Source organism: Ambystoma mexicanum, chromosome 8 (genome assembly GCF_040938575.1).
Source record: "Ambystoma mexicanum isolate Mex_15411 chromosome 8, UKY_AmexF1_1, whole genome shotgun sequence".
In the NCBI taxonomy this organism is placed as follows: Eukaryota; Metazoa; Chordata; class Amphibia; order Caudata; family Ambystomatidae; genus Ambystoma; species Ambystoma mexicanum.
In genome coordinates, this window is record NC_090929.1 from 127,083,052 (window position 1) to 127,155,140 (window position 72,089).

Sequence of the window (72,089 nt, forward strand, 5' to 3'; positions counted from 1 at the left end):
ATATTCATGGTGTGGGGTTAAAACACAAGGAAGTCACATATTTTATTATGTGTGAAATAACAGAGCTGTTAGTCACATTTGTACTTTATTTCTTCTTTTTTGTTTTCATTTTATCATTTGTATCAATGTGAACAGCCTGGATTTGAGAAAGGCGCAGTCGCCGAAACACGTGTCATCCAAAAAGGGCCTAACCTTTATCAAAGCAAAAAATAAAAATAAACAAAGAATTATTTTTATCAGAAACAACAGATTTTTTGGAATCTTTCATTTATTCATTTTGGCGCAAAGAAGTGCAGGCATTTTTGCGCTTTTTCTCAAAACTTGCAGACGGAGTAGAGGAACTCAGTGTCTCCGTGGCCTACACTCATGTGACAAGTCTCAAAATAATAGACAAAGGAATATAATACACAAGGCAAGACTCAAAACTACAAGGAACACACAATAATAGGTCGCGAAGGTACAAGCATAGGATATCTGTTCCAAAAATGTTCCTCAATGTCAAAAAAAATATTGCGTATCACAGGTTGGCAGATGCTAGTAAGCAGTTTTCTCAATGTTTTCGCATCCCAGTTCAAGGGTTCCCCGTCCCCCCCGATTCCCAATCACCAGGTGTCTGTTGGTAGCCAACCTAGTATTTTGATGGAAAAGGTGGTCAATGAGTTGAAGCTGAGGAGGGTTGTAGGCCAATTTCGGTCTCCCCACATTCCAAGACCTTGTGTGTTCACCATACCTAATGGTAACTAAGAAGGAAGCAGGAAGGAAGGAAACTCCTGGAGACAAGGAGAGTGAGGTAACTCGGAAGGGGCTGTGGATATTCTGCAAAGGGGCAAATGCAGGAACCGGGGATGGCCTACGCTGAACATGGTGGACAGACATGGAGAGAGCCAAGCTGACGCGCCACAAGACGGAAGATAGAGTGCGGATCCCAACACAAAGTTGTAGTGTAGTGTTTGTTATTGTTGTTATTGTTCTTTGTTAATGTTTGAAAATCAATAGAGAGTTTAAGAAAAAAAAGAAAGAAGCAGGAAAGTTCAGATTGATTCATTTATTTATTTTTCCGCAATGGGGCTTTGGTGAATGATATGGCATATGAGGAGTTGTTCCATGTGAGGTACGCCTCCTTCGATGGAACGGCTCGCCCAGTTATGAAAACGGAGGAAAGGGGCATTTTCGGCAAAATCTGACATTTTTTCAGCATTTAGACTGCTACCGGTCCACCCAGTGATTATCATTTGTTGGGTTTGCGGGCTGGGAGCGCTTATTATTTTGACAGGTGAATGATGATGGGGTGCTCTATCTGGTGTAGATATTTTGAGATGCTCAGCACGTTTCTCAAGTGGGTGAAAAAGAGGGAGTGTGAAGGGGCTAGGATCCTCCATTACTGTGATGATTTCCTGTTCCTGGGTGAGCAAGGCAGGGACCAGTGCGGGCTAGCTCTCCAGGCTTTTCAGAGGGTGTCCGATATGTTGGGGGTCCCTTTGGTTGCAGGAAAAATGTAGGACCCTGTTACGTCACTCAGTTTCTTGGGTATCGAGATTGATACAGTGGAGAGTATTTGCCGCCTCCTTGCTAGCAATGTGTGCAAATTCAGGGAGGCAGTGGTCTCTTAAAGGCAAAGAAGGTGAATCTCGAGCAGCTTCAGAACTTGATGGAGCAGCTTCATTTCGCACTTCGGATAATACCAATGGGAGATCTTTCTCCCGGGAAATAGCAGGTTCAATGTCGGGATTGACCACCATCGCACTAGATTGTCTAAACTGGCGAAGGGACACCTTCCGTCTGAGTTTAACAGGATTCAGGTCTGGCCCATGCAGGTAGCTACCAATGAGCAGATCAATTTGCATCACAATGTGGTTGTGCCCGCTTCTGGCTCATACGTAACATGCCTTTTTCTATTTCTTCTTTTCCTATGGGAGGATGGCGTGTCGAGTGGTCTGGGTGATGGGTAATTCATTCATCAGGAGAATGGAATGGAGGGTGCGTGACCGCCCAGGGTTGTTGAAGGTTACAATCACACACATATATTGGATCAGGGTGAGGTCTTACAGGTATGGCAGGTCCGCCCGGTGGTGAAGAGCAATGAATGAAGCAGGGCCTTCCGGTCCCAGACCTGGTGATCTTACACATTGGGGGAAACAACCTGGTCCCGCTGGGACAGAGGTTTTAAAGGAATGCCTGTTCTCTCTCTTCTCGTGGCGGGGCAGGTTCTGCCCAAGGGCACTGTTTGCATGGTCTCAGATCATTCTGAGGACTCGTTGGGGTTTTCCCAGACCCGCATGCCCGTTGAATATTTCTGCTCTAAAACTGAACAATGACTTGGCTCGGCTGGCAGCATGCCATGGGCATCTCCGAATTGTGGAAAATGGCCTGGTGAGGAATTTTCAGCATGGGGAACCGAACTGTTGCTACAGAACTTTTAATCTTTTCTTCGTGCATCAGGGAATGTGTTTTTTTCTCAGAAACTAGGGTGTCTGCGCCCCTGTGGCCGGTGCGGGCGGGGGGCATAGGGACACCGAGTTGCCCCTTCCGGGGGACCACAGGGCCTGAAAGGTACTGTAGCGAGGACAAAGGATGACTCCCACGGAGATGAGTGGCCAGACCGGTGTTGGGTCCCGGTCAATATGGGCCTGGAGAGGGCGAGATCAGGAGGTGATCAATGCCAGTGCCAAAGAGGGTGCCTCCTGATATCACTCCCCTAAGAGGGTATGGTGGGGAGGACCGAGGCCTCACCATCATGTGCTGCCTTGAAAGTGTACATCTATCAGCCTTAGCTCTCTCGCTGACACGGCTTCGGAGCACATGCATGGTAGTGTCAGTTGTTTTCCCATTGTGTGACAGTGTGCTCTGGAATTGTCCCAAGGATGGCAGCTGTGTTTTGGCTCCCCATTGGAAAATGGGCACCTTTGATTGTTAAACTCTCTTCTGTCCCCCGTCTGGAGGAACTCCTATTCCCCCATAATATTCACAGTGGTACCAGTGTCTATCAGAAAGCAGTGTGTTCCCTCACCCAGTCTGAAAATCACTTTTGGGGCCTCTGTCCTGTCCTGCTCACTGTGCATTAGGTTAACAAACTCGTCTGTGCATTCGGGCACCCCTCCTGGGAATACTCGTTGTATTATTTGTTGTATGGATCCCCGTGATAGTTGTACTGTTCAGAGAATTAGCCAGGTTGGAATGGCTGTTGCTCACACAGATTCTGTCCGTAGTATGGGGCTTGCTCGATGGTCCTGATTTGTCTGCTCAGCATCTGGGGGTAGATGGGTGACGACCTCCACAGAGCTTGCGGGAACTGTCTGGGTGCTGGCCGCCACCTTGTGGGCATTGGTTATCTACAGTCAGGAACGGTCACCCTTCTCTGCAGCATCGTTGGTGGACAGCCAGGCACATACCCACATGTGTTGTGTACATCGAAAACATGTCCTCTGTGGGCAGGGGCTCATCCTCAAATGCTTTTAGCCATCTCTCAGTGGAGCATGCTAAGCGGGTACACTGGGTGTCGAGAAAGCGGCTACGGTCTCGTCCTTCTCTTTTGTTTTGGTGTTTCCATTGTCGTAGCTTGTATTTCAAACTCTTTGCTGGACTCTTGCCATCTCAATGACTCATCAATCGTCAGGGGCTTCTTCAAGAGTTGTTTTCGGAGTGTAGAGTACACACAACCCTCGATGACGTGCAAACAAATGGTTTTGTCTTTGGGGAACTGGGAGAATTGGCTGCGGACCAGTTTCTGTCCGAGACGGGTGATGAACTATTCCACCATTTCATGAGGGGATTGATAGCACGGATTGAATGCACCTCTCATAATCTCTGTTGGGTTATATTATTAGGTTCTTGTTCAGGGCCGAAACAAGATCGTCATAGGTGGTTCTCTCCCTCCGTTGGAATCGTCTTGTGATGTCTTTGATCTCCTTTCCTGCCAAGTTCATGAATATGTCCTTAAGAACATGAAACGTTTCCTCCCCTGCCGCCCTAATGATGTCGTCAAATTCCTCAACCCATTCAGTCCACCTTGGGCCCTTGTCCTGTTGCGGTAGTAATGTGGATGGACTTGGCTTCCGTAGAAACAACACTTTTAGCACTGGCCAGAGAGCCACCCCCTGTGCGGCACCTTGATCCTCCATGGTGTCCCCGGAGTGCTTTACTGGGACTACAGATGCGCTGGCCGGTCTTTCTGCGTGATTACTGGCAAGTAGACCCAACCACGAGGCATGGATGGGCCTTGGCAGGGGCAGATTGGCCCGAGTCATGGACTGCGGCTCTCGCCGTGGATAGGTTCTGTTGGGAGACCCTTGCAGGCAGCATGTATGTGCAACAGGACCGTTCTGTCTGGCGATGGCCCTTAGGAAGTGATGTCTGCATAGCTGAGTGGCCAGGACCTTCTCAATTTGGTGCGGCACCCTTTCTTCCTCCTTTATATTTGACCGTCACTGCATTCCAAAAAAATGTTTTTGCAATGAAATGTGCACCTGCTTGTCTAATGTCTTTCTTCCTTGGTAATGATGTTGTTTGTTTGGGAACGTTGCCTTGTCAGTTTTCTGCTTGGCTAGTGTTCATACTGACCCAGGAACAATGTCTTACCTTTTTCTTTTTTTTTCCTTCTGTGCTTGAAGGTGCACTTGGCTTCGCAGGATTGGTTGGCCGAGGGGCACTGGATCAGCCTGCACACTGCAGGACTTCAGCAGGCGTAAGGGAACGGCTGTAACAAGCCACCCCTTGCAGCAGGAGTCCTCTGGAAAATACGTCGGACAGACGCTGGATGTAGGGATCCCCAGTTGGGCTGGATATGGAGGTTGCCATGGCAGCGGGAGGTTCGGCCCGGTCCACCAGCAGGCTGCTTCATATAGAGGCTTGGTAGAGGACGCCACGCTCATGGCCAACAGGACGCTGCAACTACAGCAACGATGCCTTGGGGAAGGGTCCTTTCCCCTTCGTGGCTAGTTGTTGGCACTCAGGTGGAAGACCCCAAGGGGGTTGGCTTGCAACTGTAACTTTAATTTAAAACTGCTGTATCCGTTCACGGCTACTCATCTTCTCTTGGGCACGGTGCTCCCTTCAAGCGGCACCGTGCTACAGCAAATTTTTGCCTCATAAGAGAGCACCTTCTAGATTGAGTACTTTGGGCCTCATTCCAAGTCGGGCGGTCCAGTAAAAATTGCCGGTATTTGCAGGTACCAGCACTTTACCAGACTGCCCGACTACTGGTTTGCAGTTGAGCACCTTGGTTTACCTCCAGCTAAAATGCAGGTGCCCTACATACAAAAAAAGCCCTCGTTACCGGCACTGGCATTGCCGGTGCCGGTAATCATGGCACATCATGAATGGGGATATACTCCGTCCCTCCGCCAGTCATAATCCGGCAGAAATGCAGCCGGACCGAGTGCCGGAAACGGTAACAGCCATTGCCGGTATCTTGGCAGGTTTACCGCCAGTATACCGGCAGGGTTGTAATGAGGCCCTTTATACTTTCAGAGTGTCAGGGACAAAAGAGGGCATAATCAGACACAGACTATTGCCTCAGTTCCTTTTTGAGGCCTATAAAAGATGCATGCTTCATTTTCTGATGCTTTGCAATATGAGCCTTTTAAACCTGTTCGGATCCTGCTTTGCTGGGGATGTGCTTGAGACCCTCTGCTGCAGTTGATGAAGTGAACCCACTGAAGGAAGGTTGGTGTATTGCAGAGACTGTGCTGCATGGAAATACTGACTGGTTGCTGGTATGGCTGGTATGGCCTCTCTTCAATGGAGCCTCACTTGCTGGAGCTGCGCACACCATTCCCATACACACACGGAGACAGGGAGTACTTCAACCATCCTTCATTCCCTTTCCAGGTTTTTGATCCCGGGCTCTACTAGCCTCTCCTCTTCCTCCCTCCTGTCCTCAGCTTCTTCTCCTTCCCTTAAGGTGGTTCTCTCCTTAAGGTGGGCTAGCCACGTTTCACGTCACAACAGTTGCTACCCATGAAACGGATCCAATTCCACTGAACACATTGTTAGGTTGCAAACATCCACCGAGGCCATTCTCTCCAGGGCATTTACTGTGGCAATAAGACCCGAGGCAGCGGGCCAATACTGCCCCAGGTAATGCCCGGGGCCGTAGTTATAGGCCCGGGCGTAGCGAGGGCCTTAACGAAGCCCCCGGGCATTACCGCCGCCGAGGGTCTTATTGCCATTAGCACCCAGGCCCGTTGGATCGGGGTGCTAATGGCATATTTGTTTCTGTTTCCCTGCGTTTCGAAACAGAAAAAAAAAAAATGCCCGCCGGGAAAGGGAAATCGGAGTCCGTTTTCCCTTTCCATGGCAGCCATCGGGAGCGGACGCGCTGGGAACACAAGTGTTCACAGCGCGTCCGCTCCCGAAAAAAATAAATAAATAAAAGAAGCAGAAGGTAAGTGGGGCTGGGAGGGTGGAATGGAGGGAGGGGAAGAAAAACAAAAAAAAAACGTACTTGCTACTTGCGTCCCCGCTGGGGGACGATGGAAGCCTCCAGCCGTGTGGAGGTGCGGAGCGGGGATGGCCCGCTCCGAGTCGCCACACTGCTGGAGCCTGCTACCATTGCCCAGCGGGGACGCAGGAGCAAAAAGGTAAGTGGGGTAGGGAGGAGGGAGGGAGGGAGGGAAGGAAAAAGAAAAAGCTTACCCGAGTCCCCGGCGGGGGGCGAAGGCAGCTTCTCAGTCGTGGGGAGGCTCGGAGCGGGGATGGCCCCGCTTTGAGCCTCCTCATTGGCTGAGGGGCTGCCACGCCCCCGCCAAGGACAAGGTGGCTGGAATCCATTCTCGGCTGGGTAATGCCCTGGCGAGAGCCAATCAGAATGCTTGTTTCATTCTGATTGTCTCTCGCCGAGTACTAATGATGTTTATTAATACTGTTGTTTTGTTATTGTTCCAAAGTTAAGAGGCCAAGTAAGTAAATGTGCGTTTGTTTCTTCAGGGGAAGTGCCCGCAGAAATGTGTCTGGGACACTTAATCCCAGGACAGCAGCCCCCCCAGACCCTAGCAGAGATAGAGCCTGGTGGGAGCTGGTCTCTGGGTGGTGGAGCTGCTGTACGAGCCTGGCCCCATGATCTTCCACGGCTGCTGGAACTGACAGCAGCTCCTCCGCAGCATCATGAATGGACTCATGTTATAGTACTGGAGGGAGCTGCCCACAGTTTAAAGAGGACGTTGTGCAGTAGTGATGTAGAGAGAGTCATTTAGAATGTAGACTTGGTTTTTGCAGAAACCTTAATGTTGCCGTTCCCAAGATTTGCAGACTAAACCTTTTCATAGGTAGTAAACTGAATTGTTTTGAAAAGGAAACATGTTCAACCAATGTGCTCCTTCTAATGTGTGTGTGTGTGTGTGTGTGTGTGTGTGTGTGTGAGTGAGTGAGAGAGAAAGAGAAAAGAGGGTATGGTGCACTGTGACCGTGTTTGTGTATGTCTGTGTGCGTAAAAGAGAGAGCGAGGGGTGAGTGGGGGTTAAGTGCACTGCATTTGTGTGTTGTGTTTGTGTGGGTTTGTGTTGTGTGCATGGTTGGACACAGAGGGGACACAGTTTATGAGTTTATGAACACTGGTGTTTCTGTATGTATTTGTGTGTGTGAGTGTTTCTTTGTATATGTTTGGGGTGTGTGTCTTAAACAATGCATATTGTCTATCTTCATGTCTCTGTGTCTGTGTGTGTGTGTGCCAATGGTATTGCTAAGTGAGTGTGTGTTTCTATGTGTATTTGTGTGTTTTAGTCTGTCTATGATGAATGTGTGAGTGTGGGTGTGTGTGTTACTGTTTGTGTGTGTATGTTTGTGTGGCTGCACATATTATCCATATCTACAAGGTTGTTTTGATGAATGTGTGAGTGAGTGAGTGAGTGAGTGAGTGAGTGAGTGAGTGAGTGAGTGAGTGAGTGTGCATCATTCATATATGAAGGTATGCCCAGAGGAATCTTGTACTCTGATATGTGGCAATGTTCGGCGTTATCTGGATTGTAGTTGATTGTGTGTGTTTTTGTGCATACCTTATGTGTGTCCATGGCTATGTCTTGAGGTATCCAGTAGGTCAAAATGAACAATAGCTGCAGAAAAGCCAACAGACATCCGGATTGTGAACGATTGTGAAAGAGTGTGTGTGTGTGTGTGTGTGTGTCTGTGTGTGTCTGTGTGTGCATTTGCACTTTCATTACCCACATACGTCTTCATTTCTGGAACGGGAGCGCTTTCATATCTGTGTGTCCCAAAAATTGACGCCTATATCCAGTGTGTGTATGTGTGTGAATTTGCATGTGTATCTGGACCTCCTGAACAGGTCTGAATTACTGATAATTATATTTTATATTAAGAAGTCAGGGAGGCTCATTACGGGTTTGCCAGTAACCTGACCGTAATTCGGGCGGGCTTCTAGCAAACCACCCTTACCGTTACTGGCACCTGGTATCCCGGTATTACGGGTGCCGGTAACAGCAGTAAGTTCCCATTCCATGGAGCCCTTTAGGACTCCATGGAATGCGTTTGCCGCAAATACTGGCACCGGTAGCACCGTTAGCACCGGTGCCGGTGATTGTGGTAATTATTTGTCGGTAGGGGCCTGAACTACCAGCAGGTCAGGCCTGCCGGTGACTCAGAGCTCCTATCAACAAACTCGGAGTGTGCCGGTCCGGTAAAAATACCAGAGCCGGTATTACCTGTATTGGACCGGCACACTCGTAATGAGCCCCACGATCTCAAGCCTGGCTGATCCAATTTTCTAACTTTTGCAATGTGTCCCAGTTTCAAGTATGGGCTTGGTGTCTGCTGAAAGTCCCAGAAATCTAAGTGGATTTTTGTTCAAAAACGATGTGTGTTGGTGTCTCTGGAAAGGCCAATAAAAGGAGCTCCTCTGCATATTGTATTTTTACATGCAAACGTCTTTGGAAGTTCACTAAATTTGACATGTGTGATTGTATCTGCACAGTATCTGCCACCTTTGGTGAATTTCCAAGGACAACGTCACATTTTAAAGTGTCCTGTAACCTTCCCTATAGCGGTACTATTGGCACACTGCAACATTGCAGATCCAGCGATACCTGCTCTATAGCTCTGGCTAAGACTCCCTATACCAACAGTCTTCTTCCAGATGCTTATAACTTCCGAGCTGCTCAAAGAATCTGTACAAAACTTTCCAGTTCCGAATCTTTTGTCATTTCTGGACAGTGTGCGCAAGTTATACGAGGGGCAGCTCCCAAAATGAGCACTTCCAGGCACTTTCTCCCAGGGAAAACTTTACACTCATCCGCTCTGCAGCAAAGTCCACTGGAAAGATTTGCACCAAACTTTCAGAAGGTGCTGACATCTTGCCCAAAAGCATTTTTTCTCATGTTTGGTTAAAATCCATGCCGGCTTTTTTTTTTTTAAGACCCTAAAATGTGGCTCAAATACACTTAGTGCTTTTCAGAGCGCACAGACCTATTTGTGGGTGGTCGTGACCATTTTTAGCGCCCGTTTAGGGATGAGGTGTCTTTGGGCCTGAGATGGGGACGTGGACTTTAGTTAGAACGCAGCCAATCAGACTGGTAGCGCCCTTGGACATATTCTAAACTCCCAGCATGTGGTTATAGATTTCTGCAGGGTCCTGTCATCCCTTTGTGGCAAAAAGTCTTGAGCAGGAGTTTATTACAGATCTCTCGGGCGAACCCCGACAAAGTGCAGGATCAGCAGGGGTCGGGCAGGGTCACATATGCCCCAAAAAAGCACAATAATAGTGGGTTGTTCACAGGACCTGTGGACCCAATCCATGGCCTCAGCGCAGGGCCTCTGGTTTAAAGCTTGGTTTATTTATTTATTTATAGCATTTATGTAACACCCAAACCCTGAGGTATCACTGCGTTTGTACAGGAGAAATATAAGGGAGAAACAGCATGGTACATAAGTATACATTAGAGAGAAGTCAGGTTCCAAGGGATAAAGTGAGGTGGTACGGTATGCATCCAGAAGTGGGGCCTGAACACAGTGCAGCCAGGCTTGAGCAGTTAGTCATATTTGTTGAATAGCCAGGTTTTTAGCAGTCTATCAAATGTTGCATAGGAAGGTTAATTCCTGATGGCCAGTGGAAAGGAGTTCCAAAGGGTGGGAGCAGTGACACTGAAACTCGCGCCACCTGCTCAGACAAGTTTGAAGTGTGGAGTGCACAACAAAATAATGTTGGAAAATTGAAGGAGTTGCTTCTGTTGTTTCCTTGTGATGGTGTCATGCAGGTAGAGTGGGGCTTCATTGTAGATGCACCGGTGGGCAATCGATAGAGTCTTAAAGTCAATTCGGGCTTTGATGGGGAGCCAGTGGGGGTGACGGGATGCTGCTGTGATGTGGTCTGAGCAGCGGAGCACCAAGGCTGCCCGCAAAGCTTTATTTTTGAGTCGTTGGAGCTTGGAGAGGTTGGACGATGATGTGCCTTTAAGGAGCACATTGCAGTAATCAAGTTTACTTAGTATGAGGGCTCTCAATAGGGTGAGGCAGTAATTGGCGGAGAGAAACGTCTTGCTCAGAGATATGAGCTTGGACGTGTAAGCTGTTGAGGAGACAAGGGCATTGATGTGCTTCGTCATGTTCAGCTCAGCGTCAAGGTGGACCCTGGCTGCTTTAACTTGTTTGAGGACCGGGAAAAGGACCCATCAATGTGGAAGGTGGAATGGGGGTGTCCAGGGACTTGAGGTGCTGTGATGAGCCCACAATGAGTAGCTTTGTTTTCTCGTCATTGAGACAGAGATTGTGTGTGGCCATCCAATTTTGTATAGCACTGTAAACGTTGTTTACGGTGGTAGTGTCCTCAATGTAGTTAACTGAGAAGGAAATGAGGATTTCAGTATCATCAGCAAAGTTAGTGCAATTGATACCAAGGGAATCGAGGATGTCAAAGAGTGGTTTGGTGTAGGTGTTGTACAGAGTGGGGGAGAGGCAGGAGCCTTTGGGAACGCCAAGGGCGACTGGGATGGGGTCAGCAGCAGCATTATGGATCGAGACACTTGAGATACGATGACTGAGAAAGGATCTGATGCAAGAGACAACTTCCACGGAGAAGTGGAAATGGGAACGAGGTGCAGGCAGAGTGTGTCATGGTTAACCAGACTGAATGTAGCCGAGAGGTTGAGGAGCAGGAGGAGGAGAGCTAGGTTACCAGTATCTTGAATTCTGTCAAGCTGTATTTTAATATTGAGTAGAGCAGTTTCTGTGATGAGCTTAGGTCGGAAACCGGACTGCCTGGCTCTGAATAGGCAGTGATGATCTCGGAATTGTTGTACTTGTGCATAATCAGTGCAATCTAGTATCTTGAGCAGGAAGGGAACAGTGGTGATAGGGTGGTAGTTGGTCGGCAAGGATGGATCCAGAGAGGATTTTTTAAGGAGTGGTGTGAACCAGGCTGCTTCAATACTGCTAGGGTGCATGCTTTAAAGGAGGCACTTCAAAAGTCTGTGATGATAGGGATGACGGTGGAGACACATAGTTAGATGATATGTGTGGGCATTTAAAGGATTTTAGGGTTTGAATAGTCTCTAATACTGTGGCTTGGGTCACTTGGTAGAAGGGTGGCGGAGTGGCACTCATAGTCAGGATCGGCGTAGCTGATGCTGAACCTCCTTGGGTGGACAGGGTGGTGGGCTTGGCTGCAAGTTGAGTTTTCTTTAGGTTAATTTTGTTGAGAAGCAAGTCACTATTACTGGCTAGAGCATCTTCAATGGTGGTGCACAAATGTTTGTGCGCTTTAGTGTGGGTGTTCGGTAGGACAGGAGTCTCCAGTTCCCTTAGAATGGTGAAGAGTTCTTTAATATTAGAACTTGCATCTGATATTCTGTTGTCATAAGAGATGGCTTTATTGGAGATAACTGCTTTCTTATATGCCTTGGTGTTCTTGCAAGGTTTAAGGTGTTACTTGGAGAGGGATGTCTCTTAGCGAGATGTTCAAGTGATTTGTGAGTTACGAGTTTAAGCAGAGAATGAAGGTGGATGGTAAGGTGGAGGCCCTGGAAAGTTTCTTGGTATTTCTGACCATGATATGTTTGAGAGTGGGGTAATAAGCAGGGGGATGTCAGATTCAGGAGCATTAGGCACATTGGGTTGGCGGTAGAGTAGGATTATATTGTAGGTGGTCTGAGGGTTGATGACTAGTTTTAGTAGCAACGTTTTGCAACCTGTAATGGGTGTTGTTGGTAGGCAGCTGGTTTGAAAAGGGCCAACTAGTGATGGGGTTTACACCTTCTCCGACTGCATTGGTGCGATCTGCCCTCAAGATGGTGCATTAAGGGGGGGTGGCAAGCATAAGTGAGGGACCTGATGCGCTATGAAGCCAGGATTTGGTAGATACAAGAATATCCAAGTCGTGATTGAGGGTCATATCATGATTTCCAATGGTGTTTGCTCCTAGTGAGGTATCACTGATCAGGCCCTGGCCGACCTCCTTCCTCTCCGTCCAACCCTCCCAGGTACAACTTAGATCCTTCCTTTCCTCTATCTCACTTTCTACCTATGGTATTCCTCAGGGGCCTAACCTCTCTCCCTGGCTTTTCAACCAATGCCTGGCACCGCTCGCCCACTGCATTGCTGCTCTCTGCTCAAACTTTCAGTGCTATGCAGATGACACCCAACTTGTTTTCAGGCTACCCTCTGCCACCTCTTCTTCTTCTCTCATCTCTGACTGTCTTTCTGCAATCCATAATTGGTGCGCCACCAACGACCTCTGCCTTAATGCCAGTAAAACAGAGATCCTCCTCATCGGCACACCTGCACCTTCCTTTCCGGTCACTCTCTGGCCAGCCTCCCTTGGCCCTCTCCCTGGTCTCACTTGCGAGGCTAAGAACCTCGGGGTCATCTTCTACTCCACCCTTTCCTTTTCTCCACACATCTCCGACGTCTCAAAAAAGTCAAATTACCAACTGCACCTCGTCAGAGGTATTCTTCCCTTCCTCTCCTTCCTCTAGAAGCTCACTGTCTCCAGAGCTCTGGTTCCACTAGGCTGGACTATTGCAACAGCCTCTTTCTAATTCTGCCTACAACCACTCTACGCTCCCTGCAGCTTATCCAGAACAGGACTGCAAGACTTGTCCTGGGCCTCAAGCCCTGGGATTGTATCTCTCCAGCCCTGAAGTCTCTTCATTGACTCCCAGTGGCTGCAAGAATTACATTCAAGACCCTTTGCATTGTCCACAAGGCTTTCTGGGGCCTGGGTCCACAATAACTTCAACTCTCTCTTCCTAAATACCTTCCCACTCAAGCTCTTTGTTCCTTTGCCTCCAACTCCCTCAGGGTCAGTCGCTTCTCCAAGCAACGAGTTGTGGGTAGATCTCTTTCCTCGGCTGGGGTCTCCCCCTGGAACAGCCTCCTTGCCTCTCTGAAACTTGAGGAGAACCATCCTCAAGACCTTCCTCTTTGCTTCTGCCTTCTCTCTTCCTCTCCCCTGCTGATCTGACTGCTTTGGCACCGGGCACCTGGTTACCCTCTGATTTCGGGCCCAGATCCCTGCCACCCAGCCACTCACCCGCACTGCCTCCTGGCAAACCTTGCACTTGGGTCTGTATCTGCTACCCTATAGTCCCCTTCCTGCACTTACTAGACACCTGTCACCTTATTCTTGCACTTACCACCTGCTGGCCGCAATACCTGTCATTGTTCTATCATGTGTTCATCACTTTCCACTCCTCCCCTGCCCCTCACACTTTTCCCCTCCTGCTTCCCTGCACTTGCACATTCTCAATGTCACTGGGCCTAGTAAGATTGTTGTTTTGCCCTCCCTTGTTTCCCCTCCCTCACCTCACTGCGCTCTAAAACACTTGTGCATGGGCGCAATATAAATAAAATATCATATATCATATCATTGAGGAGTGCATACTTGAAGGAGGCATTCTGGGGGCTGAGATAGGTGGAGAAGGGCAGGAGGTGGTGATGACGATAGGAGTGGTGGTAGGAGGCAATGGAGGGGAGCTGGTGGGAGAGGCAAGTCCTAACCTATATTCGCCTGTGATGGGATAAGAGAAACCCAGCATGGGAACTCAGAAGAGACTGTTGTGCTCTAGCACCATTAATCGTCTCATGTGCTCGATGGAATTACCAATAATGATCACGGACCCAAATAACCAGACAGACTCAAAGAATATGGCAAAGTACTACTTTATTATTAGCATAAAAATAAAGAAGGGTAATCTGGTGATTAACAGGCAGTAATTCACGCACTCACAGCCAAATGTGATTATACAATGATTTTATACCTCGATATGAGTCATCTATGATGTCATTCTTCATGGCAAACTAAAACGTATTGAAGGGAGAGATTGGTTAATCTACCTATAGTATATATAAATGTTAATTACTTAATTGGGTGCCCCTTATCTGGTGGGCACGCCTCGAACCACCTCTTAATATGTATAGTACTGATTATAGCGGGAAAATGCCTGCAGGGTGATCTTTGCAACATTGTATAGCATGTTGCTACATAGACACTCTGATTGGTGGGCATGCTTTCCCAACCTTGGACTTTTGGCTCATTAGCAGCACGTAAGCAAAACGAAACTCAGGTGCAGCAAGTAACATCAGATTACTCCCCACTTTCCCAATTAGTCCATCGTCTCTCATCGGTCAGGCCCCAAGCCCATGCTTCTCCTTTGTGGTTGACCTCAAAGTCTGCTCTCTGTTCTGGGACATTCAAGGGAGCGTAGCCACACTATTATCTTCATGTGTACTTAATGAATAGCCCTTGTTTTCAACTTCTGAATCACCTGTGAGGAGACCACAAATTTGTCCGCCTCGACCTTCTATTTACTGCTATTTGATTCAATTGACTTTGGGTTAATTACCCTTCTTGGCCTCTAGAGACTTGCTCACTCCATCTTACATGGGCTTTCCGTATCTCTAATTGTCTAATACTTGGCTCTTGCAGATATTGCCTCCTCTACTTAATCTAAGAGAAATATGTCAAACGTACATGGCTTATACTTTTTACTCCCCTTGTGCCTTGCAATCATTCCTTGAAGTAGCATCCTTGATCCAAGGCCAATAGACTCCTCTTTATTCATCACACAAAGCTGTTTTTCCAGCGTCTCCTGATTCTGCAGCCCTGGTCTGTCTCTGAGGTAGCTTGAATGGTTTTAATACAAGTCTGACATCCATCTTTCCATCATGGCAGCTCTAGCCATGTTATGTTTTCCTCTGCAGCAAGCTTTTATATGTCTCATCTACCTTGCGGTTCTGCGTATACACAGTTATTAATCAGCAGGTACTTTATCTTCTTTGAACATACGATATCTTCATATTCTATTACATGTTTCACTTGATACTTCAGTTAAATCTTTATTCTTTGAGTATTTGCATATCCTATCAGCGAATCTCAGTATCTTTCCTCTATGACGTCACTCAGCTCTTGTCCGATTTGACTTTTAGCTCTATGATGTCCAATGGTGTGTGCAGACATCCTTCCACCCTTTCAGTGCAAGGGTACATTCGATATGGTTGTCTTAGTGCATATTGTCTCTCATACACTCGATGCAGTATTAGGATGATACCTGGTGTCACACATAGGGCTCTTCTCCTAGTGTTCCAGTATGACGGAGGTGAGGGTGTGGGAGTTAGGGATAACATGCCCACCTGGTCCTCTACACTGTTCTGCAGCATAGTTTGGATAGTCTTAGGGAACCTGAGAGAGGTAGGGAAGGGATGTGGGTGTTTCTGATGGGGTTTACTCTCTCTCTGTGGGGAGGAAACGAAGTCGGTGCGCGCAGGCATCATGCTGGTATAGCAGGTAGCAGCACCCATAGAGGTTGAGCACTCTTTGTTGCAGGTGGATGAGCGAGTGTGGTTAGTTTGTGTCAGGGGATTCAGGGAGTAACTCTTGTGAGTAGGCATGGGGGGATGGGCACTTTGTAAGATGCAGGCGGCATGTGCAATTGTGTTCGGGTGCAAGCTACGGTTAGCATTGCAGGAGGTAGTCGGTGCAAGAGGCAGTGCAGGAGGCAGAGGCGCAAGGTAGGGTGCAGTAGAGGGCAATGCTTCATGTAGTGGTGCATGGCAGGGTGCAGAGGGAGGCAGTGCTGGAGTCAAGAACGGGGAAGGCATGGGCAGTGGGTGAGGGCACAGTTGGGAATGCACATGGAGCTTTGTAGGCTCTAGTGTTGCGGACGTGAGGCAGCTCATGGCAGGTCGGGGAGAGTTTATGGGCACATTAGTTGGGCTGGTGAGCCCAGGTGGTGATGTGGTGCGGGGCAGAGCAGAAGAGGTTGGTGAGCAGATCACAAGTGGTAGGTGCGGTAAGGGCAGAGGGCTGAGAGTTTATGGGGAGTCATCAACGGTCATGAGAGCAGGGCAATGAGGTAGGAGGGGGAGGGCATGCTCTAGAACTAGCATGCCGGCAGGAAGACCCGGATAGTAAAACGCACTGGCCCCAAGGGAATGTGTATAATGGATGCAATCTGGGGCAGGTATGTCACAGTGCGATACAGCGCGCTGCAGCGAGGTAATGTAGGTGGTAGAGGTAGAACGGGCTGCAGGCATGTGAGGCAGTGCAAAGGGGGTGGGTGTAGAGAGGAACGGGGGAGAAAGAAGCTTGGGTTGGGTAAAGGGATGGTAGGGTTGCAGACCAAACATACAAAGCAACAGTACAGTGCTGACAATGAACATGCCAACAGTGAGGCACCACATGTTTCCGGGGAATCAAGCTTACCTTTCACATTTGTGCAAAGCCGATGATGGCTGCCACTGCATAGGTGTGCTGGGGCGACAGCTGCATAGCGTTCCTGGCAGAGACCGGCAGAGACACTCTACTCCTGTTGTGGCCTTTGATGCTGGCCTTGTGAGATGGCCAGCGTCACCTCCCATCTTAGAGGGGCAGGCTGGTGAAAACCACGCTTTGGCCAATCGGAAGCCTGGAATAAGGCCAAGGATGTCTGGAGTTCAACAGACCCTCCAGCAAATGGTCGGCCATCTTCAGAGGGTGCAATGGGACTCCGGTCCCAATGGGAAGGCAGGTGGTGGGCATGCAGGGCTCCCTAGATAGATGAGGGCCCCGAAAGGATATTCGACTGACAGAGACACTCCGCTCCTGTTGTGGCCTTAGGTGCTGGCCTTGTGAGATGGCCAGCGTCGCCTCCCGGCTCGGAGGGCTGGCTAGCGAAAGCCACACTGTGACCAATCGAAAGTCTGCAATAAGGCCAAGGATGTCTGGAGCTCAACGGGCCCTCCAGCAAACAGCCATCTTCATATGGTGCAATGGCACTCTGGTCCCAAAGGGAAGGCAGGTGGTGGGCATGCAGGGCTCCCTACGTGGATGGCGGCCCTGAATGGATAGTCGACCAGCAGAGACACTCTGCTCCTGTTGTAGCCTTGTGAGATGGCCAGCGTCACCTCCTGGCTTGGCGGGGCTGGCTGATGAAAACCACGCTGTGACCAATCGGAAGCCTGCAATAAGGCCAAGGATGTCCAGGAGCTCAACGGAGCATCCAGCAAACTGTTGTCCACCTTCAGATGGTGCAAATGGACTCCAGTCCCTATGGGCAGGCAGGTCCTGGTCATGGAGAGCTCCTTAGATGGATGGGGTCCCTGAAAGGATACTGGAACAGCAGAGAAACTCTGCTCCTGTTGTGGCCTTAGGTGCTTGTCTTGTGCAATGGCTGGCGTCGCCTCTCAGCCTGGAGGGACTCGCTGGTGAAAACCACGCTGTGGCCAATCGGATGCCTGCAATAAGGCCCAGGATATCTGGGAGCTCAACTGAGACTCCAGCAAACAGTCAGCCATCTTCAGATGGTGCAAACGGACTCCGGTCCAAATGGGAAGGCAGATGCTGGACATGCAGGGCTCTCTACATGGATGGGGCCCTTGAAAGGATATACAACCGACATAGACACTCTGCTCCTGTTGTGTCCTTAGGTGCTGGCCTTGTGAGATAGCCGACGTCGCCTCCTGGTTCGGAGGGGCTGGCTGGTGAAAACCACACTTTGGCCAATCGGAAGCCTGCAATAAGGCCAAGGATGTCTGGGAGCTCAAGGAGGCTCCAGCAAACTTTCGGCCATCTTGAGATGGTGCAAAAGTACTCTGGTCCCAATTGGAAGGCAGGTGCTGGGCATGCAAAGCATGACCTGGAGCTGGATTTTGTGGTCTGCTCATTAAAGCTGTGTCCATGGGTCAAGTGGTGGTGTTGGGGAGGCCTGCTCTGGTTGCTGGGCTTAGCAGCAGGCTATGCCGAGTTCCTAGGATGTGCTTGAGGCATTGCCAGTAGTCATGCCCTGGGCAACAAGGAAAATAGGGTATTCTGGAGACACCTGCGGCTATTTATGATGCTAACAACTTTGCCGCCATTTGATAAAACTGCACAGAGTCAAACAAAATTATGCATTCAATATGTGATCATTCTTTAACGTTTTGTAAAGTTCTCTCAGTAGTTACAATATGTGTCCCAAAACTTGTTTTTCCCTTGCAAACTCTCAAAGGAAATTGTTGCTCTCGCCTACACCAAAATTCATTGGCAGGATGTGTACCAAACCTCCAGAGGAAGGTGGTACCTAGTACCATACATGGTGTTTGATTTAGTGAAAAGTCGTGCAACCATTTCTTTTTTTTTTTTACAAAATACCAACAACTGGTCATAAACGACCAAAATGGAGTTAGAGATATTTTTGAGCTACAGACTGGTTCACATACCCTCTTGGCCATTGTGTGGCTTCCGATTGGCCTGCTGGTATGTGCTGCTCTGACTGGGCACATGGTATTCAGTAGAGACCAATCGGATTGGCTCATTGAAAGAGAGGCATTGTGGTTAGTTGGGGCCCATGGAAAATGCTGAAACAGATTCCATTATAGCTGAAGGATTTTCGTGGTAAATCTTTAAAACACACTAGGAAAATGAGAAAAACAGGGGCTTGTTAGACCACCCTCGGCACACTCTAAAGGCTGTTCCCTTGTAATCATTAATTGTATGCATGCAGGGTGCTAAGTTGCTGGGAGCTGGGAGCTATTAAGCTCCTGCTTCTAGCTGAGGAGAGCCAGGCCATTTTGAAACCATCAGTCACCAGGAGCTACTTTTGACTCTCATGCCAAAAGACACCATACACACATACATATGTGAGATTCACTCTGTATGCTTGGTAATTTGAAAGAAGGCAACTAAAGGACAGGTCTAAGGGGCATTTGAAGCCGAATGGAACGTGCATCATGGATATAAATGTGTTTGCATCTAATGTGCAGTTTCGATTTGTGGTGGACTGTGTACTAGCTCCTGGCTCTTCTGAGGCAGCTCCTGTCTACTAGGCGATGCCCAAAACCCAGGCGCTGCTTTTAGCTCCTGCTCATCAAATCTCAAATTCGACCCATGGGTATGTGACCCCTATTGGTATGGAGGGCTCTGTTGCTTCCCAAAACCTACCTTTGCATTCAATAACTACCCAATGTAAAATAAAAATAATCAAATAAACAGCATGCTTGGCCCTGATTCCTTCTTTAATAAACATGCGTGTCTGGGATATTTGCTTGTTATCTTGCACATACCATGTCAGTGAAACTGAGAGTTGCCACTATCCCATAGAAAGGGCCACTTTTCTGTTGGTAAAAATGTTCTTGAAAATGTGTATTATGTGCTTGTTCTCATTCTTTTTTGAGGTGAGGAATCATTTCTTTGGCTCTGGGTATGTTCTGTTCGGTCTTCTACTCGGGCAGCTTGTGAGTTTTAGTGAGACCTAATGATACCTTTGGTGATAGGAAGGGGGAATTGAGACTGCAAGGAAAAAGGCAACTGTTTTATAGAGTAACATAGTCATTCTCAGCCATCCCTGGCGTTAAGCTGGTGTGGTGCTGTGGATGGACATTGTGTAGGGCCTACGGGGATCAAACTTGAGGGGGACGTGCCAGCACCAGGCAGCATGATGACACCGCCATTGGGCACTACCAAACTGCGCCCAAAGTCCTGGATCTCGCAGTAGAGTCTCTGGCACACCCAGGAGCTGAGGGCAAAATAGGGGGAGCAAAATGGGGCTCCGCCTCTTTGGTGGGACAAAGGTGCTGTATCTCCTCCCGCCAGCACTGCTGCTTTCCAGAATCAAGGTGGTGATGGGTAGATCAGCTCAGGGATACGCGACTACACAAACTGCATGCCACAGTCATGGCAGCCTGTGGGAAAAGGAGACTTCCAGCACCAGATATAGGGCCTCATTACACGGTAGGCGGTAAGGGTTAACGGTCACCAGTAAGGGTACCAGTGACCGTTAACCCTTACCGCCTTATTACGAGGTCCCTTTGCGGGTTGGTACTTTAACGCCTGCTAAAAGCAGGTGTTGAAAAAAGAACCCGCAAAGGGACCTTGGTGCTAATTACGGTACCGCAATTTGCGGTACCGTAATTAGCGCCTTCCCCATTCCCATTATGCCCTATGGGGGCAAAAATGGGAATGGGGAAGGGCCTTGGTGAATGGGGAATTACCACCCCCTCTCACCTTGGAGTAGGGAGGTAATTCCGCCATCCACCAAGGCGGACACGGTAAAATACCACATGGATGCTGAAGGGTTGGTGCTGATCCAGACTAGGGGGGTCATTCCGAGTTTGTAGGTAAATAACTGTCCTTACTGGCATGGGGCAAATACCGTGTCCGTGTAGGCAACAGCCCGCTAATAGAGGACTATTACGACTGCGCCATGCCGTAAAGGGCCCGAAAAAGGCTCTTAGCAGCATCATGTAAAGCGCAGATTGCACTACCGGCATGAATCAATGCGGCATTAGCGGCTAATAACGGTCACCGTAAATAAGCGGAACCGAAAGTAGCGTCATCGTACAGGAACGGGAAGGAGCATGGCGGCCATCTTTAAAAACACAATCCATTGCCATCCTCAGCAGCCAGGACCTGTAGGATACTGCTGTGTGTGAAATCCTAAACACTACAACACCACAATGCCCAAGGCTGTGAAGAGGGGTGCCACCCGCCAGTGCAAGGAGCGCTTTAATGAAGATGAGTTGACCATGCTAGTGGAGACCCTGCAAGAAAATGCAGATGTGGTTTTTGCCCAGAGCCTCAAGAGGGAGGCCATAATCCGTACGAAGGAGATCTGGGCACTGGTGGCGCAAAAAATAAGCGCCGTCGGTAACACCCCCCGCACAATAAGGGACTGCAGGAAGAGGTGGGATGACTTGCACCTGCGAGTCTGCAATATCCTCTCGGCCAACAGGAGCCAGGCCATGTCAGCTGGCGGAGGAGCAAGCTCCCCCATAAAGCTGTCCCGGTGGGAGGACATATGTGCGAGCCTGATCGGCATGGAGGTCATAGAAGGGGTTGGAGACATGGAGTGTGGCGCCACTACATTGGCGGATGGAAGTGAGTGTCCTAAGAAAACACTGTAATGCAGAGTCTGATGAAAGTCCACCAATATGTCTGTCCAAAGAGGCAAGCCATGGCCCAATACACACACATTCCCAGCAAAGTTGTCAGACGCAGCACAGACACATGAAGATGCCTGCAGCAAGGCAATGCCATACCTAACACAAGCCCCACTAAGATGTAAATGGCATAAATCACACTGCATGCAGGCTCCAACAAATATGCATGTCACATACCATACGTCTGCCCAAACATGAGTGACCCCGACGTATGCCTGCATTACCCATCCATGTAGCAAGCAACGTGATCACCAAACGCAAATGCCTGTTACCCTCTATTGTGTAGATGAGCAATTATACAAATGTATGCATGATGGCTATCAAACCATCACTCATACCGTTCCTCTCTGCGACCCCCACAGGCTCAGACCATGACAGCGAGGTGCAGGACCCACCCCAACAGCCAACCACACCCAGGAAGAGGGCCCTGGATGAGGCCAACAGGCCTTTGACCTCGAAGGCCCAACACAAGGCCCTCCATGCACCACCAAGGAAACCACCTCAAGATGCCACAGCACTGGTGCCGCCAAGGGCCGTCGAGACGCAAGCGGCAACCCCTGTCACACTGCAACAGGACACAGCTGAAGCTCCACACTCAGCAGAGTCCAGTTCAGTCGGGGAGGTGGCAGCCACAACAACCCTGGCTGAGGAGGCGCAGGAAGAGGTGTGGGTGTCAGTGGAGGACGAATCCTCCGAACTGCCCCACACACCAAGTCCAGCACCATCCCCCCAGATCACTTCTTTAGAGTCTGATCACGCCACCACCCCAGAGCCGTCTGGGGGGGAGTATTACCAAGGGGCCATGAGTCCCATTGTAAAGGAAGTCCCAGACATGGCCTGCACCCCTTCCCCTCATTTCGAGATACCGGGAACGCGCTTGCCAAGATATGTGACTTATGAAGAGCAAATGAACCTACAGAGGGCTGCACTAGGACTCTGCCCAGTATACATCAGAAGATCCATACCGGTTAAGCACCCATAATCAGCAACCTTGGGCAGCACGGTACCCTATTAGACAGCCATACCAGCCTCTGATAGGAAATGAGGAGTACCTACACACGGTCCACGAAGAGACCATAAAGGCCTTAATAGAAGGCCAGTGGAAATGAGACAAGGCCCTGAACAGATCCGAGAATGAACAAGAGCAGCTATCGAAGATAACACGCCAGTGCGAGTTACTACGAAATTGAATGGAATGTACGCAGAGAAGAGACAATGTTAAAACATAAGGAAAAGGTGCTACGAGACAAGATGGAAACAACCGTCCTGTTCAACGCGTGTAAATAGGCTTGAAACGCAAGATGCCAAGAAATCGATACTGCCTGCAATGCTTAGTAGAAGATAGAGCAGCGAGCGCAAACCATATAACTACCTCAATAAGGCACACTATACAAGTACGACTCCATTTTGTGAAAGCAGAAAGGTACCCAGGCGGCCAGAGGCCTGACAGGCCAAGTTTCAAAAAACCCAGCGAAAGGCAGGAGAAGGAGCGGAATCGAAACTCAGCAAAGAGCGGCTCATGCTTAGGAAAACGAGGTCAACCAGAGAAGGGGAGGAGAGCCTGAGCTCACGAGACTCCAACTACAGAACATACCAGGCCGTCCATGAAGGTCAAGATAAGAGAGGCCCATGCAGGTGGCTAGGCTGACACAGAATTAAATGCACAAGAAGCTGGAAACTGAAGCAGATTCACAGTGAACCAACACGTGACCAGCCAGGCGCGAAGAGTTACCACCGCCTGATATCATCCAGAACCCGAGGATGCCATAACTTTTCCTGATAAGAGGCTACAGTTCTGAGGCCATACCCAGTCAACTAATTGACACATAGCCCTAAAACACTGATTGATGGAAAGGAGGAAGGGTGAATCTTGGGATACTAGGCACCTGGGTGTCTACTCTAAAGCTGCTAATTAAAGTGGAGATTTATGTTTAGGGATGTAACTTGCCCAATCACAAGGGACCATGTAATCTAGGGTCCTATAGACACTGTAACCAATGAGACATCGCACTCATAGTGACGTCAATCACGTGTGTTGTAGAGGGATGGGCGTAGACACCAACCCGATAAGAGTTATCCAATCCACATGCTTTATCTCTCTATACAGATATGGCACCTATACTTAAATTACCTTTCCTAACCAATTAGGTTGCATGATGATTTTTTATAGAAATTAGACATCAGAGATGACGATGTTAGCCTATAAGAATTACTGTTCTACCAAAGTTCGTGGAAGTCGGAGTGAGACCGGTGAACTCACTACAGCTGATTCCCATTTGTTTCCCTGTTTGATGTATGTATCATTAAACGGACTTCCCTTTGCCAAACTACTGAGTCCTCATTATTGAGTCGTGTCGGAGTAAGTGAATCCTGCACCCCCTGTCCTCACATGGTCCAGCTATCTTGTCTTACTGGTTCTTGAGGGTGAGCGCTGACCTATGGGCCCGTCACTGAATTCCTCTCCTCGTGAACACCATAGTGGAGCCCATTGAAGTCGAACATGATACCCAAGCAACTTCCACCTCCACAGGTGTACCAGCGGGGTCACAGCCCATGAGGAGCTGACTGCCCTTGTGCGTCAATTTGTGAATCACAATGCCCAATCAAGGCAGGAGTGGCGTGAAAACACTGCCTCTCTGGGCAAGTTTTGGGAGGAGAGGGAGGGGGTGAGGGTATGTTTGGGAGTTTTGGGGGGAGGGGGTGAGGGTGTGTTGGGGAGTTTTGGGGGGATGGAAGAGGAGTGAGCGTGGTGCGGGGGTTGGTGCACATTCTTCTTAATTTTAAATTTCAATACACCCGTTGTGTAAAAAAAAACATCTTGAGTGGACATTCATCATTGCCCATGTGTCATTTATTCATATACAGTGCATAGTGTACATGTACTCCCACCCCCAGTGCCCCCTGTGAAAATATCATGTCACCCTCTGCAGCCATGTGTGTCAGAAATATTGTGCTATTACTGACTGACGCACATCACGTCCCTCCTGTGCATCAGCACCGCGATGATGTGCAGCCACATCTTCTTCATCCCCTTCATCATCACCAGGTGGTAGCCGTTCAATGTCAGGGGGCAGGGGCACGTTCCATCGGATACACATGTTGTGCAGCATTACACATGCCATGATGATCTTGGCCACCTTCTAATGCCTGTAGAGGAGTGCCCACCCGCCCGGCTAAGGCAGCGAAATCGTGCCTTCAAAAGGCCAAAGGTCTGCTGAATGACCACACGGGTACGGGTGTGGGAACAATTGTAGTCCTCCTCGTGCCTGTTCTGTGGGTTGCGGACAGGGGTGAGGAGCCACGTCTTCAAGGGATAGCCTCTTTTCACCTGCATGGGAAGCAAAAAAAGGTACATGTCAGTGGAATCATGATGGACTGCTTTACTAGTCACACATGCCTGCAGATTATCGTTGGTCACATGCACATGTCCCTGGTTGTATGCATGCTATTTTCAGGCCCTCATTGTGTCCTGTGCCATGGGCTAACGGTGTGGGCTGCATCTTCAAGATGATACACGGTGTGCAATGCCGTCTTGTTGCATATGCATTGTGTACGCATACAGCTGTGTTCGTGTCTAATTAGTGATGTGCTGTCTTCTGTAGGAATTGCTGACTTTGAGTGTTGGCAGTAGGCTCTGCAATGTTAGGCATTCAGCGCTGATTTCTGCCATGGTGACATGCTGCATTCCTGTGGTTGTGGCGGCCCTGTGACAGGCAGTGGATTCCCTTGGTGGTTTGGTTCAATGCACTCCCATGGATGCTTGTCCTGTGTGGTGATTTGCTGGAGACAGCAACATAGTGCATATTCACTGCATGTTGCTGGATAGTGTTGCGGAAGGTGAGGTCCGCTGATGAGTGGTCCACGTTTAGTGGGATGTAGGGGGGTTTGCTGTTTGTCATGTTGTGATAGGTGTCGATCTTACTTGTGTCCTATGGGATTTGGATGTCATGTTCTGTTTCGGATGCTTTGGGGCACAGTGTTTAGTGAGGTGCACATCATGCTGTCACATCAACATTGACACCATGGTGGTGTGTGCATCTCTCCCCCCAAAACAGTGCCATATGCCTGTCTTTTTTTTATATTTATTTATTTTGGTTGGCTAATTAATGAACCTTTCAAAACTAAATTTTTTTATAGTAAGACAATAAAACAGGAATACAACAACACATCATTTCTTACTTAACTCAACATATGTAGTCAAAGAGACAGTTTAAGAAATAGCAGGTAAAAAAATTAAATAAAATATTGCCTAGTAGCATTGTCCTGGTTCTTTCACTAATCATTTCATTTGTTAGGAATTAGAACAAGCTTTCCGACAGATTTCAACTTTTTAAAATATTAAAAAAGAAAAAAAAGGAAAGGAGAATTTCATGGGATCAAATATCCAATTCAACAATACGTCAAGTTATTGACCAGGACACATTGAATGCAATACTTTGTTTAAAAATTGCATGGTAGCTATTCTTACTGCAATCTTATAAGTCACGAATAGCTCATACTATAATTCATCATTTGAGCGTCTTATATAATGTGACCTTGTTGCTAATGATATATTCTCTTTGCATTTTTAGGGCAACACACTCAATTAATAAGTTTTTTAATGTTTCGTTGATTCTTACATTTTTACAAAATCGACAATATGATGATTCTACCTTGATAAGGCCTCTTCTCAACAAAATTTGTTTTGTTGGCCATAGATTTAGGCGAAACCTTAGAATCCGATTTCTAAGATTGTATGAGGGGCATTTTAGTAGATAATCAGCAGCTTGACAAACTTTTTTATGCCCAAAGAGTGCTCTGTCAAAATCTTTCAGTTTCAGACAGTTCTGTTGAGTTAAGTGCCAGTCCAGTTGGTATAGTTTGGTTTTGGCTTTAGTTGGATTGCTACGTAGAAGGTCTAATGAGATGTTTGCTTCAGACATGTCTGAAAAACTGGCCGCTCTCCATTTTGATGGGAATGGATGGTCAGATCGCAATAAATAGTCTGCCAGAACTTTAAGCAGATTATTACTATCCAGACCCATTACACATTTTCGAAACAAAGAGCATCTCTTCCACGATGCTTGTACGTGCATTGATAAAGTTCCCAACTCAAAGCGAAGAAGCACAGTCGGAGTGGAGTTTGGGAGATTCAAGACTTTTTTCCAGAACCTTGCTTCAATTTTATTCCAGTAGGAGGCCTCTGAGGGTAACCAAGCTTCTGCCCCGTAGGTGATAATGGGGATTACCTTTTGCTGGTAAAAAATGAGAATATGCTTACAAGAAAACTTGCCATACTTATATTGCAAAATCTTGGCTTGTGATATTAAAGTAGTCAGTTTTCCGTTTAAACTGTTTTGTTGCGGCATATTTGTAGGGGAATTACTAAATATGACACCCAAATATTTATATTCATTTACTAGTTCCAACTTTCCATTATTGAAAAACCATTCACAGTATTTTCTTTGTCTTATTTTGGATCTCCCAAGCTCCATTACTTATGTCTTCTCCAAGTTTAAAGTTAAATTATTCTTGGCAACATACTGATCCAACTTATTAAGCATATCTGCAGGCCACTTGGCGTCTGCGAAATAAGCACCAGGTCATCTGCATACAGAAGCCATGCAATAGCCTGGTTTCCAAGTTTTGGCGCATCATTTAATACTTCTATAAATTCAATGCCCAAATCAAATATAAACAAATTAAATAGTGTGGAAGCAAGTATGCAGCCTTGTTTCAAACCGCGTTTGGTGTGGATTACTTCAGATAGCAACCCTTCCAAGTTAATTTTAACCTTCTTTGAGGTATTAGAATGAAGCAAGTATATTATTGACACGAGTGAAGGAGGACAGCCGAATCTTATCAGTTTTTCAAATAATAAGCGACGATCTACAGAGTCAAATGCAACTCGAAAATCAACATAAGCTAAATAAAGGGGTTGGTTCTTTTTTGCGTAGGACTCTTTGATTGCATTAAGTGTTGTTATGTTAACACTAGTGCCTAGACCTGCGACAAATCCAGTTTGGAATGGATCACATCGATTTTCTTCTGATGCCCAAATGTTAAGATCTCTTAAGACAATTCTACTAAAGATCTTGCCAGGGGCATCAAGGAGGGAATCGGTCGGTAACTTGCAGGGTCCTTGCGATCACCTTTCTTATAAATTGGCACGGTTATGGCCTTACACCAGGATGGAGGAACTGTTTGTTTAATTTGAATGGCTTGAAAGACTGCATATAGAATAGATGCCCATAACACTGGATTCTGTTTTAAAACAAAATTTGACAAACCGTCTGGCCCTGGAGCTCTTGAAGAGCTTGCCTTGTTTACATAAAATAACACTTCTCGATCAAATTTGATATGAAAAGAAGTGTTAACAACATCAAAATCAGATTGAGAAATGGTATTATTTGGGAGGTCATAAATTTTAGTGAAGTAACTAACCCACCTATTTTCCGTCACACCATTAAGTTGAGTTGCCAATTGCGAACAGGCTGAGCCATCATTTATCAGCTGTATTTTTAGTCTTAACTACCTGAACCACCTTTCACCATCATTTTGGTACATTGTTGTTCTATGCTCTCGGGTCCAGTTTCTATAGTTTGTCTTCAATTTGCGTAAAGATAGTTCACGATATTGCACCGGTAAAGATAATATCTGCCTTTTTTCTTTCCGATATTGCGTCTTCCTCAATCTGACAGATTGGTCAAATATATGGGTGCAGGGTTTATTGCCTTTCTTAGCACCTAATGTGGAGGAAGATGCAAAAAGGTGCATTCTATCATGATAATCAGATGAGTCAAGACCTTGCATCAAGCGTTGATTGTTTTCTGTAAGGCTACACGCAAAAGCTTCCAATGCCACACTTGACCATTGTAATCTGTTCTGCTGCAGATTTATGATCAAGTTGTTCAATTGCTGTTGGTGAGATCGAGGTTTATCCTGAGAGTGAATCAAGATCTTAACCCTCAGCATCAAATGATCACTTGAAGTAGTTGGAATTACCCTAAATTCGGAGATTTTAGCAAATAATCTTCTATCTACATACATATAGACAATAATAGCTTTTTGGGCTCCACATGTCCAAGTATGGGAAGGAGGATTATCAGTCTCCACTGCTCCATTTAGCATAATTAGATCCCATGTTTTAACAAACTCAAGCCACAGAGAGACCCGATCCGAATGTCCTTTTTTGCCCGGAGCTAATAGATGAATATTCAGATCACCGGCTAGTATAACATGTGCAATATATGCGGTTGTAATGATACCTTCCATAAGTGCTCTGAGATCATTAAAAAAGGTAGAAGTTAAGATTGCCATTGGGTTCCAGTAAATATTGATAATTATGAATTTCAGTTTTTGGATCATTATTGTTGAACATTGTAAAAAAGGATTCGGATTGGGCCCGTCTGTTATATTGCTTGTTGTGATTATATTAGAGATAGTTGCCAGGCCAGACATTGGTCTACCTTTTTGACCTTTTATCGCTGGGACTAAATGGACATAATGATTGTCCCACGATAATGGGACGGTTAGCCAAGTTTCCTGCATAAGCACTAGATCACAATCTTTTAAGCAGCAATTGGCATTATTTAGTAGGTGCCTGTGACCCCTAGTATTCCAGCTCACAATTACTATTTTGTGAGTCTGGACACAGGGTTCACCGACTCCTAGTTAAGTTTTTCCACAGCAGCATCCTTGGGCTAAGGTGCGATCACCATTATTCGCTTGTTTAACAGATTGTTGAGCAACCTCAGCAGGCGAGCTCTCTATTGTGGTTGGAATTAGATTGAAGCCCAAGTCATACAGAGCAGATCTTGCAGACCAAATAATGTTAAAAATAATGCGAGATCCTATCCACAGACAGGATACAGTTGGATCATTGTCATCAGGAAACTCTACTTGTACAATATCACCAGTAGAAATATCTTCCAGAATTGGAATATCCGGAAATATTTGCATAATGCTCATTCTGTTCATGGTGTATGTTGGGAAAGATTCACCACGACAGCTGAGGAATAATGAGTACAGCTGCGGGGGCTTTCATTCTTAGAGGATACTTTTGAAGAGGAGCCTTTTTGCTTATTAGATATTTCTGTGTGCGCACAACAATTCTTTCCCTCCACTGGGGATTTAAACGAAACACTCTTGGAGTTCACTCTTCCATCAGGAGCATTTACAGAGTCAACTTGACTACTAATAATTGATTTCATGGACGATTTAAGAGTCTTTTGTTCTAAGGTTAGAGCTACTAGACAATCTTTAATTGTACTTAAGATGTTGTTTTGCAGATTGACCTGGGAATCAGGTGTCGATGGTATTTCAGGAGATTTATTTATTCTTTATAAGCTTTGCTACTTGATTGGTTTGAGGTCTCTCAGCATTTGCATTTCCCTCATGATTCGATCCTGGCTTTTTCGCCATTGCAGTAGACAACTGCGTTAGCGGATGGAGCAAAGTCGGAGGTGAGTGGAATTGACTCATATACTCATCCACTGCTTTCCTGAGTTCTTGATTGTTAACTGTTACTTCAGGTCTTTCATTACCATTCATTTGGTTAGTCTTAGATGCAGATACAGCTTGAATCAGTTCCGGCACATTTCTTGGACCAGTCTCAAGCTCCTCCGCAATTTGCACTAACTCATCCAGAGGAGAGTGCTCTAGAACCACTTGAGGGGAGTTCACTCAATTTTTTGCCATTCTTTGTCTTTCTTGTTTTAAGCTTGAATATTGTTTTGATATAGCATTTGAGGCTATCACTGAACATCTCACTGGTTTTGTCAAGGATTTAAAAAATTGTCTTGTTTGCCCGCTCGAGACAACTCCCTTGGGCTTTTGGTTTTTAGGTTTCTTTAAATTTACCTTAGACTGATGATTTGGATTTTTTGAATTTTTTGCGAAAATCGTGTAAGCCTTTTGTGCGGCAGCACGTTTCTCGACTTAAGGGACTCAGCAGCAGGGGCAACTACCACCTCGTCAACAGTCAATGACTGAGAAGAGGAGGGAGCCATCGCTGCCATCTTCAGAGGTAATTGACACATATCACCCTCTGCATCTAGCACTGCCATCGCCATCATTGACGATGGTTGAGAAGCCAGAGGTGTTTTCGCCACCACCTCCGAAGTTAATTCTTGTATGACACCTGCAATATAAGGCACAGCACTCTTGTATATACACTCAGCTGCACATCTAATTGATCAATTACATTTTTATGTGCTGACAACAACATTGCCAATTGTTTTAGCAACGGTGCTGCCTCTCTGTCATCCCACTCTTGTCTCTGTGCCAAAGATTCACTGACAACCTTCTGCGATGTCACAAGTTTTCAATATTGTCATGAATAAAATTTACCTTTGAGTCCAAAACTTCAAACAGTTTGGCAAGAGACATTAATGCCGTATTCATTATTTCCAGAGTTATCAAAGGTGCTTCCCTAAAAGGAGTGCCAGGACTTAAAGCCGAGCTAGTTCTGTTCGTTCTTCTAGGGGTCGGAGGAATGAATGAAATAGAGCTTTCGGATTCTGGGATGTTTCCATTTTCAAACAATGCCGGAGATTTGGACAGATCAGATTCATCTTCCTTGGCCAAGAAACAAGAGTCCGATGATTCCAACTCAATGATTGCATCGTCTACAACGTCATCAAAAGTGCCCTTATTTGGTGGTACCAGACTAACAGTTCCTGAACGAGCATTCTGTAATATCATGGAATCTGTCAAAGAGATATTACATAGCTGTTTAGCTACCTGAATACCAACATTCATATCTCGTGCAGTCTGTAAACTCAATGGTGGTTGCTGTACCGGTACCTCACACTGATCATTAAGGAGAGGCTGAGCCTCAACATTTGAAACACTCAAATTAGTGAGTTCTGACATACAAGTCATAGGGCGCTGAGAGCGCGAGGAGGCAAACCCAAAGTCTCTTAAGTCACCAATTAAAGGATCCGGTCGTATTATTTTCTTCCTCGAGCGTTTGTCCCAATGCGCACTCTTAACAAAAGGACGAGCTGCTTTTGGAGTAGAAGCCGGACTGTCTTTGGATGTTGATTCAAAAAGAACACGCAATCGTTCAGGGCATGGCATATCCGTTCGTAGAGTATACATTTTCGACTCTCTTACCTCGTGTAAATAACTCAAAAATAAGTCAGCAGAGGGGCTTACAATCCACCACTCTTCGGTACGCGACTATTAATGCTAAATTGAAGTTAGAGACTGAGTTAGCCCTCGCTCGCTGTCCGCTTCGCCGCAGCGAAGCGGGTCTTAACAGGGCTTTACATGGGTGCACGCGCGCTGAACTTATATAGCTCCGCCCAGTACTTGATGCAGTTAAGCCTATATAAGAGAAATATGTTAAAAGTCAGCTTTCCATATGAGTAATGTTCTCCACGAGATCTTAGGTTGTTTTTTTCACCTGTTGGGGCTTGTAGTCCTTCGTATGGTCTTCCGTGCAGACAGCAAACTGGAAGCGCTGAAAGATAGTCCACGGCAAAGCGGGACTTAACGGGGCTTTACACGGGTGCGCGCCTGTCATGCAACTTACCAAGTACCCAGGCAGGTCGTCCAGCATGTCGCTCCATGTAGCGTGGAATTTCGCAGGACCATAGAGTCATGAGTTGATCCGGAATATCGGGCAAAACAATGTGTTATGATCTTGCTAGTGTCACATACCATCTGCACATTGATGGAGTGGTATTGCTTGCGGTTGTGGTACACCAACTCAATGGCATGCGGAACCACCAACTCCACGTGGGTGCAGTCGAGGGCACCTATGCGATTTGGTGAATTTTGGTGAATTTTGCAAAATGCCTGCCAGTGCATGGAAGCCAACTTTGGTATCAAGAATCTCCTGGGGAGTCCGTTGTAGGGATATGTAGTCCCTTGTGTGCTTGAAGAGGGTATCCAGCACTTGGTTCAGAATGCAAGAAAATAAGGGTTGTGATATGCCATGCATGTGCCCCACTGTGTGCTGGTAGGTGCCTGTGGCAAGGAAGTGGAGCACTGACACTACCTTGAGTAGAGGGGGGATGGCGCTGCGTATTTCAATGAGGCTGACAATGTTGTCGTGTATCATGTCCACGATGGTGGTGGTAATGTCCCGGTCCAGACGGTACAGGGTGTAGATCTGCTCTGGGGTTAGTTTGAAAGGACTGGCTCTGATGTGAGGGATTTGGGGCTGCCTGCGTTGTACCACTGGCTGCACTGGTGGGGCATGTTGGGCCTGTCTCACCCTCCTTCTCCTCCTGTGTCTCCTCTGTGGTGCCTGCTGTTGCTGTTGTTTTTGTTGCTGGTGTTGCAATGCAAGCATGTCCTCCAGCTCCAGTATTGCTACTACTATTGGAATCATCTTGGTGTGGGAAGGGCTGTGGTGTGTGGGTGTGCTCTTTTTGTACTGGCCCAGACTCCATTGCCTCCATCTGTGCTGATTGTGTGCATCTGTGGCAGTTGGAAACACTGCACATAGCAATTTACGGGTGGTTCGAGATGCCGGTATTACCGGCATGCCGGTATGCTCTATTAGTGCCTTCATTTTGCCGGTATTTGCTTGTCCGCCTGACTTGTGATTTCCTCCCATTAGTGGCATGCCGGTATTGCCGGTATGATGGGCCGCGTGCCCGCGCTCATGCCGCTATTAGAGGCACCATTAACGGTGCCGCTAATAGCGGGGTCTCAGGTCGAAATAGCCCGGAGCAGTAAGCGATGCCGGCAATCCTTTACCAGCATCTTTTTTACCTTACCTCCAACCTCAGAATGACCCCCTATGTCTGGATTTTGTTTTTGTAGACATGGGATTGCCTCATTTTCCCCAGGAGTGTTCCCAGGGCGTGGAAGGTGCATGGTAATATGCACTACACTATGTCGATGTTGTGCTGCAGTAACAATTGCCCCATTCATCCAGGTTTTAAAATGTATTCATTTAACTCAACATGATTTTCTTGACTAACAAATTCAACATTAATGTTCTATGGTGTAATTTATTAATTGTTGTGTTTTGTGCATTTCTTCCAAAAAGAATCGTGTTGTTGTTTTTTTCTCTCCTTGGCATTGCCACCCACGTTGGCAGCACACCGGGGTGGTGGCATCGAGCCTGACAGGATCCTTCTAGAGAGGAACGTTCCAGCACCTGGCAGAGTGATGACGCCATCATTGGTTGCCGCCACGCTGCTCTGGAAGTCCCAGATCTCGAGGTACATGCAGTCTTGGGCACACCTGGGGCAAGAGAGTATAATAGGAGAAGAGAAATGGGGCTCAACCTCTCTGACTGCGGAACTGCTTCCCTTCTATGTAGGGGGACCAGAAGTCCCGGTTTTCCCGTGACGATCCCAGTATTTTGCCCTTGGTCCCGGTGTCCCGAGACTTTTTTGAGTTGTGAAACCCTTCCCGGGATTTGGGAATGGCTGGCTATTGTCCCAGTTTTTGCCGGTGATCCTCGAACAAATGCCGAAATCGGGCAGGCGGAGGGCATGAAACGCTTATGTTTCACTTGCGTTTGATGCCCGCTCCATTCCTCATGACTTCTCTCATCCAAAAAGAGCTATGAGCTTTCAATGAACACGTACTTAATTGTACTTTGTGCGAAAAGGCCCACCGACATAGAAGTAGAACTACAATTTCATTGGAATTCTATGTGGTGAAAATGTAGTCCTACTTCTATGTCGGTAGCCTGTCCCAGTTTTTTATTTTAAAAATCTGGTCACCCTACTTCTATGCATATCCTATACTAGATCCCTTAATTTAGGGGGTTTACAAGGTGTACTCTCTAACATGGGGTCAGAGGTAGTATGTAACAAATTGCCATGAACTGGATACTGGACTCAGGACATTGGAGACTGCCATTAGCAGAGATCATTTGCTCCCGGTTGTGGGTCGAGGCTCTGTGTGGCCAGTGAATTTGTGGTGGGGCATGCAACTAGTCAGTGCTGATGCAGTACGGTCATAGTGGTGGGGGTAAAAGGTCCAGGGGTCTTGACGTTCACAAAGCATCCACTTATTTTCTAGGCACTATACCCGGGGCGAGGAGGGGTGCTTGGCGGCATGCACTCCCCCAAATCTATTGTAGGCTGCAGTTAAGAATAGTTGTCCAAGGGGGGTCCAGGAATTACAATTGATGAATGAATTAGATTTCATTTTCTTGACGAACAAATGTATCAGTGTTGTATGATGTCGATCACCAATTGTTACATCTAAAATGAAATTCAGCCAAACGCCTTCCAATAGGAATCATGTGTTGGGTGTTTTCTCCCCTTGGGCTATGAACCTGCGTCTCCCATAAAGTCACAACTCCACTTCCTGTAGCAGGAAACCGTCAAGGCAGTGAGTCCCCGTCAACTCACTGTGCCCAATAAAGATAGGGGTTAATAACGATTACAAGATCTGACATAAGAGACAGGAAAAAGCCAGCCAAATCTTTGCCAATATAGGTGCTTCAAAAATGTTTAAAGTTGCAAAATTGAGAAAATTTATGACAAAACGCATCGGAGGTGTACATCGTAATGTGAAACGAATTGACAGGTCACTTTATTAGCACACCTGCATGTTTTCATTCACGACAAATATCAAGGGCATGATGAAAACATACATTATGTAAATAGGGGGTGACTATAAACAAGTCTATACATGTTTCACCTTCATCACAGCCCTTCCTCGGGACTCTAAATACATTGACCGATCTGAATTATGCCTGTACCTCAGCAACGTTGCTGCAGAAGCACAGACGGGTCCAGGCACATTTTAGTGTCCTGAGGATGGGCTATGCTGGAGTGCGAAACACATGTGGACGCGAATTGTTATCCCTAAACGTAATTAAGAACACACTGCAAGGCCGACACATGCCATGTACATGAGGGTATAAGCACCGACAGTTCTCCCCGGTGCAACACGTGCAGCGCCTTTTATTTTTGCCTTTTATGGACCCAAATAGTCACCCAAAATATAGGCGCTGCAGTAGTTGAAGTAAAGTAAAACTCGCTGCAGTGCTAGACCGTGCTGCCTCCAGAGCTTTCTAATGGTGAATGAAAAAGCAAGGTTTCTATCAAGCCCTGCTGCATGGCTGGGCCCTCAACAAGGGACTGGCAATGACGTCTTCAACACCTTTCTGTTATCAGCATATTGACAGGGCAGTTGGGCATTTGCATTTGAAATGGAGCAGAAAACAATCAGTTAACTACCAATTCTCTGCCTTCTTCCAAGAGAAAGTGAGCCAAGTAAAAGTTTTTTTTAAATCTTAGTGTATATTCATAATGTGTGCTATAAAACACAGATTGTTCATGTTGTCAACACTTTGTTTTCTAGTATTTGCAGTTTTCTATTCGGGGTGTACAAAATAAGCTCTATCCATACTCTTTTTGCTTAATATAAGGATGTATCGGTCCTACCAAGACTTGAGTGTGAGGCGCATTTTATTTTCCATTACCTCATGCACTCATCTGAGCGGTGCAAGCGGCTTAGAGCAATGTGGATCCAGCTCAGTGCAAGAACCACCTTTGCTGCTGTGGAAGTGATGAAACAACGCCCTTCCCACGAAGTCTTTGTGGCAGTTGGTGGTGTGGACAGGGCATTCGCAGAGTTGAGTGAGCGCTCACTCACGCCCGGAGTAAGATGCAGATACCAGCAAGGTTATGGTAAGTTCAAGAGCGTGATTCCTTACCTACAGTGCGAAAAACAGACCGCGGAGGAACAGGTACGCACTTTTGTGGTTTGGGCGCCCTCAGAAGGATTGTCAAAGAGTTGGGCGGCGTCGCACCTGGCGGCGGTTGCCTTCCACTCCAAGTTGGAGGTGAGGGGTGATCCCACAAAGGGGTTTTTGGTGCGCTCGGCATTGAAAGGCTTGGCCCGTTCGGAGCCAAGGTATGAGGACGTGCGCAAACCAATTGACTTTGGGTTATTGGTGAGGTTGTTGGCCATATTACCTAGCATATGCTTCGGCGAATACGAAACGGCTCTATTCAGGTTGGCGTTCGCATGGGCCTTTTTTGGGGCCTTTAGGATTGGTGAGCTAGTTTCTGCATCCAAGAAAGACACATCTGGGAGGGCCATTGCTTTTGGGGATGTAACGCTGTTCCACAAAGACGCAGGTGAAGGTGTCAGTATATTATTAAGGAAAAGCAAAACGGACCAGCAAGGAAAAGGTTATAACATAGTCTTACATGGGCCCCCCCTGGCGGAATGTGCCCGGTTCACCTTTTTTAAGCTCTTTATACAATTAAGAGCCACGAGTGCTGGCCCCCTGCCAATTCACGCCGGCACTTCCCCCCCCCCTTTCTGTATTCCAATTCCGAAAGTGCTGGCAACGGCTTTGAGGTCCGTGGGCATCCAGGCTGAAGGATGGTCCACACATAGTTTTAGGATAGGCGCAGCACCACGCCTTTCGGCGGGGCATGTCTCCCCTGGCGATCATGAAGGTGGGGAGGTGGGAGTCAGGCCGTTATTGACTGTATGTCCGCCCCCAGCACAGTGCATTCCCAGAAGAATACTAGATACCAAGAGCACTGAAGGGCCGGGCTGGGTAGTTGGGCGGGTTGGATCCTGGGGGATCAAAAAACGTATGGTGTGGTATGTTTTTTCCCCGCGGATGACGCAGTGTGGTCGATCGGCCACTCATTTGTGACACGTGGAAAAAGTGTGTGTGGCCGGCACTCCTGGAATGAGGTGGCATTCCTTGCTGCCTGCTATTCACTGGTGACTCCAGGGGAGGCGGGCACCAAGGCGGTTATTAAGTAATTTGTGGGCAACAATCCGGCCAAGTTAGGTCGCGGACGTTTGCCCACACAAATACAGGTGACGTTGCGCATAGTGGCGCACGAGTTACCTGGTGTGAATCCCCACCCACCCACGCCTGATAAGGAAAGTCTTGGGGCAAACAAGTCAAAGGTCGGTAAGATTTTGAGTGTAACAAAAAGCGTTGTCAGCTTATGCCAGTGGCATATATGGGACAGTGTCCTACTAGTAGTAACCAGTGTTCCCGGGTAGTACCCAGAAGCGTTGTCAGCTTGTGCCGGTGGCATATATGGGACAGTGTCCTACTGGTAGTAACCAGTGTTCTCCTGGGAGTAGCCGCCTGGTGAGCTAAGGAGGGCTGGTTGCAGTAAACCAGTGGTGAGTATGGTAACAATGTAGATGTTTAGGAAAGTTTTAAGGAGAAGTAAGGTCCTAAGGTTTGGGGGCATTGATGGCAGCGGGAGCCACCATCAAAGCGTGGCGGAGTATCGGGGCGGTCCTAGCCAATGAGGGACTTCACGCTGCAGCTGCAGCGGCTCGGGATTGGCCGGGCTCGAGCCGATCCCTCGACGGGCACTGACTCCCTTACTTAGGCCTTTAGGCCAACAATCTCCTGGTCAGTGCCCCTGAGTGTCCTGCTGGTAGTACCAGTGTAGCTGGAATAACCAGCAGTTTTTGTCAGTTTGGCCAGTGGCTAAAGAGGTGACATGGTTCACCCGTATCTGACTGTTTGGCCAGTGGCTAAAGAGGTGACATGGTTCACCCGTATCTGACTGTTTTTTGTGATGTGGCTGGGACCATCCCAAGTTGTCTTGCTCCAAATAAACTGTGACCTTGTGTTTTCCAAAGAACTTTAAAAAAGTTGTCTGTGTATTCATTTCAATGTACTATTATTCTGACCTAAGGAGGTGGGGGTGTCCAATGGGGATCTCCCCGCTATGTTATCCACAGGCTGTCTCCTGGCGGGATTCATAGAACATGTGGCGCTACGGCCATTTTTATTTTATATGCTCTTCTACTTCCCCCTGTGTTCTTACGACTGTTTTGCGACTGTTTTGGCATGTGGTCTTTCATGGCGTTTTTCACCGAAATACAGAATATTTGTATTTGTTAGAAGGATTTATATATTGTCAGATTGCAAGAAATCTCTATAGCACATTAGTTGTGCAGTTCTTGAAAACCAAAAAATAAATATATATCTGTACCACCTAGAGCTGAGAAGGAATGTGGTCAAGGACTACATTTCAAAGCGGGTTCAAATCCTGTCTTTTCTGTTTACCCAAAGTATGTGATCCTGGGCCAACAACTTAATCTTACTGGGCTACATTTTGTATAAAATGTAACATGCATGCATGGGATTGCCAACATTAGCACTTACTTGCCGTTAGGTCCTCGGCATGCAGTTTCCAGGTTTGGTACAGCAGAATGCAAAATGAAGAGAGAGTACATTGTGGTACAATCGTATTACATCTCACTTTTGCATTCCATTTTACAAAAGTGTAAATGTCTCCTGCAAATTAGGCAGGTGATAAAAACAGGTGGATTCCATAGGAGGAAATGTACTTACCTTCCCATCTCCCACTCTGCTTGCAAAATGTAACAAATATGTCCTGGATTAGTAAAGTGAGGCCCAAAAGGACATGAAAAATGAACCCTCTGTGTCTTATCAGTAAACATTGGGACTCCCTATTGGGAGATAATCTGCAAACAGTGGGAGTTTCTATTGGGTCATTATGAGCAAACATTGGGAGTTCACCCTATTCGTAAAACGCCTCTATTAGAATAGGGGTACTTTAATGTTTTAGGGATACAATAGCATCGTCATGCTCCACTGCTAGTGCCCGCCTATGCTGTGACCAAGAATTGGGTTACTGTAGCAGTGGCCCTGCCACAGTTATGTAACAATATATTTAGAGACTACCCTTAAAATGAGGAGTTCACCCCGCCCCAATTAAAGGGCCACACAATATAACATGTGTCTGATACAGTCTAGCCCTGTCTATGACTCATATATAGCCACGTAGCTCCCTCCCCACGTGCCATCAATATGCCAAGAACCAGGCCGGGGTACAGAAAGGATATATATTTATGGATTAATGGGTCCAATTAATACTTTCACCAAATGATTACACAGGCCACCGTCCCTTTGGCACAAAACAAAGCTTAAATACAAAAACTCACTTTTGGGGATTTTACTTTTGGTTCTCAGGTACATGGAACACAGGCCAAACAAACAGTTCAACCCCCCGGTCCTTCAAAACCCCCTGAATTCCCAAATTAAACCTTACCTTGGAACATTACAATACCATGAGCAATAGTATTCCTTAATAAGTTTTAGATTTACAACCAACTGCAACCTTTTCCTATTTTCAACAGAAATTTCACACATACACTGCTTGGTATATTTAATTTCCCTGCACACTTGAAAATGCTAGCGGTTTTGAAAGCACAACTGATGTTTGATAATGTTTTGGATTGATAGAACCCTTCTCCTTCTCCCTGAAGCAATACAAAATCTTTATTCTATCAGGGTCACCTTCTCACTCTCAGGAGAGAGTGTGTATTTTTCACTTATGAACTACACTTTGTTTCATTTAGCAAAGCAGGTCTCTACCCAGCATCAGAAACCCAGACATTCAGTTACATTCAGGTGTCAGGCCAGGTAAAGGCCAGGTCTTGAGAAATGGTGGCAGTTAAGAATTTTGTTTTTAGACAAGGACACCCCTTCTCTTTAGGGAATTCTGGGGTTGACAAGGAAAGGAGGTGTACCTGATTACATTAATAAACTATAATTGCTATTCACACTGGGAGTGAGTTTTGTTAATTTTGAATTTTGGGCTCTAGCACCTTGAAGCGTCTCTTGTGCTAGATGGAATGACCAATAAACATCTCAGACCAAATGACCAGACAGACTCAAGGAATATGGCAATGTACTACTTTATTCTCAAAGTAATAAAGCAGGGCAAGCTGGCAGACATCGGACTGATGCCTGCACACTCCCGCACAAACTTGATTACACAGAGGTTTTATACCCCAATATGCGTCATCTATGATGTCATCCTACGTGGCAAATTGTAAAACCTTTTGACGGGAGGGATTGGCTAGGGGAACATATTTACTTACAGAACACATAGTGGTTAGTACACCATTGCCTGTCCCTTATCTGTAAGCCACGCATCTAACTACCTCTAAATACATATAATACTGATTATTGCAGACATAATGACAGCGGATTGGTCTATGCAACATTGTATAGCAGGTTGCCCCATAAACCCACTGATTGGTTAGCAATCTCACCCAATCTTGGACTTCCGGCTCGTTAGCAGCACATAAGCAAATCGAAACCCAGGTGCTTCAGTTACATGAGATACTCCCCACTTTTCCAATTAGTCCATCATCACTCATCAGTCCGACCATGAGCCAAAGTTTTCCATCTGTGTTTGACCTTGTAGCTTGCCCTCTGGTCTAATACACTCAAGTGAGTGTTAGCATATGACGATCTTCATCCACTGCCTAATGAATAGACCTTGTTTTAGACTTCTGAATCACGTGTGAAGAGACCACAAGTGTTGCCATGTCAACCTCTTATTTACTGCCATTTGATTCAATTATGATAGGTCTCGTTGTTCCTCTTGGCCTCTAGAGACTTGCTCACTCCATCTTGTATAGACTTTATTCACTTTAAATTGTCGAATACTTGGCTCTTGCAGATGTTTTCTTCTTCTTTAATCCAAGAGAAATATGTCTCATGCACATGGTTTATCCATCTGCCTCCCTTTGTACCTTGCAGCTATTTCTTAAAAATAGAATCCTTGTTTCCAGTCTGACATAGGGGGTAATTCATGGATTATTTGCGCCGAATAAAACGGGATTTGTGCGCCATTCTGACCGCAAATCCCCATTTGTTAAACAGGGATTTGCGCCCAGAATGGCGCACAAATCCCATTTTGTTTTGGCACAAATAATCCATGAATTACCCCCATAGACTGCTCTTTGTTTTGCACACAAAGCTTTTTTCCAGCATCTCCTCCCTCTGTAACCTTGGTCTGTTCTCTGAGGTAGCTGGGTTGAATCTTAACACAAGCCGGCGTCCATCTTCCAATTATGGCCGGCCTAGCCACGTTATATATTCCTCTATAGCAAGCTTCTACATGTCTCATCTACCTTGCGTTACTGCGTATTTACACTTATTGGTCTGCAAGTTATTTTATCTTCTTTTGCATGCATGATTACTCTTTTATTTCATAGATTTTTCCCTTATTGCTTTTAGTTACATACTCACTCTTAACTATTTTCATATGGTTTCAGTTTGTCTTTGCATGTCTTCTTCATGACATCACTCTGCTCCATGATGTCCAATGGTGCATGCTGCCGCCTTCCACAAAATGTCCTTCCACGCTTTCAGTGCGAGGATACATTCGATGCGGTTGTCTGAGTGCATATTGTCTCTCATGCACTTGATGCATTATAGGGACAACACATTGATTCCCATATAGGGCTCTTCTTCTACTGCTATGATGGTGGTGAGGGGATGGGAGTTGGGGAAAATGCATCTACTTGCTTTTGAATTATTATTTATCAAAATATACTAAGGGTCTACGTCCATACCCCCACACATTAACTTAGGCGAAGTAGTTAAATCAAACAAATCGGAACACTTTTTCAGTTAGACACATTACTTACATATAATGTCTCTGGGACTGGTGCTCAGGGAAGGCATCACCATTTCTGGAACCTCGCTTGAGGAAAACAGGGATCTGGTCAGGCTCTTCAGTCATGGATAGGCACTAGCAATCATCCCTCTATTTTGCTCTCCTTGCAAAGATCCTTGCCTCTTTAGTCTTTTCCAATTGCTGTCTCCCAGGCAATGTTAGGTTTGCAGCATTTCTTCAATAGTTGCACCCAGATGATGTTTAGGCAGCTCTCCGCTCCATGGCTTGTGCCTCCACTTTTTAATTTCAAAGCCACACCTCTGAAATATTAAAATTAGGAGGTGCTAGCTTATTAGCCCTGAATTTTAATTGGATCCCTATGGTCCTCTCCACCCCCAAACCCAGTCCCTCCCAGTGGATAGGGACCTGGAGTTATGTAGTTGAATTGATGGGAGGGATGAATCCACCCACTGGAGCTTTCATTTTACAATTTTAGATTTATCTCCTAAAAAGTCACTACATGGCAACTTTCTTCATTTTACAAGTAAACCTAACAACATATATATTTTTGGGATCCTCTAATCATGCTATTCATAATGAAGTAACTTGTGTCCCAGCAAGAGATTGCAGGTGTGAACAGATGTTTTTCACTGTTTGTACAGAGATTATAATAGTTATGAATGTGAAATGTTCTACCCAGATATCTTATTTATTAAGTTATCACATCCCTGAATCTCTGCTTTGTGACATTTTCTGGGGAGTTAACAATACTTTTTTAACTCCCCAATGTCAAGTTTTGATTAGGGTTACCTCAATAACTAAATAGCTTAAAAAAAACATATCTAGTCACATATACAAATTTCTCTTGGACCCTGCAACAATGTATGACTTGTCAGACCAAATATATCATTTGTGTCATTGTCTACCCTTTTAACTTTTGGTACAAAGTCATGACCACAAAGGGCAACTGCTCCCATATTAATGAACACTGATCAAAGATCAGAATGGCTCAGGCTCAAGCTCTCCTGGTCAAGCACTTTTTTGAGAAAAGGCACTCAGTAGGTGACCTGCGGTAGTTCATATTAGAAGCCATTTGCCCTGATATGAAACACGTTTCCATCATACGCAGGTTATATAAACTAGAGCAGCATTGGATTCGTAGATTAGACACACATAACTCTGGTTTTAATGAGACCATTAATTGGTCCATCCATTCGACTTTAATGTGACTTTTACTTTAAAGTGATTTTTTTCACTTTATGTGCTTTTCTGGCTGCTATTAGCACCTTTCACTTTACATGAAGGCTTCTGCTGCCTCTATGCACTCTCAGTAATGTAGACTCACCCTTGCATCCATGTGTGCAAGGTGGTCACAGATGTCCAATCCCTGTGACCTTTCTGTATTTGTAAATAGATTTATTTGCCATCTGTTGGGGCCTTATTCTCATTCTTTCATCTTAAGTCCCTGAGTTTTCAAACTCTGGACTCCATTCCAAGATGGCAGCCGACTTTCAGTATCCACCATGCTCATATGTACTTACTGTTTTTCTATGTCAATTTGTGTCAATCCTTTGTTTTACCTGCACAGCATCTGTCATAACTTTCCGAGCACAAACGTACTGGCACCTTTCAAGCAACGGCATGAATCGTGGCTTTGACAAAGCATCTAGGGACACTGGCACCCGTACAAGACAGTGCCTGCAAACATACACCTTGACATAAGTCCCATAGATAGGTGGTCATCGGGGACTGCGTCCATTCCCTCCGCACGGGTGTCTGCCCAGATATATATGTGTCGGATATACACAGTGACAGGCACAAACCTTCTGGCACTGTGTACCTCTTCCCTTATCGTCGGTGACAGCACAGGGCTGCACTGGTGTTTAGACCCAGGGCCACATGACAGCCTCTTGGCTTCTTCATTTAGGTGATCTTGCACAGTCATATCCAGTTTATAAACATTATTGCATTATTGTGTTTTATACCCTTGTGGATGTGGTTCACTTCTATAGCTTGGCTCTCTTCATCATCTGTAACACAGAAGCTCATGTCACTCCTAGGCTCTATGTATTAATTATTGATACAGTACATTCTCTGAATGCCCTATAGAAGTTTTCCCTGGCATATCTCTAGATGCAGTGCTAGTCAGTCCACATTTGACGGTGGGATTGCATCTTCAAATTAGACAGAAACCATCTCCATTCAAAATGAATGTAATGCTTCAAACCCTCTTCTTCAGGTACTTGATTCACACTTTATCATTGGCTGTTTTGCCTATTGAGTACAGGTATCTGGCATTCACACACCTACACTATTGGATCTGTCTTTTTCGGTATCTACTGTTGCTAGGAATCACAGATGATTTAAAACAACCTATGCACCGTTGCATGCTGCAAGGACTTTTCTTGATCACGTCCTGAGGAGAGCTGGGTCCACTTTTTTGTTAAAATTTGAACCCCTTCATTTGCATGAAACTTAAGTACTTCAGTCAATGACACACAATTCTGAAAGTTGTTTTACCCACTCTGTTTCGACATAGACTCTCTTTTCAACAAGATTGGTTGCTATTAAATTGTATTAGACAGATGTAATTTCTGGAGTAAGTTACACTCTAAATTTCAGTGTATATATTTATTATTTCTTGTCTGCATGGTTACACGTTTTGCTAATTTCTCTGTATTGTCTTAATTTATGAGGAGAAAAAAGGGAGGGACACAAACTGCTTCCTACTCCTGCGTTGTGTGCGAAAAGACATACATCACTCAATCTCTAAACCAAGCTGAAGCACGACAGGGTTGCGGGCAGAAGACAACTTATTTAACCAAAAAATGGGCCTTTTTTCAAAAAAGAGAGTTAGTGTGAATCATAGGAGCCTGCAGGGTACAGAACATTTTTATTAACCTGTCTTCATTAGGTTCCTATTCATCAAAGTATAGAAAAGTGACTCACTATTTGAGACACCACTTCACATACAAAACAAGTGTAACATATAACATCTGAATCAAGACATAACTGTATGTATACAGTTTTAAAATGTATCACCACATTGGGTGGGTGAGAAGCCACTTAAATCACATATCGTTCTTTCTGTATCACTCAAATTTCTGACCACTTTCAGAATTAATGTTTTTTGAGGTTTTTTCTTAACCTATCTCCTCTCAGGAATACTACTGGGCAATGGATGAAGCTGCAAGATTATCATGTCAACGGGGTGCGTTTCGGCCCCTGTGGCATGAGATAGACCGCATCCATCCATGATCTTCTCCTTTAGTGGTGTCGGCCTTCATCAGGACGGGGAGTTAGTTATCTATTGAGCTTCTGTAGTCTTTAACCCATGTGATACTTCTCTTCTTTCTTTATATGGATGGTGAGCGAAGCAGGGACAGAGGGAAAGTCACATGTTAATTGTAGTTGACTATTATGGCCTCTTTAAATCCTGATACATGGAAAATTAATTCTTGCTAAGTATCAGGCTGGTGTTGTTGGTCAACCTGAGGTTTTTGTCGGGTCTCGATGTTGGATGAGCTCCTCGTACAACTCGTGTGTCTAATGCTCCGTAGTTCGCGTTCCTCTCAGCTGCTTACTATTCTCTCAGCCGTGCTCAACCTCGGGCTGCGCAAGCTTGAAAACTAGTTGTCTTAATTTATTGAATATTTTTATTTATTTTGTGAAAGGTTTTTCCTTTTTTGTTTTCTTTAAAAAAAAAGTGTTTTTCAGTTTTTTTATATGTTTATTTTACAAGGCAGTCACAGTGTGATTTACTTGTATTATTAAGAAATTGATCAACAAATAACCTGTTGATTTGATTATTACAATATTACAATTTGTATTAGATCATCACACTTAAATGTGTTTCATATATATTTGTGTATGTTTGTTGGGCTTGCAACTTTATAAATTGATAGATAGATATATACATCAATCTTTGTAAACATTTTTTTAAAAGGTGTTATACATGTACTTGCAGGCAGTAGACCCTTTTGTCCTTTGCTAAGATATATCAATAAATAGGCCTATTCAGCAGCTTTTTAGTCATAGTTGAACCATTGCGGGGCGACATATGATTTTTGAGAAAATGAACAACTACGATCGTTCTTTTAAACTAATGGGAATCATCAAATATATTATGCAGATCCTGAATTTCATTTTACAGTTTAAGTTTAATTTCTTCTTGCGGCATCTGTTCCCATCTCTGCTGCTCTCTTGTTGTAGCCTGCAATGACCCCATCAGTATTTCTTGTCTCAGGGCTAATGGTCATCTTATTGCTTATCTCAAAGAACAGGCCCCAATAAAATCCCTTCCCGGTCACTTCTTGAGTGCTCTGAAATAGAAAATTAAAGTAATGCCTCTAGAAACAGACACATATTTGTGAAGGTTACATTTCCTTGAGCACATTAAGTATTTTTAATATAAGTGCATCTTGCTGCCACTTGTTCATTTTCTCATCATGATATGTTCCCTTTGGCAACTGAAATTGTAACTCCATTTGTTTATTATTTCAGCTGCAAAGTGCACCCACTTCCATGATCGCAGTTTCTGTGTTTGCTAATGCCACGCTTTCCATGTAGGAAAATACTTTAATTTTTCTTGGTTTTATCAATCACATGCTAGGACCAATCAGTACATGCATTTCTCTTTATTTCAAACAGCCTTATGATATGTGGAAGATGCAAATGAAATACTGCCTTTCCAGTTTGCATTAATTTCAGCAAGTTTTCAATGCAATGCAATGTATAGGCCCAGTGTGGCTAATGTAGTTTCCTTCATAGTGGGTGAAATATTTCCCAGTTACATGCTACTTTAATTAACAGGAGGATGTATGTATATATTCTCCAGCTAGACAGGTCACTAGAGATTCTAGAATAGCACAGACTGTGGGAAAACCTACATTAATGTCCTCATATGCTGCCACCCATCACCAGAGTAGCTTGGGCCAGGAAGAGCTCTTCCCCACAGTAACATTAGTCAAACCTGTTGCTATGCCCTGTAATTATGGTAGGTTGTTGGGCCTTGTTTGGAGCAATGTCTGCTGTTTCATGGTGTTTTGGTGTTGCAGGTTCTGCAAGAGGTGGAATATGGGACAAACATAGCAGTAGAAAGAGCAGAGGAAAATTGCTTTGTTGCAATGCTGTTGTTTGCCGATCTGAAATGCTAGAGCTCTGTGTGCTGCATGTTAGATTTTTGCAAATTGTGTCTAGCGGCCACTAATGTACACTCCATGTCATGTAAAATGTTTGTGGTTTTCTGTGGTGCCTGGTAAAAGGGTGTCTAAGGAGAGTGTGGAGAGTTGCATTTTTAAAAATATATATATATATATTTGCATTTTTAAAGCACTCACACAGCCCAGGGGCATCGAGGCGCTATTACAGGAATATATCTTAGTTGTGTATTCATAACGTGCTTATTAACCCGAGGTTTCTAAGCGTGGACCCGGGGATCGAACCAGTGTTGCATAGTGTTGTCTTGTTTCCAAGGCAAGCATGGTGCCGAGCTATCCTCCCAGGACACATTGGTGTATCTGTGGTGGGTTAGTATGTTGGTTAGGGGAATTTAGTCTAGAAACGTGTCTTGGGGTGGTATACATTCCATTGTATTAACCTGTGTTGTTTGGGTTTGGACTTGTGTGTTGAGATGTGTTGTCGGGTAAAGATGTTTTAGCTGTTGTTTTTTGGGCCATAGCAGGTGGCCCACTGACAGCTCAAGGTTGAGAATTGGTTGTTTCTCTAATAGAGATGCAGCGTGCGGTTGTGGTGATTTTGTCCCTATGCCCAGGGTAACTAACAAGGAATTTAAGTACAACGGATTCAAGTGCATCCCCTCGCGAGCTGCCAGGGACATCAGAGTTGAGAGCTACGCAACTGTTGCTAACATAATTTACTGAAAACAGAACACTTTAAGTTCCCACATATGGGAAAAAACAGTACACTTTAAGTTCCCACAAGTTGGAGAACAGAACACAGTCAAGCCTGGAAGAAGACGTTGTGGTCGAAACACGTGTCGGCTGTTTTCACTTTCATTAAAATATTCCATTCATCTAAACTTAACGTGTATGCGCAGTGTGGTTGTGAATCCGCCATGTTTCCACAAAACCATTCTACATATCACACACAAACCTTGGTCACACATCAACAACCACAGAAGAACCACAGATAACCACGGTTTTTCACTTATCCAACAGAGATGCTCCCCAGAGTCTCCAGTCTTTAAGTAACAATAACCTACTACAAGGGCCAGCATGCCATATGAAAAGCCAGGACCCTCTGAAAGCGGACAGCCATGTAAACTTTTCAGTATGTACCTCCTTTTGGGGGCCATGAAAACATTTCCCAGGGTATGCTCAAGCAATGTCAAGGGATTGGGGTTTACAAACGTTCGGCAAGACATTGCAAGTTCCAGAGGGCCCTGACTGGTCTCCAGCTGCAGCAAGCGCAGCATGTAAAAGTCCCCTCCATCACTCCCACCCTCTATCCATCTCTTTATCAATCCCCCCGGATGTGAATCTAACACTCTTAGCAGCATGAAAATGTTTTACAGTGGCATATATTCAGCATACATTCTTTGGATGGATCACAGAATTGTCTTTGGGCACACCTAACATAAAAGGTGGGCAGCACTGGCATATTTTGTTGAGGCAACTTCCAGCATGTGGCCGCTTTGGATGACACTGAGGGGCTGATTTTCACAAATGTTTTGAAATGGGAAAGTCCCATTGGAAGCGCTTTTGGAAATCCGGCCCTGAGACGACTAGACGATAAGAACACGAACGAGATGCACTAAATCTAGACGAAGACAAATTTATGAACGGCTACTGTGGTCATGTTCCTAACCTGGACACATTTTTTTTTTTTAGTTCTCTTAGATGTAAGTCTTTAAAATCTTTTGTGGGGAGCCCTTTAGCCCCACTCAAAAGGGGTGTAAAACAGACCCACAATTTCAATACCACACCTTAGTGCTGCACCTTATTAAATTGCTGAGAGCCGCCATTGGACATAAGTCTGCTTGAAATGTGATACATCACTTTGAGGTGGTAAGATAGCTCAGCGTTTGAGCGTTTGTTGCTGTGATCTGTTTTTGATCTGCAGGACACAGGTCATCCTTGCGAGGTCGATAAAGTGAGTACCAATTTCGATTGGGTAATAATAATGTATGTGATTATAGGCTATGTAAAGCGCTTTGGTTCAAAGCACTATATAAAGGAGAAAAAAGGTGTGTGTGTCTCATCTTATATACTTTCCTCAAATTTCCAGTGAGATGATGGAGGTGTATTCTGAACCCAAGGGCAAAGCACCGGGGACGTAATTTAGGGGTCGCCAGAGGTTGCAACTGCGACCTCTGAGGTCTCCCTTGCGACCTCTAAAAAACAAAAATCTTTTTTTTTTTTTTGTAATGCAAGCTTCTGGGCTGTGGCCAGCACCATGTGAGTCTTTGCTTCTGGAGTGGCTGGCTTTCTTGTTCAGGCCCCTTAAAAAAAAGAAAAATAAGAACAGGAGGGCCACAAGTCTAACACTTTCAGCACCGACCCTAAATAAGAAAGAATAGGAATACCAAATAATGTGTCTTTCTGGAATTCTATCCAATAATTGCTAGACTCATTAAAGGTTTATTTCAGGTACACTTCAGGGGGTGAGTCACTGGTTTAGTCTGTTCTTAAACGCCTCAACTCAGCCTTTCATCCTTCCGAGGTCGATAAATGAATACCAACACAGGTTGGGTGATATTGGGAGTATATTTTTTCTATATAAAGCGCTGTATAATAACACATCATTATCATTTGGTCATGGATGTCTGCTTGCATTCACAGTAATTTGGTAATATGGGCCTATACACACTGTTCTTAACGATACATATGGCGATCCATTCTTGTATGAAATTTACATCACATTATAGTGATATTGTAACCATATTTTTTGTAGTGTACAATGCTATGTGATGCCACTTCCTGTTTTGTCAACTGGTGAAAGGTCGTGTTCCATCGCTTCCCGTGATATCACTTTGGGGTGGGGTCAAATGACATCACTTACTGTGATGTCATCAGGGTCAAGGGTCGTGTGATGTCACTTCCGCTACCCCTGGCATTTTGGTGAAATGACGTCCCTGCAAAGCACTTGCGGGTAAAACGGATAAGCCGCATTTTGTGAAATGATGGTTGTATGTGTTGTGCTGTGGGAAGTTATTGTTGTGGGCACCTCAAAGCAAACACAGCGAAAAGAACACGCATTGGCAAACTCCCTTTGCAGGGCTGGCGCGCTCTCTACTGTGTGCAGAAACAGCGTCAGAAAACGGCATTGTGTTCAGGTCCTTCTGGCTTCCGCTGTAACATTGTATGATTGGGTGCAGCTCCGAGACCAGTTGTTATCAACACACACACGGCCATACACTAGGAATACCCTCCTGGCCTCTCCAGGTCAATATCGACGCTCTGGATTGGAGAATACGTGTTATGTTGGATTGTGCAGTATTGTTTAGATCTGGCTGAACATATTCGTATGTAATATGCTACAAGACGTGTGCAACTCAATAACACGGGCTGCAGACTCAGATCCGGTCTGACGTTTTGCCATTACTGAATTATATAGTGCTTCGTGGCGGACTCCTCAGCTTCTAAGAGCTCTACCCGCCTACCGGAGAGCATATTACACTGATCAATAATTCGCATTGTTACTCAAACTGTAGGGATATGTAAAGATATGCATTAGGGGCTTCGACAAAGTTCTTCGGGCGGGAAGTAGCCCCCTACATCAGAATCTCTTTCTAGCCGGACATCCGGTCAGATAGCTCAGCGGGTTTGCGTGCATGCTGCAGAGATCGGTGTGAAGATGGTCTGCACCCTCTCTATCCTTTGAAGAGAGCCCCACTGAGCAAAGGCATTGTCAGAAGCGGGTGTTGCACGCGGTATAAGTGGTCGATAGTGTTATGACAATTATCATACATGGAATTACAAATATGTCCCTGCACGCACGTCATGCTCCCGCGGATTGTGTCCCCCAGGTGCCGTTATTTACATTTTGGGTGCATACGAGCAGGGGGCAAGGGGTGGAGGGCCATGATGGGTCTGTGTTATAAGCAGCTGACCCCCGTCTCCCCGGGGCCTTGTTAAATGCGCCGAACATACGCAGGGGGGAGAGGGGGGACAGACTTGAGCGGGGCGAGGTCCCGCAGGAAAAGGCGACACGCCATTCAGTCCCACATATTAATGTTTTGGGGGGGCAGGTGGGAGGCGGGGACACGGGGGGGTGGATGAATGCGCCATCAGCAGTTCAAGTTTATCGATTCTCTTCGCAATGACATGTGTTGCCAGGTGTTTGCCACCGGCGATGAACTCTGTGCCCACTATTTAATTTTCATTTAAATTTATTAGGCGCGCTCAGGGCGAAAGAGACGATTTGGACCAGTTACGGTCTTTGAAATAAAGAATTGTTCCTTAAAATCGTGGCGTTTAAAAGCTGTGCGCGGCGTGCTAGCAGACCATAAAAGTACAGATTATAATATAAATGGCTAACGATTGAAAAGGAGATTATAAAATCGCCTAATTAAATAACGTTCAATTCGTCAACCTCTGAAGGATAAAAAAAAGGGCGGCGTTTGTTCTTCAAAGGCTGTAGTTTGCGACATTGACTCTTCACAAGTTTACGTGGAGCGGGCGCCCAGTCCACTGAGTTATTCTGCAAATCTAAGGCATTGGTTCAGAAATAGACTTTTAAAAAACAACAGCCATAGCGCTCAGCGGCGATCCAGCTCACTCTGGGCGCTGTGAGAAAACGCGTCCAGTGTACGAACGTGTATCCTGTTCCTGGCTGCGCCGGTGCCATCTCGTGCCCATCCCGCGCGTGACATTAAGGTTAACAAAAACGTAAAGAGATGTTTGCCGGTAAAAAGGTTTGCCACCCGGGATAGCGCGCCCACGCCTCGCGTTTAGGGGCGCCTCAGTGCGTCTTTGGTCTGCGAGGTCCCTCCTAGAACTCCCCGAAGATGCGAAGTCGCGGAAAGCGGACCCCGTTTGGGGTGCAAACTGGACAGAAGCCGAGCTTCCAGCCAGTGAGTGGCATCGGGGGGTTCTTGGTGGCCCCGAAAGATCGTGTATGTTTCACCGCTCCTGAAATGTCGTCCTTGCTTCCGCCGACTCCGTTTTCTCCGGCGCCGAGCTCCGACCTTTCGCTACACAAGCACACACACACACTGACACACACGCACAGACACACATGAATACATTTCCCGCAACAGGGGACAGGAGCGTTCTTTGCGGGAAGGCATGTTTGCTGATAAACATCGCAATTCCAGCCAATCCAGGTGCAGTTTAGGTTTTTTTAAACTCATTTTTAAGCGCTGCTGTGTGATTGGGTGCTTTTTTTCCCTCCTGAGTTTGGAAAATGTTTCCACATAATAAGGAGAGAGGGGTGGTGATGGGGGGAGTAGGTAGGCGAGGGATGAGAGAGACCGGCCCGGCTCCCCTGAAAAGAATTCTCGCCCGGGCCGGTCTAGACCGGGGTGCCCCGGAAATGCCACCACTCGGCAGGCGGGCACTGGAGCAGCCCCCACCCCCTCCGGCGGGCACTCGGGCGAGTCTGTGTTTTTATAGGGTCCTCAGGGGGTGGGGGGCGAGCGCTGGGGGGATCCGTCTGCGGGCCGGCCTTCTCGCCACATCCCCTAATAACATCCGCATTCTTGTCTCTCACAGAGGTATCCGGTGGCCGTGCGGACAGACGCGGCCAAGGCGGCCCGGACCGGCCGGGGCTTCCGAGCTGGCCTTCCTCCCGGGACGGGGACCCATCGCTGTGGGGTGCCAGACAGGCACGCTCTCTCTATTCTCTGGCACATTATAACAACACTTGGGTTTTTCAAAGCGACAACTATATATACACTCTAACATTTACATACAATATGCACACACTCGTCTATGTGTCTGGGTGTTACTAAATTGTGTGTGTGTTTTCTCTCTCTCTCTCTCTCTCTCTCTCTCTCCCTCTCTCTCCACCCAATGAAACAGCTGTGCAATGCCGAACTTATACAACATTTTAGGCCATATAATTGTAATCTCATTGGATAAAGGTCTCTGAGAGCCAGTGCAGAGGCTCCACCCATCACATATACTCATTTAAAAAAAAAACTGCGCGCGTGCGCGTGTGTGTGTATATATATATATATATATTATTTTTTTTTTCAGGCTGCTATAGCTATTCTCATAATGACACAAGAAGCCAGAAGAACTATTTACTTGTAGATATGCATAGGGGAATATATAACGCACATGAGTGTGGGGGAGGAGCGGCGCGCGTGTGCGTGCATCTGACGTTGTGGTGAGCCGCAAACATTGCGTGTGATCTGAAGATGTGAGATTTTTCTTAACCATGTCGTGAGCACGGTGCTCGCAAATGCATACCCACGCGAGAAAGAGCTCGAGGGCCTATTTCCGCGTATATTATACGTGGCTCATTGCGTGTGTGCGGTAAAATGCATTTTGGTCACGCTTAGCAGAAAGGAACTCGCGAAAGGGAGATGCGGTGCGCAGTCTGAGCGCAAGTCGCGCAAGAGGAGCGGGCAGAGCTGCCCCCGAAACGTGTATTAATTGCTTTGTGTTTGAATAGGCGGCCCTTTTTGTGGCATTTGGTTTGTAGAGTGTCTGGTGAAACCCCCCGAATTCCCCCCCACCCCCCCGCATCCCCACTGGCGTGGCAGCGCCCCTGCAGCCGCAGACGACCCGTGCGCGGCCATTCTGATCACGTAACCGGCAGCACGCGGGCTCGCATGTATTATGCGCAGGAAACAGGCGCGCCTTCATTAAAGGCGTATTATTCAATGATATCAGATTGCTTAATTACCGGGATCAATACGGGGTTTATTCCCCCCGACAAACACGGCATTGCACACTATTGCGCCCATTAACGGTGCCACCTGCACAGAAAAAAAGAAGAGGGGTAAAAAAAAACAGCATTATCCCCCACCAGCCGCATCTCCCACCTCGTGCCCTTTAATTTAAGCCCCCTCGAGTGCCCGGGCGAGGCGCCCCTCTACTTCCAGGCGCACAAAAATGCAGACGCTCCCAAAACACGCGTATAATTTGATTTTAATGAACCTGTCGGCTAAATAAAGCGGAGACGCCGGCTCCTTCCTCGTCATCTGCGCACGCCGACTCAAGTAGCAATTAGCAGCGCCCTTAATGAATTAACCATTGCTGGTGCAGGGGGTGTGCCAAGGCGCCCAGGCCTCCTGCCATAGGCCCAGCCCAGGTTCTCGCGCTTAAACTTGACTTCCCGGCGCCCCTGCGGCATCTATGGGACGACGCGCACACCTGAGCGCAGGCGTGCAGAACATCGCCCGGGCCACTGTGGGCACTATATTACGCGGGCAGCACCTATTGCGTAACATGGGTGTGCTTACCGCGCTGAAATCCGGCCCGAAGCACCTGCAAGCGCGTGCCCCTCCTCGCACCCTCACACCCCCCTCACCCTCCACACTGGAGTCTCAAACAACTTCTGTCGACCTAAACACGTTCGCAATACTCACATCCCCCAAAATAAACACCGTAAAGTCGGTGGCGCTTCAAGTGCAGGAGAAATGGGTGAAATACGCATGCGTCGGTAAGTTCGTGTGTAAAATAAGATAACATAACAAAACAAGTCAACAAAACATCCCTGTGATAATGTTAGATTATGTTATGCTAATTGGACGTACTCCACTCATTCTCTAGCACAAAACGTATCATAACGTATTATACCGTAACACAACATTACTTATAACATGACGTATATCCTAACATATCGAAGTGCAAAATAAGATAACGTAAAATAGGATAAAATAACGCACGAGAGAACCAAACACAGCACGCCACAATACAACATAGCGCAACACAACTGTAACGAATATACTTCTGAACATTCTAGAGTGCAGTGAGAATGCACTTATTAAAATACTTTTGTTGAGCACGCCTGGTTCGTGCACACAGTTAGCGTGCGTGCCCTGGGACTAAAATCTTCCTAAAGGCATTTCCGTAAAAGCGAATGCAGGGGGGCGGGGCAGGACTAGGTGAAATGTAGGCCTTGGTAGCGCAGTCGCAACCAATGATTGTTCTCTGAATCCCGGGCAGGGGTTACACACCGCATCCATAGTATCGGGCCTCTGTCCTTCCGAGTGATCGGGGCGCGTGCACTTTTGTGATCAGGGCTTGTGAAACACTCCTCGCACCCGTGCAATTCTGCCTCGCTGGAGGAGTTAGTACAGGAAACCCCCGTGTACTGAGAACAACAGAGAAAAGGCGATGCACACTTTCCTATGGAAGGTGTTCATCCAACCACTGCCAACACACACTTACACCCACCCAACCCATTCACAAATGCACCCCAACAACTCCATCCATCCACCCAACCCATTCATCATTCACACCAACTTCTCCATCCATCCATTCACCCTTAACTCTCCATACAACCAGCCATGCATCCATCCACCAACCCAGCCCATTCATCCATTCACACCAACCACTCCATCCATCCATTCACCCTAAACTCACCATCATCCAGCCATCCATCCGTCCACTCATCCACCCAACCCATTCATCTATTCACCCCAACATCTCCATCCATCTATTCAACCATCCACCAAACCAACCCATTCACCCCAATCTCCACATCCATCCATCCGTAACCCATTCCACCATTCACCCCAATCTCTCCATCCTTTCATTCACCATAAACTCTCCATCCACCCAACCTATTCATGCATTTACCCCAACCTCTTACACCATCCATTCACCCAGCCCATTCATCCATTCACACCAACCTCCCCATCCATCTATCCACCCAATCATCCACTCAACCCAACCTCTACACCCATCCTCCCAACCCATTCATCCATTCACCCCAACCTCTCCATCCATCCACCCAACCCATTCACACACTCACCACAACCTCTCCATCATCCAAACCATTCATCCATTTACCCCAACCTCTCCATCCATCCACCCTAAACTCTAAATCCAGCCAGCCATCCACCCCCCATCCATTCTCTCCAAGCCTCCCATCCATTCATGTATCCATCCATAAACCCGCCCCAGCCCATTCGTCCATACTCCCCAGCACTTCCACCCCAAAGAGATGGCCTGTGTTGGGTTGATGTATTGCGAGACTGCTGAGCCACCTGAACTATCCTTGCTTAAAGAATGATTAATCTCATAGATATAAATATTTAACTTCTATTTTGAAATCCTAAATATATGCATGCACCTAAAGGGTAGAACGCATTCACAGTATTGGAAATGTATTTTCATCCAGTATATACATATATACACCCACACACACACATCTGTCGTTGTAGCTCTCTCTCTCTAGATTTGCATAACATAGTTTTATATATGTGTGTGCATTAACTGTGCCTATATGTATAATGCGTATATATGCTAAAGCTGCTCCGCCAAAGCCCCGCCACCGTGCCACAGCCGCAATTGGTACACACTGTTGCTCCAGTGCTCCTGGCAAGGGGGACGCACTGGTTTAACCCACCTTGTGCCGGTATTCAGTAAACCTTTCGAGAATAAGGCGACGACTGGGCGTACAGCCTTCCCGCGTCATACAAAATAAAAAAATACGGAATTCACACCGTGAACAACCACCCTCCGCGCCCCCCACCCTTGGGGGTTCCGAAGGCGTAATCCATCTGCCACGCTCTTTGCCTCCTCGGCCCTGCCTGCAGGCCTGCAACCTGCGCAACTTGCCCTGAAAATCAGAGTTTAACGTGTATCCACACCAATAATCCTGAGAGGTTGCCCGGCTCAGCCGCTGGGTCCAGAGGGGAAACAAGAAAAGCTGCATTGTACATTTTACTGGGAATAACATTGAGAGCATTTTTTTATAAGTATATATATATATATATTAAAAAATGATATTTAAATATTCCTCTGGACCTGCCTTCCTTACAAACACAACCTAGGCAATGAGTCCAGGCCCCGAGGTCTCCGCAGCAGCTGCTTCGAGGACACCCCCACCGCAGCCTCCCGCCCCCCCCCCCGTATGATAACGCTTGTAATGTGATATGCAGTGACAGAATGCCTGACAGTTACCCACGATGCGGGGAAAGTCGCTCAAAGGACAGAAGCGACATTCGGATAATTAGCGCCCATTGGCCAGTCAATCATGCAAGGAGGTGGGGGGCTGGGGTGGGGGGGGGGACAGAAGGAAAAACATAACGGGACAAAAGGGAGGGCCTGGACCGGTGCGGGAAGAGGGGATTAGCGGGGTCGAGGCGATCTAAACGGCTCCAGGGGCCACTCATTGTGGCAGCAGAAGGCGAGCGCTGCCTGCCGGCCTGACTGTTCCATCCCAGAAAGCGTTAACACACAGGGTGTGGGGGTGGGGGGGATTGAGGAATCAGTAGGGGGATAAGGGGACACAAAACATGTTCATTAAAAAAAACTCTTTGAAAGTTGGCAAAGGGCACCCGTCAGTCCCTTCCAAGCTTTTGAAAAAAAAGCATTTTTTTGTAAAATCCCTTTTAAAAAAAAAAATGTTCACCGTGTCAATTAAATTGGTTCGAAATTTTTTTTTAAAAAATGCACTGTATATACTGACCGTGTTCCGTGTTAAATAAAGGTAGAAGCGCCGGCATCTTAGCCTCTCTGTGAACGCTTCCCCGCAGCTGCATTAAAATACCGCCGCCTGCGCGCAGCCCGGGAAACCAGTGGACGAGCGCTGCCAAACGCGCGCTGATTTTATGCTTATTTTCCAGCAGCTCTGAAACGTGTTACGTTTTACGATTCGCGCGCCAGTCTCACTGTTCGCACTCTAAAAAAAAGGGGTATTAAAAATAAAAGTGAACTAAACTAAACCGCCCGACGCGCCAAATACCTGCACTTCACCAATAAATGTCAGTCAAGATAAAAAAAAATCAATAAACGTGTTTGCACAAAAAAGTGTCTTCTCGTGCGCTCCGATTTGCACACATGCCCGAATTTGTGTACACAGCCTCCTGTACCAGCGATGTGACAAGCAACAACGTGTACAGCAATTTAGAACAATACACAGGAATGCGTTTCTGAGTTTACTAACGAGGTCACCCAGAGTCGTTTCACAAAGAGAAAAACATAAAACGGGCTTTTTTAATAATCTCGCTGAGATAAACAAAGCAATATTCATGCAGTGGTAGCCGAATCGCAGTCATTCATCAAAAGTACACAATTAAAAAAGAATGTCACAGAGGGTTGGGAAGCGCGCGGCCCGGGCGGGGTGGGGGCCGCTGTGAGGCGGGGGCGTGGGTCCCTTCACAGCCCAGATCCCGCAGACAGCAGCAGTCGCCGCCTCCTCCTCTGCTGCCGCTTAATGAACGCGCCCCTTCCTGGCCGGGCCGGGCGGGCAGGAGGTGCCGGGCTCTGGGGAGCGGCGGTGGGCGTGGGTGAAAGCTGAGCCGGCCCCCGTGGCCTCGTCTCTCTCCACCTGGATCCCTCCCGCTGGCTCCCGGGGAGAGCTGCCTGCTCCTGCGCGCCCGCTCCCTGCGCGCCCGCTCCCTGCGCGCAGCCGGCTGCTAGGGGGCGTGTGTGGGACATGTCGGGCACCGGGAGAGAGGGAGGGAGATCGCTGGAAACACCTGCACTTTCAAGAGCGCAGCGCAGCTCGCGTGACGCGTGGGTGATATAGTGGCTGCGGTGGAGGGGAATAGCAGGCAGCGTGTGTGGGAACGGAGCTACGCCAGGCTGAGTAGTAGCGTGAGGAAGATACGTGACATATCAGCCGAATGCGGTGGAGGAGGATATGTCAGGCTGTGTAAGAGGAAGGGGGTGAGATGAGAGCTGTTCAAGCCAGAGTGAGAGAACTAGAGGGTGAGCTGGGGGGTGTGCCATAACAATGCATTCATTCATTCATGTATTTATTTATTTATTTATTTATTTATTTATTTATTTGAAATTATAAAATATATGGGCGTCTGTATGTGTGCGCATGTGTGAGAGAGACAGAGCGTGATAGGGACCGTAATTTAGACTATATCAGGCAGGCGTATGAGAAAGTGAGCCACGTCGGGCTGGAGTGAAGGCTGATACGTTGCTTGAGAGATGCGTAATATATCACTCGGAGAGTGAGTGAGTGAGTGGCGTAAGTCAGGCAGTCCATGAGATGGGAAATGACAGACAAATCAGACCAGGCACTACGCATGTCACTAGTGGTATACCAGATTCAAGCGAAGGCGATGCAGACTGTGAGATGTGTGATACATCGGGCGGGATTTGGAATATCGCACATTGCGTGAGAGATGTGGGCATGCGAGGCATTGTGCAAGCGGGGCAGGGACACCCATGCGTTTACATCTAGTCCATGTTTACATCGTTCTGTCTCTGCATCTACTGCACTTGCAACCTTTCTTGAAAAGCAAGGGGCAGGCCCTTCCTTTCGCACTTATCCCCCCTACCTATTTATTTTTTCTAACCAATTTACCCCATTTCACATCTGTTTTGCTTCCTTCCTGAAAAATGAGCAAACTCGAGGTAAATGCAGGAGATGCGCATGCGCAAAGCGGCAAAGGCACGTTGCCATCAGGCGCTCCGATAGAGCATGCAGTGTATGTGAGAAAGGGATACGTCAGTCCGAGGGTGGGGAGGGAGGTGCCATCAGGCCCCGTGCAACAGATTATGGATACATCACACTGGGCACTGGGCATAGGGCATATCAGGCGCTGTGTGAGAAGTGATGGATGTACCAGACTGAGAGGGAGAAAGATACATCAGGCATGGTGGATATGTTAGACTCAGGAGGAAAGCACACACTGGGTGCTGTGTGAGAGATTAGGGATACATTCCACTATGTGGGAGAATGGTATACATGGCCCTCTGTGAGAAGTGGTGAATGTATCAGACTGAGAGGGAGAAAGATACATCAGGCATGGTGGATATGTTAGACTCAGGAGGAAAGCACACACTGGGTGCTGTGTGAGAGATTAGGGATACATTCCACTATGTGGGAGAATGGTATACATGGCCCTCTGTGAGAAGTGGTGAATGTATCAGACTGAGAGGGAGAAAGATACATCAGGCATGGTGGATATGTTAGACTCAGGAGGAAAGCACACACTGGGTGCTGTGTGAGAGATTAGGGATACATTCCACTATGTGGGAGAATGGTATACATGGCCCTCTGTGAGAAGTGGTGAATGTATCAGACTGAGAGGGAGAAAGATACATCAGGCATGGTGGATATGTTAGACTCAGGAGGAAAGCACACACTGGGTGCTGTGTGAGAGATTAGGGATACATTCCACTATGTGGGAGAATGGTATACATGGCCCTCTGTGAGAAGTTGTGAATGTATCAGACTGAGAGGGAGAAAGATACATCAGGCATGGTGGATATGTTAGACTCAGGAGGAAAGCACACACTGGGTGCTGTGTGAGAGATTAGGGATACATTCCACTATGTGGGAGAATGGTATACATGGCCCTCTGTGAGAAGTTGTGAATGTATCAGAGCATTGTGCATGAGCTGGTGGATATGTTAGACTCAGTGCAAATGCATACATCAGGCACGAGGTGAGAGATTATGGATACATCACACTGGATGGGAGAAAGATATATCGGGCAGTGTGTGGGAAATTATGGATGTATAACATTGAGAGGGAGAAATATACATCAGGCATTGTGGAAGAGCTGGTGGATATTTTAGACTCAGGGGACATGCATACATCGGGTACTGTGTGAGAGATTATAGACACATCACACTGGGTGTAAGAGGGTATGGTGCCTTGAAACACGTGTATATAGGCACCTTACAAATGTCCAATAAATAAATGTCAGGCACTATGTGAGAAATAATAGATGTATAAACCTGAAGGGGATACAGATATATCAGGCACTGTGCAAGAGCTCAACTTTAGGCTCAGAGGAAAAGGAGGTGTACAAAAATTAGAGCTGTACAGTCCTCTTTTTTAGGGGGCTGTGTGGAGGAGGACAAATGGTACAAATGTATATAGAGGATACCACAAAAACAGCTTCCCGCCTACACACGTACTCTGTGTGTTCAATTGCAAAAAAATGCCACGCTTCATGTCAATCAATATAAATAGACAGAAAAACAGAGATTCACATATTTGAATTCATATATACAGAACGTTCAAATATGTAAAAAGAACACATACAGGGACATCACATAAAAACATATAGTGATCGTGACCTTTTTGGACTAAGAAACAGTCAGCCCCTCATTAGGCAAGACAAACCGTCTCTTTATCACAGAATGGACGTGAGGTGAACATTTCATTATTTCATGTATCCTCATATCATAGTGTAATTGTGAGTGATTGTGGATAGATAAAACTGAGGGGAAGAATGTAATATCAGGCACTGTGTGAGTGATGGCTGATATAGCAGACTCAAAGGGATAATTATATATTGGTACTGTGTGGAAATTGGTGGAGGCTTAGAGGGAGAAATATATAATCAGGCACTGTGATATAACATGCACTCTTATGAGTGAGTCCGACATGTCTGCCTGAGATGGATAAATATCAGGCACTATTTTAGAAATGAAGAATGTGTCAGACTGGGTGGGATGATATATCTTGAACTGTGATATAGCATGCACTGTGTGAGAAATGATGGATGTATTAGACAGAGGGAGAGAAGGATATATCAAGCATTGTGATATATCATGCACTGTATGAGAACTAGGATATCACAGTCTGGGAGGGAGAAGGATACACCAGTCACTGTGTGAGATATTATGCATATATCACACTGTGTGGGAGAAGGGTATATCAGGCACTGCATGAGAAATTAGGGATATACCATACGGAGAGAGATGAGGATTGTTCAGGCACTGGGTGGGAGCTTATGCATCTACCATAGAGAGTGGTGGAAGGATATATCAGGTACTATAAGAACACTCCCCATCTCCCTGCCTTCCCTTACCTACCTTGAGTGCTTCCTGTTGGCACTTTCTTAAAATCCCTCCAAACCCCCACCCGCATCCTTTTGCTTAACACATTACAGAACCTCAACCTCGTGGAATTCCTCATGTCACCCCAGTGCTGGATACAGTAATGAGACTCAAACATATAAGGTGCAGCCTAGGTAGGAGCCCTGCAGATGTCAGCTGGGGACTCCCTGAAACTCTGCCCACGGAACCGCCATACTGCCAGCGGATCACCCCTGAATCTTTCAGGAATTGAAAGCCAGGCAAGATAATAAGGAAGAGGAATGGAATCCCTAATCCTTTAGGCTCAGAGGAAGTGGCTGGGAAGCTTTGCTAATAAGAGAGGCCATATGTTACTAATAGAGCATCCGATACAAGTCCTTTCTAAGTAGGCCAATACTGATCACCAGACATTATGATGATACAAGGGCCCTTGAAGGAAACATCACAGAAACATTGAAATACTCAAAATCACAGAAGGAGGAAAACCTTTATGGCTTAAAAGTCAAATCAGGATTGAGGGCGAGGGGTCTGGCTTAACCTTTTGGTTAAATGCCAATTAAAAAGGCTCTTGGCAGACAAGATCCTGCAATTCCCATAATAATCTAATATGCGATGGCTCCTGAAAGGCCTTGGGAGACACATACTTAAAGTCTGATGAAACCAAAGACTCAAAGGGCAACTGCAGAAGACTATTTGGTTATGTGTGCAATTTCTAAATATTGAAGGCCGCACACAAAAAATACTTTTTTTTGGGACAGATTTTGGTGCGGCCATCAGTATTCTGAAATGTCACTATTTCCCCCACTCTCCTTAGAACCTACCAATGCTCTCACTCTTTAACTCAGGGGTTCACTCCCTGTGCCTCCCTTTGCTTCCCCGCCCGCTGTTAAAACCACTACCCAACCCCCCACTCCTCTCACAGACCTACAGCCACGCCACATAAACACCAACAGAGACACACACACACACGCAGGTACACTTCACTGCTGTGCCCACGGCTCCCATCTTCCTTTTTTAGCATCTATCAAATTAAATTGATGATACATAGACGATATCTTGATTATATGGCAAAATGAGTTACCACCACTTATGCTATTTGTGACGTAGATTAGTTATTTACATCCCAACTTCAAATTCACTATGACCTCTCAAACTGAGATTCCTTTTTTAGACCCATTAATAAAAGCGAAACAAGGGCAGTTGGAAGTTACTCTTTTTAGAAAAGCCCCAGATAGGTATACTAGCCTACATCATGAGAGCCAACACTCCATAGGCCTGAGAAGGACTTTTCCTTTCACTCAGTTCCTGCAAGTCCACAGGAATCGTACTAGTCTTCATTAATTTTATCACTAGGCCAACATCATGAAAAAATGTTTACTTCTAGGTGGGTACCCGAAGAAATTGTTGAAACGATCGATCAAGGGGGCCTCGTTGTTTCCAAGGGAGAATCTCCTCGAACAAAAAGAGAGAACGGCAAACAAAAGACTATTCTGAGTTACCACCTTTTTCCACCTTTGCAATCGAAGCCTTGAGAAATTTAATATTATGCAACTGGCATATTCTGCAAACCTATGACTCACAATTGGCAAAACCACTATTTGCGTTCAAAAAGGGAGTAAACCTTCAGCAGTCCTTGGTACATGTCTGTGGAAAAAAAGATGATCCCAACATTGAAACACAGGGCCGACTGCGATTACCTCCAGTTAAAGAACACCAGTGCGGAACGTGTTCAGCATGACAATCCTCACGTCAAATCTCCACATATGAAGCACGAGGGAAAACATGGCTGCCTCATCATTTTACCAATTGTAAGACGGCTCGTGTAATCTATGTGATTATTTGTCCATGCAGGAATTACTATGTTGGAAAGAGAAAAAGGACCAGTACATGTTCGTACTAATTACCATAAATCACACGTTCAAAATCAAGCCACCACAGCTCCTTTGGTGTCCCATTTATGCGCATTGTAATGGTTTATTGAGAAGCCACTCTCAATATGGGGAGCTCCTTCCCTCCCTACTCAAGTGGTTATTCAACAAACTGTTTAACCGATTCTTTTTAAGCCCTATCTTAGACACATATCATGGCCCTTGGATCCCTCTCCCCTGAGTTAACAATGAGCCAAGAACCCGGCTGGTGTACGGGAAATATATTGGTATTTATTTAAATTAAAAGTGATAGAAATTAGCACAGAAATTTCAAACACCACTTTCCCATGGTAAAACACAATCAACTTCTCTCTGCATAAATAAATCACAAAAGTGAAATTAAAAAGAACACAATCGCAATTCTTCACTTTCTGCAAATTTCAATTCATGAAATAATTACACTGATCTATCACAAAGGCACTTATTGTGTAATGTTGTGCTACTTTCATTTTCCAGCAAGCTTAAAAGACTAGCAGTAGGATTTCAAGATTGATAATTATGATTTTGCCCACATTTTTGGTTTAAAATAAACACAGCCTGTTTTATCGGTTTCTTTTTCAGATCCCCCGTTGCTTTGGTATATGTTGGGAAGTCAGACAGAAACATTGGAATGCTTTGGGGAATTTTGCATTTCAGACCCCCCTTACTGAAAGGCCTGTGTTAGGGCAGCTGGATAAAAAGGTTTGACTGATTTAAGAACAAAGCCACCCATCCTCCTCAAAGAAGTCTGGGTCAACTGTACAACAAGGATTAACTAATTAAATTATAGGCTATACTTTTCAGCGCACACTGGGAAGTGAGCTTTGTTAATTTTGAATTTTTACAAAATTCACCCCATAGTGTTCTACCAAATGGGGAATTCATTAAATTAATATTTTTGGTTAAATAGGCTAAGGATCTACACGGTTGTGCCCACCACCCACTATAAAGGGAAAGGATTCAAGGCAAGCAGACTCCCCCACCTTTTGGTTTCCCAGGGCTCAGTGCTACTTACATAGCAAGCCTCTGTTAAAGGTTCAGGAAAGCCAGCTGCATCTCAGGACATCCTGGAAAGATAAGGCAGGGGTCTGGTCACTCCACTCTCAAAGATGGCCTCCCGCTCTTCATCATAGGACCCAGTCAGCTTGAGGCCTTCCTAGAGATAGACAGCTTCACCCAGATGCACTCTCAGCAATCTCCTCTGGTGTCTCCTTACAGATGTCAGATGGTAAGTTTCAGCAGCCTTCCTGATGGTCTGTCTCTTCGCTCTGTCTTGTCTTTGTGGTTCCTTTTTCTGTGTGTTCCTCTCTGTATTTTTCTGTCTCCGTTGTCCTAGTGCAGTCCCCCTTATATAGTAGCGATGACACCACCAATTTTACAATCTTGGGGAAGTAACCTGCAATAATCCCTGCCACTAGGATTGGACAATTACCCTTCTCCCTCCTCCCAACCCCAGCCTCCAAGTCAGGATTTGTTAAGGGGTCTGGAGCAACATAAGGCAATTCCCATTTGTAATCGCCCTTTGTTCTCCTTTCAACTTTTTGGCAAAAATTAGTTATGTATCACAACTTCATATTTTACTAGCAACTGCCATACTAAACATATTTTCTGATTCAGCTAATCACGGGGAATTCGATAAGCTGGCCACCAAATCCGTTCCATGTAGCATGGCCATGCAGCACCTTTCTGCTGTTTCCATAAAAAGCACAATAGTTATGAATATGTAAGTTTTAAGCTTATCCCTAATTTCATTTCCCACCTGCTCACCAACTCTCACATTCGGAGCATGTTCAGATCAGCCATAAACCTAATGTAACTGGCCATTACAATTCCCAGAGTCACAAGCAGATGTATTTTATATCCCCCAAATCACCTATAAATGACATAAAAAATGATACAAAAGGAAATCAACCCGCCTTATGGTTGCTGATGAAAAGGCCTAAATGATCATAGTTCTTTTAAATTAATTGTGAATCTTCATGTGGGACAAATGGCAATTTCTGCCTTCCGGCCATTTGTTTTCACTGGGTCAGCTTGTACCTTCATCGGTCTCCTTTGTGTTGGAAACATGCTCTTTGAAGTGGGTGCCCCCATTTTCACACATATTAGTCATGCTCAAGCCAAGGGTAACATTTTCTTGAAGTCAATGCTTTCAGAGCCAACAGGTCTAGAGAACACCGAATTTCAACACCTTTAGCAGGCCCTTTTATTGCGGTTGGTCATGAGATGGGAGATGTGACATCCAGCTGGAAGTGAGCGATGTCCTTGTGAAGTTTTGCCCACAGCCAGCAAAAGACTCTGCCATTGGTTGACATTTTCCATGAAGACAAAGTGGCTCTTAAAATGTCACTGGAGTTTTGTAGGTGAAATATAATATACATTGTATTTGGTCAACCCACGCATCATGTTTTGTTTTCCTGACAATTTTATGTGAGCAGTGATATATTTTCACTTTAACTTTTTAAAACCGTTTTTATTTGCACACACCAATGCAAGCTGTTTTTGTTTTCAATGTGTAAGTATCATGTTTTCCATGTGACAGGGATCTTTGATTCCTTCTTCTTTTGTAAATTAAAATGCTGCTTGTCCATTGGTAATGACAGGTAGGTCCCTTTCCACATTGCTCTTTAATATTACTTGAAAAACAACAACAAAGGCCAAGCCGTTTTTTGTTTCAGTGTTTAAAATCATTCCATTCATGTGAAAGGGACTTCTGTTTGGGGCCTTTAAATGCACCCCACATCACATCAGAATACAGTGGAAGTGTGTCAATGGTGTATGGTCAAAAAGGTTGTAGTTAATTTATTCCAGCCATATTAATGATTTCCCTTATTTTGCCCATTACCTAAATATGTCACCACTTAGACATTAATCTAGTGTCTCTCTATTGTGTTGTAGTGTTTGAAATCTGGACCTGAGGAAGGCAAGGCTTTATTTGGATATTCGTCGAAACCAGGGCCCCACCACAAGTGTGCTGTTAAATTATAATGGTTTTGCTATCAGTGATGTGAGAGTATGATTCTCTAGAACTATTATCATGAGTTTCATGAATGCCTATCAATATCTTCCCTCTAGTGACCTAAGTGACAACTATGGTATTGTACACTACTAGTTGGCCTGGTTCCAACCTGACTAGACCGACGTGCTACCTCATGTGATTGCACACTTTGTTAGTCATCTATGGATCCATCCGTATTGCACGTTGCTCAGCACTATTGCACTTTACACTAGAGGCACTTTCAATGAACAGTTGCACATAGTAGTATTTGACAAAGCTCTGTCCATCCAGAAGTCTTCATTAAATGTTTATTTAGGAATTCAATTGTTTACATGGTTGCTAATTGGGCTTTACTAAGTAGGAGTTGATGTTTATCTTTTCATGTGTTGCCAATATGTTTTGAAATGTATGGACAGTACAAATGTGAGAAATATGTATGGTTATTATACAGGTAAATCTAGAGTTTTAAATATTGGAGGATTATTCCCCATTATACATTGAATTTACTTATATAATAATAACCTGTAATGAAATGTGCCAGAAACCTGGCTCAAATCTTGAAGATTTTTGGTTTCTCTGTAGGTTTTCCCTGTTCTTTTTAATATTCAGGGACCCTGCTGTATATCTGTCCATTTTACGCCTTGCCTGGGCACGCCTGCCAGCTCCTGCATGTACTCGTGTGCGCCAGGGGTGGGACAGTTTGCTTTAGAAAGACCACTCTGAGTGTTGTCAGAGCAGTAATTCTAAAGAGATTGCTTTTGGGGTGGGGGGGTAAAGTGAAAAAGGGCTTTTCACCTGATTTTGACTATTTAGGATGAATGGAAGGTACCTGAAATGCACCACAATACTAGCAAGAGGACACTATTGAGTGCTGCATACAAAACAGTGAGATACCATAAGGGAAGCATCAGTAACGCCACAACACAAGTATCTACAAACTCTGACAGAAGCCCACTGGCTTCACAAGCTAGATATAACCAATCTCAAGAACAACATTTGCAGGTGAAACTGAAGGAGATTTGGAACTGAGCAGTCCAAAGAAGTTCCAACATACTGGTCACACCAAGTCTCAACAGAACTTCAATTTTTCTAGTAACATGTCTGTGTGGATGAGCTGTGGGACTACGGGACAGAAGAATAATTTCCTTGGGGAACTAAAGCATTGTGCTGTAAACGTCTTTGCTGAGCTTCAATACTGTGAGTGGAAGGAAGAAATTAACAAGCCTCTACCAGAATATTCCGGGGGAGGGTGGGGCACAGACATTTGAGCTAACAAGTCAAGACACCCTCACAGGTACCCAACCAATACAGCTAAAATCAGGGGAGAACCCTCCCTGCAAGCCCTTGTTATTCTTGGGATTAGAGAAAATCACATAACGGCACTTATAAAACAGTCTGACCATGGAATGGACATTGCACCTGTTCCCTAGAGCTAAAGATCTTTAATCTGAGGGCATCCTTTTTTTGTGGGCATTTATCCTGGAGGCAACAGACCCAGAAATGAAAAAGTGACTGTTAAACAGATTCCTGAAACACCTGAGGAGAAAGAGACATATCCTATGTTAAAGGAAATACCCTGTTCAGTCAACCCGCTCTGACATTCTCCAACCCCCTGACCTACACCAGCACTAGAGATATCAGCAAGCTATCTGCCCAGTCTCACAGTAGAAAAGTCAGGCATGGCTGAAGGGTGGACCCGGATACCCCCCTTCCTTTTCATAATCCATGGTCACAGAGTTGTCCATCTTTACCAGAACTGCTTACTTCTGAATGAAGGGGGAAAATACCTGAAATAGCCATCCCCTCTTACTGATTTCAGGAGTGTCTCCCCCTTCCCCTCCAAGCTTCTGCAGTATCACCAAATGCCAAAGGATCATGCACTCTACATTTACCTGGCAACTTTTCGTGAATGGTTCAAATATAAAGTATGGAAGATTTAAGGATTCCCAATCTTAAATGAAGGTTCAAAGAATTTTCCTAAAGTTGTGCAATACCCACAAAAAACATTAGTAATCCAACTTGTCCTTCATATGAATCAGAAAAATCGCAGAGTGATAAATCAAATATTTATACTCCAGAAGGAATTTTAATTGGATTTCAATACTGGTAGATCCAAACCTGTAGTAACAATTGAAAATATAAAAGAAATAGAAGCATAAAGTATTTCTATTTAACCTATTAGAAAAAACATACCACAGGCCACAGAATTCTTGGAATTAACCGATCTCATGCTCAACAAGTTTCAGTGCTTTGTCGCGATTAGTCAGGCAGTCACTCTGAACTCAGGGAGTTCCTTTCCCCCCAAGCAAGGTAGCGCACACCCAAAGCGCTTATACAGATTCAACTTTAGTGAGGTCTCCAACCCGTCTCACACCACCCCAACAAATAACCTGTGTAACACCAATTAGCTAGGATCCAAGCCGGTGTATGTTAAGAATATATATTTATTTAAGGTTTGACAAAGAAGACAAGCAAACAACATCAACCACCAATGCTGTGTAACTACACCATATCACAACTCCACATTACTTTCCATTATTAAAACAACACAGGTAGAATTTTGAGCTATGCAGTCACAATTTATATCTGTTTTAATTTCAAATTAACCAATAGAAACCATTCACAATAAACAGTGATTGCTTATGTGTCCCAATACACTTTACTCGCAGCAACCCCCACCCGCCAGGCGTCAATTGGATATGACTCCTCTGATTTGAAGGCAAGGTCTAGGGAGTCGGAACACAATGGAAAAATCATGTTGGCTTTTATTTTGAGAAAGGCAATGTTTGAGAAAGAAACACAATGGGAAAACCGCTTTCGTTTTATTTTTTAGAAAGGCAATATTTGAGAAAGAAACTCAATGGGAAAATCGTTTTTCAACACAGTTTCAAAGGAAATGCAGTGCCTTGGGATTCTGGTTTGGGATGCACAGGAATAAATGGGAAATTAAATTTTACCCACTCCCCATTCAATTGAAAGGTAAAGTTTTAGGATTACTTCTTTTGGGATTCAGGACCCCCCTCTGGACAGAAGTCAGGGGTTTCAGAAGGACAGTCACCTAAGTCTTTATTGTCTATACCAACTCTAACCCACTGGGCATGAATTTTGTTAGTTTCAAACTCTAACACTCAACTTTCTATATGGGAATTAATTGATTTATTTTAATTAAAGGTGCTAGGATATACACGCTTGTGCCCCTTCCCCCATGAATTTAATGGAAAGGAATAAGGAAGGCAGTTCCCCACAAAATTCAATTTCCACCAAGAGGGTGGTTTTCTATGGGGAAATAATTTGAGTGAGATTTAATAAAATGTGCTAAGGGCCTACCCAGTTTCACCCCCTTACCCAATACTGGAAAGGAATAAAGGCAAGTAGCTCCCCACACAATTGATGGCTTTTGGATTAGTCTACTTACATGGGAGGCCTTGGTTATGGGGCATCCAGGGAAAAACAGCAGGGCTCCTCTGAGGACAGCACAGATCTGGTCAAGGGTGTCAGTCAAGGATTTTGTCCTGCACCCAGACTTCCTCTGGCTCCTCTGATGGGGATACAAGCTAGCTTCCAGAGTTCCCTGTCACTGTCTCCAATGTAAGGATTGAGGCCTCTATGGTAGCTGTTCTTCACAAGAGTTCAGCAGTAGACTACCTCCGGGAATAAAGTAGAAAAAGCCGTCTTCTGATGCAAAATTGACCTCTTATAGGGCTGATGAAACTCCTACATTATCACATCTCCCACGCTATGGATTGGCCAGTTTTCTCCCTTCACCTCCCACCAAGACACCCACTGGCTGCTGATAGAACCATAAGTTGAGAGTTATGGGTTATGGAAGCTGAGGGAGGAGGGAAGTTACATAATTTCAAAATGACAGGTGGGTTTACCTTTTTGTGTTGAAAAATATCACAACGTGGAAGCTACCCTGATTTTTCAGATAACTCCATGAACCTATATATATTTTAGGATTCCACATTTTACGAAGATTCTGACAATACTGTTTTTCTTTTACATGCCCTTCCTAGGTGGAGCCACCATTTGTCATGGTTTGCTGTTACACGGAAATTGCTAAAAAATTGGACAATTCTCAATTCAAACATTAATTTCATAATCTTTCACTTTGTCAATTTTCCATTTCCTAAGACTTATGACAATGCCAGAATCATAATTTTGATCATAACTTAAGTTATGTACATCACACAAAATCAGTTTTTAGAGGGTTTGGACTGGCTTTTTATCCCCTTTAATATAAACCTGTGATGAGCCAGGTGGAGCACATGATGCATTTTCTATTTGAGACAATGCATTCAATGTTAATCAATGATCGTGCATTGCATGGGGCCTCCAGTTTCACATTCAAATCAAACCCAATCAGTTTCATTTTCGCTGCTACCACATGACTGGGACATCTGGCTTTTCAGCTCATGCGGTTCTGCCCTCCCCTCCTGAGCTTCAAAGGTCTTTGCTTGGATTTAATGCACTATTTATGGGGAGGTTTGACCTTATGGGTCCGTTCTGATTGTCATGTTATCTGTATCACTGCAGTTCAGTTCTCTGTCTCATCATTCTTTGTATTTCTAACTGAACCAGGTCGACATTTACCTGTTGGGCCCAGCCCCAAAGGTCAGGGTCACAGTTCTAGATACCCAACAGTTCAATGGAGAAAAACAACAGCAGCCAGTAACAGGCATAATTCTAAAAGAATAACCTTTTACATTGGCACAATGTATTTAACATATTGCATTTTGGATTGCACTTGGGTCTGATGTTCATAAATACAATCATTCTTTTCTACTATATTAGAACAGAGGTAGATTCCTTGTTGGTTCCATGCACACAGATAGACCACAGTTAACATAGAGAATCAGTGTTCATTTATGCAAAAACGAAATAGACCTTTCTCTTTACATGCTGTCATTTTGTAGAGAAAAATAAGTCTTTCATTATCGGTAGACACAATCTAGCACTTGACTTTATTTCTGAAATGTAAGGCGTCATTCCTCCTTTTTGTCTTTCAAATGTTTAATATCTCAAATGTATTTATTTCCTTCCATGTGCACTTCTACTTAAATTTGCTACCTTTGCCTTTTCCTAGTTTACACAAAGTCAGCATCTGCAGCAAACATGTCATTTTGGAATCCATTGGACACTGTTAACAATATTCCAGTTCTAATGCACACTCTCCTTCAACTTGGTGTCTTTGTATTTTATTAAATTTGAAAGAGGCACATTATTTTTTATTCACTAGGCCTTATGTTGAAATCGCTGTTTTTTACTGGCTTGTATATTTCAATGGAACTCCACATTAGCCAGCTTCACTTTCACAATGGGGCCTAGCATGGCCTCTCCATCTCTGTCACTCTGGGGCTTCCTTTTTACCACACAAACCCTCCATGGGTCTTTGACTTGGTTGACCCACAGAAAAGAGCAAGGGAGAGTTGGGATTTTGTTTCCTTTTTGCTTCGGCTCATTCCATGAATTTTCTCGTTAGAACACTTCTGCTCTTTTCCTGTCCTGAGGTGGTGGCACTCTGGTCTGCACTCCACTCTTTTCAGATATTTGGGTATGGTCCTGAAACCCCTCCCATTTTGGAACCTCCTACATCCAGGCTGTGAATTTAAGGAGTTATTGAATC

At 45.6% G+C, this 72,089-nt stretch overlaps 1 long non-coding RNA gene across 1 annotated transcript; it reads right to left on the bottom strand.

Annotated features, from left to right (window-relative positions):
* Nucleotides 1-24,166: 24,166 nt before the first annotated feature.
* On the bottom strand, nt 24,167-57,355 carry LOC138473541 (uncharacterized). The gene is made up of 2 exons (XR_011268772.1): nt 57,234-57,355; nt 24,167-24,661 (listed from the first exon to the last, which is right to left on the bottom strand). It is a non-coding gene; the product is annotated as an uncharacterized lncRNA (long non-coding RNA).
* Between the last annotated feature and the right edge of the window lie 14,734 nt (nt 57,356-72,089).